General features: G+C 33.6%; 6 protein-coding genes across 7 annotated transcripts; all 6 read right to left on the bottom strand.

Annotated features, from left to right (window-relative positions):
- Window positions 1-26,404: 26,404 nt before the first annotated feature.
- Window positions 26,405-27,889, bottom strand: LOC145312075 (uncharacterized). Its single transcript, XM_080151209.1, has 3 exons — window positions 27,812-27,889; window positions 27,511-27,578; window positions 26,405-27,200 (listed from the first exon to the last, which is right to left on the bottom strand). The coding sequence occupies exons 1-3, from the start codon at window positions 27,826-27,828 to the stop codon at window positions 26,953-26,955; spliced, it is 333 nt and encodes a 110-aa protein (XP_080007335.1). The 5' UTR covers window positions 27,829-27,889; the 3' UTR covers window positions 26,405-26,952.
- On the bottom strand, window positions 27,688-34,633 carry LOC145312072 (uncharacterized). The gene is made up of 2 exons (XM_080151206.1): window positions 34,272-34,633; window positions 27,688-33,955 (listed from the first exon to the last, which is right to left on the bottom strand). The coding sequence occupies exons 1-2, from the start codon at window positions 34,300-34,302 to the stop codon at window positions 33,144-33,146; spliced, it is 843 nt and encodes a 280-aa protein (XP_080007332.1). The 5' UTR covers window positions 34,303-34,633; the 3' UTR covers window positions 27,688-33,143.
- A 244-nt stretch (window positions 34,634-34,877) lies between these two features.
- LOC145312069 (uncharacterized) lies at window positions 34,878-37,367 on the bottom strand. The gene is made up of 2 exons (XM_080151203.1): window positions 35,521-37,367; window positions 34,878-35,189 (listed from the first exon to the last, which is right to left on the bottom strand). The coding sequence occupies exons 1-2, from the start codon at window positions 36,740-36,742 to the stop codon at window positions 35,023-35,025; spliced, it is 1,389 nt and encodes a 462-aa protein (XP_080007329.1). The 5' UTR covers window positions 36,743-37,367; the 3' UTR covers window positions 34,878-35,022.
- Window positions 37,368-39,796: 2,429 nt separating this feature from the next.
- Window positions 39,797-41,437, bottom strand: LOC145312064 (uncharacterized). Its single transcript, XM_080151197.1, has 4 exons — window positions 41,308-41,437; window positions 40,764-41,080; window positions 40,307-40,530; window positions 39,797-40,099 (listed from the first exon to the last, which is right to left on the bottom strand). The coding sequence occupies exons 1-4, from the start codon at window positions 41,395-41,397 to the stop codon at window positions 39,957-39,959; spliced, it is 774 nt and encodes a 257-aa protein (XP_080007323.1). The 5' UTR covers window positions 41,398-41,437; the 3' UTR covers window positions 39,797-39,956.
- Window positions 41,438-41,678: 241 nt separating this feature from the next.
- On the bottom strand, window positions 41,679-45,305 carry LOC145312590 (uncharacterized). The gene is made up of 5 exons (XM_080151845.1): window positions 44,796-45,305; window positions 44,357-44,531; window positions 43,337-43,889; window positions 42,691-42,846; window positions 41,679-42,270 (listed from the first exon to the last, which is right to left on the bottom strand). The coding sequence occupies exons 1-5, from the start codon at window positions 44,874-44,876 to the stop codon at window positions 41,679-41,681; spliced, it is 1,557 nt and encodes a 518-aa protein (XP_080007971.1). The 5' UTR covers window positions 44,877-45,305.
- A 26-nt stretch (window positions 45,306-45,331) lies between these two features.
- LOC145312062 (uncharacterized) lies at window positions 45,332-48,913 on the bottom strand. 2 transcript variants are annotated; one of them, XM_080151196.1, is made up of 3 exons: window positions 47,229-48,913; window positions 46,548-46,874; window positions 45,332-46,294 (listed from the first exon to the last, which is right to left on the bottom strand). In XM_080151196.1, the coding sequence occupies exons 1-2, from the start codon at window positions 47,381-47,383 to the stop codon at window positions 46,568-46,570; spliced, it is 462 nt and encodes a 153-aa protein (XP_080007322.1). In that variant the 5' UTR covers window positions 47,384-48,913; the 3' UTR covers window positions 45,332-46,294; window positions 46,548-46,567. The 2 variants fall into 2 exon arrangements, with proteins under 2 accessions (XP_080007322.1, XP_080007321.1); XM_080151195.1 differs by having other exon boundaries at window positions 45,332-46,874; window positions 47,229-48,912.
- Window positions 48,914-72,089: the final 23,176 nt, after the last annotated feature.

Here is a 72,089-nt window from a genome sequence, read left to right as displayed (position 1 = left end):
TGCCTCATTGTCTTATAATAGAATTACAACACTTACAACTTTTTTGTCCCTCTCCTCGCATTTTGATTAAACAGGGTGTCCAATTTTAAATGTTTCTTTTAAGATTTATACTTTATTCCTTAGTTTAGATAAACAAAATACTTTATGACAGCCTTAAAAAGACAGTTTTTAGAATGATTATAAAAATTTGATTGATTATTAGTAACAAGTACAATTTGTTTTAATTATTTGTAAAAAAGGGCAAATTAAATATATTAGATGAAACACCCCGTAGTGTAAGACAATAATTTTCTTGATTCATTCAGAACAATGCTCCCATGTATAAAATAAAATTGTTATGTGGATTAAAAATTTTAAATTTTATATTTTAAGTAGCGAATCTACTTTTTCATCATTATTTGTCTTTTAGATTGTCCGTCATTGACCGTAAAATAAACCCTACTCTTAGACAAATAAACCTATTCAGAAATTGAGGGGGGGGTGGGGGGGTGAAAAATTCACCAAGAGTACTAAAAAGCGATTTGACTGATAATTTTTTAGTTCTGATATGCGTGGCAATGTCCAGCAAAAAATCAAGTTTACCCCCATTCCGTTTCAATCCAATGGACAGGCGGACATTCTAATTTACAGAGTATCTTGCCCCGAAAGAGTTAATAACACATTGACTTAAAACTAACATTTTAAATAGTTGCTACCACACAAAAAAATAAAATAAATTTTATTTATATCTATTAAAATAAGAAGATGCACAAACACTTTTCTTGAAATGTGAGAAGTAGATACGTCAATAGAGAATGAAGGGGAGAAATAGTGACATATCTTCTTTCAATAATTTTAAATCTTAAAAGTTTATTTTCTTCCTTGTCTCAACCTACTCTATAGAACGTGATCCTAAAACCCTTTTCTTGTAATATATAAGTGTCCTTGTGAGCTAAAACGACTAGACCCGTAAATTTTCGTTGATTTTTATTGCATATATGATTATTTTAGGCCTATTATTTGTAGACTGTATACAAAAAAAATACATAAAGATATCACTGAATTTTATTACTCAAACAAACAGCAGGGAGGGAGGGGACTTTGGGCTGTTTATTACAGAACGGCTGTACCAAGAAATTTTCGTTGATTTTTTGCATTTCATTTTAGACTGATTTAGGCTGTATTCTAATAGTGTATTAAAAAACACACATCAAAATCAATTACATGATCAGATAAATTATCTGTGTCGCTGAATTGAAGAGGAAATCTGAAGTGTGTCAAAATTACATTTCTTTACACACAAAAATAAAATTGTAATAGGATATAAATATACAATTTTAAATATATTTGAAAGTTCTAAGTAATTTGAACTAATTTTCAAATTTTTAAAAGAAACAAATATTACATTTTGAAACATATTTAATTATGAATTTAAGAAGTAATTAGAATGAAATCCTGTTCAAACTAAATCGACTTTCAAAATTGGATAAATTATTGTTACTTGTTATTGGTGATACTTTTAACAGTTAGGTATGATATATAAAGCATAACAACTATAAATCAATACCAAAAGTCTGCACATTTATTTAAAATATGTTGATTTTTAGGACAACAATGTACACTATAATAAGCGAAGCATCTCTATACTTAAATATAAAATCTAAAAATATAAGTATGTCCTTTAACAGTATCCTAACTTTACGCATAAACAATTTTGGGGTATAGTCCTTTCCATGACATCGCTCCATATGGGGCGATGATTTTAATTGATCGCCTCTTATGACAAGGGGCGATGTATTGGCTCCTTGAAAGGAGCGATTTAATAGCCCCTTATAACAAGAGGCGATGTTATGACTCCTTGAAAGGAGCGATTTGATAGCCCCTTGCCCTAAGAGGCGATTAAATGATCCTTTATCGCTCCATAATCGCTCCTTCTAAAGAGGTAATGATATGTCCTCTTATCCCAAGGGGCTATTTAATAAAATATCGCCTCTTCATGGCCCCTTCACGATTTTATATATATATCTGAGTTCCTTGATGGCCCCTACATCGCTCCTTCATCTCTCCTTCTTGAAATTTATATTACATTGTACTTACTTTGATGGCCCCTACATCGCTCCTCCATCGCCCCTTCATCGCTCCTACATCGCTCCTTCATCTCTCCATCTTGAAATTTATACTACATTGTACTTTGATGGCCCCTACATCGCTCCTCCATCGCCCCTTCATCGCTCCTACATCGCTCCTTCATCTCTCCTTCTTGAAATTTTTATTACATGGTACTTTGATGGCCCCTACATCGCTCCTCCATCGCTCCTCCATCGCCCCTTCATCGCTCCTACATCGCTCCTTCATCTCTCCTTCTTGAAATTTACATTACATTGTACTTTGATGGCCCCTACATCGCTCCTCCATCGCCCCTTCATCGCTCCTCCATCGCCCCTACATCGCTCCTTCATCTCTCCTTCTTGAAATTTACATTACATTGTACTTTGATGGCCCCTACATCGCTCCTCCATCGCCCCTTCATCGCTCCTCCATCGCCCCTACATCGCTCCTCCATCGCCCCGTACATCGCTCCTTCATCGCCCCTTCATCGCTCCTACATCGCTCCTTCATCTCTCCTTCTTGAAATTTATATTACATTGTACTTTGATGGCCCCTACATCGCTCCTCCATCGCCCCTTCATCGCTCCTACATCGCCCCTACATCGCTCCTTCATCTCTCCTTCTTGAAATTTATATTACATTGTACTTTGATGACCCCTACATCGCTCCTCCATCGCCCCTACATCGCTCCTACATCGCCCCTACATCGCTCCTTCATCTCTCCTTCTTGAAATTTATATTACATTGTACTTACTTTGATGGCCCCTACATCGCTCCTCCATCGCCCCTTCATCGCTCCTACATCGCCCCTACATCGCTCCTCCATCGCCCCTTCATCGCTCCTACATCGCCCCTACATCGCTCCTCCATCGCCCCTTCATCGCTCCTACATCGCCCCTACATCGCTCCTTCATCTCTCCTTCTTGAAATTTATATTACATTGTACTTTGATGACCCCTACATCGCTCCTCCATCGCCCCTACATCGCTCCTACATCGCCCCTACATCGCTCCTTCATCTCTCCTTCTTGAAATTTATATTACATTGTACTTTGATGGCCCCTACATCGCTCCTCCATCGCCCCTTCATCGCTCCTACATCGCCCCTACATCGCTCCTTCATCTCTCCTTCTTGAAATTTATATTACATTGTACTTTGATGGCCCCTACATCGCTCCTCCATCGCCCCTTCATCGCTCCTCCATCGCCCCTACATCGCTCCTTCATCTCTCCTTCTTGAAATTTATATTACATTGTACTTTAATGACCCCTACATCGCTCCTCCATCGCCCCTACATCGCTCCTACATCGCTCCTCCATCGCCCCTTCATCGATGTAGGGGCGATGGAGGAGCGATGTAGGGGCGATGGAGGAGCGATGTAGGGGCCATCAAAGTAAGTACAATGTAATATAAATTTCAAGAAAGAGAGATGAAGGAGCGATGTAGGGGCGATGTAGGAGCGATATAGGGGCGATGGAGGAGCGATGTAGGGGCAATGGAGGAGCGATGTAGGGGCGATGGAGGAGCGATGTAGGGGCGATGGAGGAGCGATGTAGGGGCCATCAAAGTAAGTACAATGTAATATAAATTTCAAGAAGGAGAGATGAAGGAGCGATGTAGGGGCGATATAGGAGCGATATAGGGGCGATGTAGGGGCGTTGTAGGAGCGATGAAGGGGCGATGGAGGAGCGATGTAGGGGCCATCAAAGTACAATGTAATATAAATTTCAAGAAGGAGAGATGAAGGAGCGATGTAGGGGCGATGTAGGAGCGATGGAGGAGCGATGTAGGGGCGATGGAGGAGCAATGAAGGGGCGATGGAGGAGCGATGTAGGGGCCATCAAAGTAAGTACAATGTAATATAAATTTCAAGAAGGAAAGATGAAGGAGCGATGTAGGGGCGATGTAGGAGCGATATAGGGGCAATGGAGGAGCGATGTAGGGGCCATCAAAGTAAGTACAATGTAATATAAATTTCAAGAAGGAGAGATGAAGGAGCGATGTAGGGGCGATGTAGGAGCGATATAGGAGCGATGTAGGGGCGATGGAGGAGCGATGTAAGGGGATGGAGGAGCGATGTAGGGGCCATGGAGGAGCGATGTAGGGGCGATGGAGGAGCGATGGAGGAGCGATGAAGGGGCGATGGAGGAGCGATGTAAGGGCCATCAAAGTAAGTACAATGTAATATAAATTTCAAGAAGGAGAGATGAAGGAGCGATGTAGGGGCGATGTAGGAGCGATGAAGGGGCCATGGAGGAGCGATGTAGGGGCCATCAAAGTACAATGTAATATAAATTTCAAGAAGGAGAGATGAAGGAGCGATGTAGGGGCGATGGAGGAGCGATGAAGGGGCGATGGAGGAGCGATGTAGGGGCCATCAAAGTACAATGTAATATAAATTTCAAGAAGGAGAGATGAAGGAGCGATGTAGGGGCGATGTATGAGCGATGTAGGGGCGATGGAGGAGCGATGTAGGGGCCATCAAAGTACAATGTAATATAAAATTCAAGAATTAGAGATGAAGGAGCGATGTAGGGGCGATGTAGGGGCGATGTAGGGGCCATCAAAGTACAATTTAATATAAATTTCAAGAAGGAGAGATGAAGGAGCAATGTAGGGGCGATGAAGGAGCGATGAAGGGGCACTGGAGGTAAAGGACTATGGAGGGGCGATGGAGAGGCTATGAAGGAGCCATCATGGGGCTATAGTATAGCCTCTTATCATAAGAGGCGATATTAACGCCCCTTCAAAGGAGCTATTAAGAGGCCATGAAGGAGCTATAGCATAGCCTCTTATCATAAGAGGCGATATGAACGCTCCTTAAAAGGGGCTATCACATCGCTCCATATGATAAGAGGCTATGCTATAGCTCCTTGAAGGAGCTATAGAAAATCATCGCCCCATATGGAGCGATGTCATGGAAAGGACTATACCCCAATTTTGATTAGACTTATACATAAATTAATATTATGCTTGTTAAGTTCTGACTCTCTACAATTGTTTATGCTCGTTTGTCCTGCCGTCTGATTTCGGATCTTCCATTTTATGTATGTTGACATCCTTGTTTATACAATTTTGTTCTCAATTATAGATCTTTAAGATTATCTTCCCCGGCACCCTATAATGGAAGTAGAATATATGTGGATATTAGAAAAATGGAAAAATTGTCGTCAATTTAGTTTACTATAATGGATATCATTTATGGTCAGTTCGTTCGTCCAGTGGGAATAGAGGGAGGGGGTAAGGTGGGTGTATCCTTATTTTAGCCAGCTGCAAGTTTTACTTTATTAGAGTAAGGATAATCTGGTGAAAGATCCAAATAATAATGAATCTATTCCCCTACAAATCTATTTAAAGACACATTCTCAAAACAAAACAAATATATCAAACCGACAAACAGCTATAGATGTAATGTAATGTAACTTTGCTTCTAAAACCAAATTTAATTTGTGAATGTGTAAAAGAAAATAACTGATTTAGTTTGTAAATGTAAAATGTACTGACTAACTTGCCCCTAGGAACTGAGACAATGTTTCAAACATTTTAATTAGAAAAATAATTAATAAACGTTTGAAAGATTTTAGACATGATCAGAAAGTTTCTCCCAAAAATACAATAAGAAATGACTATCTATTATTGCACGACCTTTGTCTTAAAATCTTATATGTCAATAAAATGGATTGGATCAAACCCAAGTTATTCTCCTATTATGCCATGCACCTAACAAAGCAGCTGAAAAAATTACTTTCATTTGTAGGACAAATGTGAATTGAAATCTAGCACCTTTCACATGGAAAACTGATATTGGTAGCTGTTTCCAAGTTCATACAATTTAAATAGATTAAAATCAAGGGAAAGTTATTTAGTGCATTAGTCCCCAAAGTTTTATAGTAACGTTTTCTTACTCATTGAATTGACAACTTTGGGGACTTTTATTGGTGGGTTCATTTAGTTGAGTGTCCATACGTTTCAACCACTTATTGTAATCTACAGAAGGAGTAATTTTTGTATCATCATTAGGGATGTACAGTACCTCGAATTATCAGTCATTGTTTTATCCCTTAAGAACCCTAATTAAAATCTCTGATTGTATGACCATGTTCCCTGTGCTCGACTGAGAACCACAATTGGTTTGTCAAAATACAATTCAATTAAACCAAGAGAATTAGTTACTCCAAACACACACAACCACACACACACAGCCCAACCACACACACACACACACATACACGCAAACACCACAACCAAACTATATAAAATTGTTCATTATTTTTCTTTTTTGAGCTAAACAAAAGTTGATCTTGAAACCTTAAAATGAAAGAAAAATGGCTCAGTAGTCATTTTTACAATTTTTACAATATGAGTTAACTAAATTTTACGGAAATTTGATAAAAAAATGTAAATAAATAAATGATTTTATTTTTAAAAATCAACACTTAAATAAACACTTCTCATTTAAGATTTATTAAATATAAAAATGGTTCAAAAGAATTTCTTTTACAAAATTGACGTAAGTTAAGAAAAAAGTAAAAATAACGGAAGCTATTAAATATTTAGATAGATTAAAATTTAAATGATTTAGCAATTTTTAATTTTCTAATTTTTTGTCAATCTCAGACAGGAAAGGTGCATTGGACTGTAAATAAAACTGTTTCAATCGCGTTATCATTTGTTGGCTTAAAATTTCCAGATACTTTTATTAAATCTTGATTGGTTGGCTCAAACTATGCAATTTTAAACTTTTCAACTAATTATTTCAATTAACAAGAGGGGTAATTTTTTTGTGTCATTGGGGATGTACATTAATATATTCTTCATTGCCAAAACGGTTGTAACTGTTGAAGTTCAACTTTGAGCAGAGCTCGGCCTTCGCGCGTTTGGATGCCTTGAATAATTCTTTTTATAAAAGGATTGCCATATTTGATTCAGGTTTAGACTTCCATCTGATTTTAAAATTGTTATAGGTTGAATTCTCTGATGCTTATTGGCAACTGACGGGCAGCTGCCGAGCCATGACTTTTAGGGATAATGTTAATTAAAAGCACTTGCCTTACTTAACTTTTTACAAAACTTAATGATAATTATCTAGCTGCGTCGACAATATGTCCAGCATAAAGTTATACAACTGGAAATCTAACAATAAAAGTGTTGATGTGTAACCCAGACAACAGTGACTTCACTGTGTCAATATTTCTGACACTATTAGCTGCTATTCAAAGACCGAAATGAAAGTCGACACAGGTTCCCAACCCCGTGGACTGGACATTCAATTATTCATCCCCCGCCCCCTCTATCATTTAAATTTGATAATCATTATCTAACACTTGTATATAACTAATTTTTTAGGTGATCTATAACTTAAGTGTTACGTTGATATAATGATAACACCAAAGTTTAAATTATTCCTTGAGTCAAATCCACAGAAATAAACAAAAAGATATATTACGTGGTTTCCATTTAATTAGTAATAACTTATCAAACAAGGATCACAACATCCATAAGTAGCAAATCGCAGAAATGAACAAAAAAGAAGAATAGCTGAAGATGAGGTTTATTGGTCATAAGCATCTTCGCGTGAATGAATGATGCTGCGTTCTAGCTCTAGCCATTAAAGTAAAATAATAATGGGAACCTCTATCGACTCTCGATTGGGTATTTGAATTTCAGACATTAGAGTCGGAATTACACATATAAACACAACATGAAAAGGTCCCAGTTGTCTGTGTATACATTTATTTTCTTGCTATGCAATTGTATTTTACCCATAGAAAAAAAATTCGTTGCCAATCAAAATATTAACATACTAAGGTTGCTCTTTGGTAAGAGAAATTTTTAACAAAAACTAATATAGTAACCAAAATAAAATTTCTGACAGACTAACAGACTATTACAAATATACATAGCTTCGCTATCAACAAGAGATCGACTTTTATTAAAACATTTCTCAAGAGTAAAGAAAGTAAAAACTCGTCCAACTATTTTTGTTCAGAGTTGCATCGAAACAAATATACAAAGTCACAAAAATAACCAGGATGACAACATCTAATAAAGAAAAGCTCAAAAAACAAACAGACAAACGACCAAAGGACAAAAATTCCGTGAAAATCTATCCCAAAATTAATTGAATACAAAAATATCAAGTTTTAAGATTTTAAAACTTTTTTATAGAAATGCTTGTCTTGCAATAAAGCGTCGAATTGTCCTAGAAATCATTATTTTATACCTAACTGTTTCAGGAATCATCTACACAAGTTTTAACAGTTCAATTTCAACAATCCTAAATTAACTTAAGAGCTTAACTAACTAATAAGAAAATTTACTTATTCTATGTATCGTTATTCTTTTAATGATTATTGTTTTCCACGCCTTTCAATTTGAATTATGACTTAACTCAATCTCTTTTAACCTAAATTGTTATTGAAAATAGCAATATTGTGAAAAATTGACGGACACTGTGGATTATTTATCAATACTTTAATACTTTCTAGATTTAACTTGAATAAAATAAAATGCTTTTATTTCTATCCCTCTTTTTTTAAATTTTGATCAAGGAAATTTAAAACCATAAGTAGCACAGCCTTGACAAGATTAATGAGAGAAAAAAAACGGGTAATTACTAATTGTAAAACTATTTTTTTAAATATTTTCTTATAAAACTTTTAATAGAACTATCTAATTTATACTTTAGTTCCTAACTTTTCACATTCAAGTATCATTGTTCTATGAATAAGACGATATAAATTCATGTACATCCCCAATGATGATAAACAAAATTACTCCTTCTGTAGATATAATAATTGGTATAAGTTTGGACACTGTCAGTTTTTGAACCAACCAATCAAGATTTGATATAAGTACCCAAAGTTTTTAAGCCAATAAAAAAAAGAAAATGTGTTTCTAGTACTTTGGGTACTTGTAATTTACGGTCCAATGTCCCCTCCCTCCCTTTCTTTCCCTGCTAAAACTAGAGGTTTTGTATTAGCATAATTTGTTTTGTTTATTTCGACTACATGGTGATAAAGTTGCCTTTATAATATTGATAGAAAAATGATGAAATGCTGTATAATAATTAAAACTAGTGTATTGTCATTTAAAGTTGCTAGAAAAATGATTTTATGTCTAAGCTGTTTCGTGTTGATACAATAACAAGGCCAAAGTTTAACACGGAATGTACCAATAACGCACAAAAAAATATATAATTTCTTATACCAATCAAAATTATTTAAAGACAAGTCTGCACTAAGTTAAATTTAACATATTTTAAATTTGAAAAAATTATAAATTTAAGTTGATTAAATTTTTCATTCACTGTAATATTTATAAATATTTTTTTACATTTGAAACATATTTTAAAATAATAATACTAATTTTGGTTAATAAATGACAATAAAATAAGGCAAACAACACAGAAAAATGTTTGTCTGAATTCACACACAGCCCCTGTACCACGGGCGTCAGAAAAGACGTAACTGTCCGAAGAAAGTGGTTAAATTTTCGAGGTTGAGTTCTCTCTGTGTTCCTTGCAAGTACTCTCACCAGCGGGAGGGCGGGAAAACTCCCCCACTCCCATCTTTCTTACCACTTCCCTTGTATCTGAAACCAATATCTCCTCCCCTCCCAAGATACTAAATGGTTTACCCACTTTTGTACCCTGAAAACTACCCTTTTCTGTGTATTTACTCCAATTTCTTTTCATTTCCCCACACCCAATTTTTTTTTCTTGGAGGGGGGGGGGGTGTACTTGGGGTCATAGATTAAGTTTTGTAGATAACCATAAAAATGTATGGCATAATTAAAAGAAATAAAAAGCTCAACATAGAAAATAAATAGTTAGAATCTCATTTGAAGAAAAACATTTTTGCAAAGCTTTAAGATTATTTTGATTTAAAATTTATAATTCATGTATCTTTGACACTTTCATATGGGGCTATAGCACTTCCACTATAGCACTATAACACATCCAGCAAATTTACAGTTGATGTAGTTTTGACAAAATATTTTCTTCCTTTTTCTCATGCCAAAAATACATCTGACACTGGCATTTACACATCCATACTTTTTCAATTATATGTCATAAATACATCCAACACTGGCAAATACACATCTAGAATAATTTATATGTTATTATATATTGTACCCTCATGGGCTGACAACATCCATAAAAGCGAAGCTCTTAAGCGGTAGGACAAACGAAAAACTTGTAGAATTTGAGAACTGAATAAAGCAGAATATAAATGTATAAGTTCTGCCAAAATTTAGCTTAAATTTGTTGCAAAACTGTTAAATATATGAGACTTTTAAGGACATATTTACATTTTTAGGACTTGATTATAGAGATGATTCATTATAATACTGTAATTTATTCTCCCAGAAATGAGTATTCCAAAAATCAGTTATATAGGATAATCATATCTCAGAAACAATTGTCGAAAAAGTTAAAAATCAACATGACTTAAATGGACGTACGGACGTTCTGGTAACGATTATAGAGTTGGTACGAACGCCATGAATAGTTTTGTGTATTCTCTGTATCATATCTCATACGTCAAATTTAAGTCAGGTAAGTAGATGAGTGGTGTTCATACATTGTGTATTATGTTGTTCATTAGGACTAATAGCAGAAATGGTTAAAATTACTAAAGAGATTAAAAACAAAGTTAGAAAATTTGTAGTCCATTTTTTCCACATGTACATTTCTTCATATACACGAACATCCAAGAATCTTTTATCAATGCACAATTTTACTAATATGAAATCAATTATTATTAATTGTCTTTAGTTTTATGATTGTTATAGAAAATAGTTCACAAAATAAATGACAAAGGGACAATTTCAACGGGTTTAATTAAAACCAAAACCAAAACTTTTTTAGCTATAAAATAAGAAATGTGACTTTTAATTCATATACTTTCTACAGATATTTTGTTAGGTTTGTTTTTACAATCTAAGAGGTAAATATCCTTAGTAGGAGACAATCATTCTTAGCCTTATTTTTTTGTCTTAAAAGCTTTGTTAAAAAATTCAATTATAGAATAAAGGGGAAACTTTTATTAACTAACAGTTTTATATCAGTATCGGAACGATACATGTTCGTTAGTGCAGTTTCTAGATTTTGAACCAGACGTTTTTTCATGTTAATTGTTAACAGGGCAAAAAAAGTGTGTGTCTCTAATTGTACAATTTGTGTTTTCATGAATGAGAAAAGTAAAGATGCATACAGTAAATACATCAAGTACACAATCTTAATATCAGATAAATAAATACAATTAAACAATTACAGAAAGTGAGAGTGCAGGCAGAGATCTAAAAGGATAAGACAATGGCCGATAAATAGAATTACATTCCCAATGATGATTACACCTTTTTTAGATTAGAATCAGTGGATGAAACTTATGCACACTCAACTTAATGAAGCAAACAATCAAAATTAAATAAAAGTCTCAAAAAATGTTAAGCTGTTAATGAGAAAAAGTTGTTTTAAAACTAGCGAAATGAACAGCCAATTTAATTTCCCCAACTGGAGTGTATGACTATAAGAAACCACAAGCGACAAGAATAATTGTATCAATAGTTATGACAGCAAGTTCAAATACGTGCCTAAATATATCTAGAACACTGTTTAGATTTACAGATACAACTAAACATTCAAGAAAAGTGGTAGTTATGTGTAATTAAACTTTGGGTACTTGATAGGTTGGTTGAACCAAAATTTTCAACCAATAATTTCAAGCTACAAAATGTGTAATTTTTGTTTACTTTGTCCTTCCGTCTGTCTGTGACTTTAAATAATTTTCTTTGATGCTTATGATTTCCGCATCTGCTGTGAGGAAGGCTCCCGAAACTTCTGAAGAAAAAACCTGTTGATTAAGCTTTTTAGAGTGCCTATAAAGAAATTACTTCACACTGGCCTACCATTGGCCAATAAACATGTAAACTGGCCTGCTAATGGTAATTTAGTCTGTGTTGGTCATTTGTATGGCATAACGTCAATTTTTATAGGCACTATATAGAGCTTATCTGTTGATAAAAAATAAGAAAATAGGAGAAAAGGTACTGTAAAAATACGAGGAAACGCCCTTTAAGAGGCGTTGCCACGAAAGGGACTATACCCAAAATTTCTTGCGATTGCTCCCCTATTCTAATGAGCATTCTAGTAACTATTCTAAACTTGTTTTAACCAGACTCGATCCAGACAGTCACAAGGCCATTATCTAATAAATAAATAATATAAATACATAACAAGATAAAAGATTAAAGTAGTAATTATAGAATATAGGTTATCCTATCAATCATCCCTTACTATACAAGTCTACATAACACAAATACATTACTTTCTATTTCAGTATATACATACTTATCTTATATTTTAGAACAATGTTGTTAGAAAAATATAGAAATTATGTATTCTTGCGTTTATTTTCATATGACATAATAAAATAGAACTATAAGTGAAAATAATTTGATTTTCAGGTTTTGCATTTGAAAGAAAAAAAATGGGGGGGGGGGAGGAAGGATGTTTTTTGGGATGGGGGTAAAAAATAGCTTAAACCTCTCAGGACCAGTAGCTATTTATTCTGAAGAGTAAAGCTCAATCGGTTCAGCGGTGACTGAGACCGTAAGACAGATAGACAGCTAAAAATCTTTCTACTTTTGTCGATATGATTTTTGTAATAACCTATTCAATTTTTCAGATATGCTAGACCGGCAAAGAACCCAATTGCAGCTAACTTTGATTCCATATTAAGATGCGATAAAGCAGATCTAAATAGATATATCTAATGATTATAATTAGGATTTATGAGAAAAATATTGCATCAATAAAAAATCTGTTATGATTATTATATGATTGAATGTTGGGTGATATGTTTGTGTATATTGTTATGTTGCCATATATAACCGGATGTTAAAGGGACACTCTATATCTTTAAAACTAGCCGCTTTGCTAATCCCAAAACCCATTTTTTTTTTTTGGGGGGGGAAAGGGGATTTTTTTCTAAAGGCAATTTTTCTTTGGGGGGGGTGGTGTTACCCTCCCCTAAAATATTTATAAACCTTCCAGGAACCTATAAGAATCTACCCTGTAAAGGAGAACCCGATCGTTTCAGCGATTAGCGAGATCCTTTGGTACAAACAGACATACATCATTCTTCTTTGTATTATAGATATATATCACACAATAAATGTAAAAGTATAGATAATAATCTAGCCAACTATTTAGATCCAGTGTTGGGGACCTTTTGGAGACCTTGTCTGCTAGCAAATTGCTTTATACTCTTTTAAAGCGACTTGGCTGTGTAAATATTTGTGATGCTATTGACAGATATTCAAAGACCCCATTTAAAGTCGACACAGGGTCCACAATTATTTAACCCCTTCCCTCTCTATTATTTTACTTTTATTATCTCACATCGAATAAACAAAGATTGCAAACCAAAAAATAGGCATGTTATTTAAAGGTATTCAGAGACTTTAAAGAGAAGGGGTGAAATAGTTATTACAAAAAAAAACTGATTTAGGGGGTGTAATTAAACCCCCAATCTAAACAAAAAACTATAATCGATCCACCCTCTTATGAGATTTTAGACCCCTTTGATTGATTGATTGCATTATTTTTGGTTAAAATGTCAAACGTTATAATCTCTCTAATGATGTCTAAATAATCATATAACAAAATATTATCAAGTACTTTGTTAAAATCAAACCTACACAAATCATAAAAATATCCGTTGGTTTTACTTATAAATCTTATACAGACCTCACCAAAAAAAATATTTAGATGCTTAAATTAAAGTAAGGTTAAGTTCAGTAAAGGTTTTAAAAGCCTGGGATGATCCCGTAGAAATAGAATCTCACATGGATTAGAGGCTGACGTAATATTTAAGTTTAGTTCTAAAGTCAGATAAGCTTTATTACTAAATTAAATCTTATCTAAGCTAGCGGTTAGCTAGATCCTTTGTACAGACACACAAACACACATCCTGTTACTTTATTATAAGGATAATCTTTTGGTTAAAAATATTCAAAATTAAGTGTCCCTTTAACTTGAACATGTATAACCGGAAGTTAACTTCATCATACCTAGCCAAAACTAATGTCAATGTATGCTTTTTTAGTAGCACAGATACTCTACAGGTATTAATTGTCGGATGAAAGGTCCAAACTACAAGTTTAATTTCTTTTAGTTATGATTCTTTTTATGTACCGATCTTTTGTGATGGTTCTTAATTCTTTGAATTCAAATAAGAATACTCTGTTAAACCAGAATCATGTTAAATGGTTTTTGTTCATAAGTTTATTATTTAACTCGATAAATTAAAAGATGGTTTTGATTGCAAACGAATTCAAAGAATAAAAAAATGATTAGTTACAAAAGTAGTCGAATTGACTTTTAAGATTCGCTACAATTGGTTATACTTATCCTTGTCCACCTTAGCAATGTATCTTTTATTCATTGATAGATTTCTTTACAAATTATATTACAGACGTTATTCTTTAATTCATTGATTCATGATTACTTATAATGATAACATTTATACTTTCTAATATTTATATTCTTGAAACGAAATTTGCCCGGTCGGTCAGTTTGTATGTAACATGAAATATATTGTTATAAAAGATAAAAATCATGTAGTAATTTATAGAAGTTTTTATGAAAAAATTGTACATGATAAAATTATTTTGGAACAATATTTAGGTACATTTGGATATGCAAATCTATAAGCACATCCGGAAATAGTCCCTTTCGTAACATCGCCACATAAGTAGCATTCGTTGTATTTTTAAAATGTTTTCATAGGTTATTTTAGGTTAGGTTATAATGGGTTAGGTGATTGCCCCACAGGGTTAGGTAATTGGCCCCGCAAGGGCTAGAAACAGGAGAAAAGCTACTGTGAAAAATACGAAGAATCACCCTATAAGGTGCGATGTTACGAAAGGGACTATACCCAAAAATATACCCGCACATCCTATTAACAACTAACAATAGTGGTTATTAATTCATCCATAAACCGACTGGCTGATTTATTGAGCTTTGCATTTGTAATTTTGTCGCTCAAAAAATGTAATAAAAGTTATGGTAGTTAAACCATTTTTACAAAAATGACAACATCCATAAAAGCGAGGCTCTGAATTTAACGAACGAACATGAATACTTACAGAGTGTCGAAACTTAATAAGCAGAATATAGATTTTATTGAATAAATAAAGTAGTATATAAACTTAAAGGACATACTTACATTTTATGATTTGATTAAAGAGATGCTTCGATCAAAATATTGTAGCTTGTTGTCTCCGGAATTTGTAATTCAAAATTTAGATTAATAGGATAATTATGTCATACCAAAACCAGATGTCAAAAAGTAGAAAATCAACATGTTCTGAATGGACGTACGGACTTTTTGGGAATGATTATAGAGTTTCTAAATCGTACTTAACTGTTACAGGAATCATCATCCAAAGTTTAAAATCGACAGGACAGTTTTAAGATGCTTTATTGACGTACGGACGTACAGACCATAATTATAGAAAAGCTTCTTTTTTTAGAGAAAGAAAAAAATATTTCCAATAACTAAAATGAATTTAAGGAAAAAAAGTGTATGTATGGCTGGGTATGTATACCATACAGCTTTCTGTATTGAATTGAGTTTGCGAATATTTAAATTGTTATCATTTATCAACCATTTACAGATGCCTATCTGCCACGAATATAAAGAATAGTGCAAACAAAACAAAAATGTTTCATAAAAAATGTAGTCATATCCTTTTCGCACAATGTCTTAACCTCTTTTCGAGGAAGCTTTGTGTTTATCAAGATCGAAATTAATTCCTTATCATTATCCCAAATTAAGCGCAAATGTCGTCTTGTTTGACTTTCCTTTCATAAAGTGACGCGGTATGGATTGTTTATATTTTGATGCGCCCACGTTCGTTACTTTTGAATGAGATATGAGTGTGTGAAGATTTCGGAGAACAAAAATTGGCCTATCATTGGTCTCATAGTGTGTGAACAACCCTAGTATACCAGGGATTTGAAACCATAAGAACTTCAGGTAGAATTTGTTAATTTTATTAAGTGGAATGGTGTATAGGACGATTATATTTAGTTTAAAAGGCTTTAGCCAGCTAAACATGAAACTTTATTATGAGTAATTATTATGTTTTAGTAATTTTTATGTGCCTTTATTTTTGCATTTAACAATGATTTATTAAACCAAATAATTTTCCTTTAAAGCCAAAGTTTCCAAAGATTCTTAACCGTAGAGAAAAATGATTTTAAAAAGCAATTAAGATTACGTGGTTATAAAAAACTGGAATTATGAACTAATTGATTTTGTAATTTCAGGACTTTGAAATAATTTCATCAATAAATCTATAATCAAACCTGCTGTTGAAACTTGATGGTTCCTGGTATTGGGGGTTTGTATGTTCGCCAACAGATCTCGAGAACTTCCCGCTAATTCGGAAGTCACACTCAACCAAAGTGTCATGGTTGAGACACACAAATGTTTTTAGATTCTATTCCCAGCGGTTGGCTTTAATCCTTTCAATTTGTTTCTCTTTAAAGTAGCAAAACTACTTAACAATTTTAATTGTCTGTCCGTCCGAAACGCTACAGAGGAAAATTGATTTTTCGGCTACTATATATGATAGTCTGTATATAATTTATGAAGATATGAGAAACCAGTGCATAATTTGCTTTATCAGCCAGGCTTTTGATCGTGTTACAAAGCCAAGTCTTTTTGAAAGTTTTTACTATTTTATTTTGTTTAATTATCACATTTTCTCTTTTTCTCTTTCGTTATCTTCTTTATAAATATATACTCGGTAACTCACTGTGTCAGTTTGTCTCTCCATGCTTTCTTTAAGCTTTGCTACTTATGAATGTTGCAATCCTTTTTATTACTTCACTCATAACATCATACACAAGAAGATTTACTAATGTCAAAATTATGTCAATCGTTGTTTTGAGTAGAAACTTGAAAGAAAAATTGTTTTTTCACCCCAAATGCAAAATCCTGAAAACTTGGCACGGCTTGGATGAAAATGGTGAAAAAAAGTACAATGAGTAGAAAAATGTTTGAAAATTGCTATTTTATTTTATTTTAAAAAAAGAAAAGAAAAGTGAGGTATAATAGAATAAGAAAAACAACATTTACTTTATTAGGTTAAACGCATTTGTGTTTATTTACCTATGATATATATCAACATATATAGAGAGCTTCTTTTATTTATTTACTTTTCTATTTATTTATACTCTTGATGATGCAGGGTCAGTGAAGGGAGCGGGTGGGTGGGGGGGGGGGGGGGGGGGGGTGGTCAATGGATAAATAACTCATTCATTCTCAGGTTTCAATTTAGTTGCAAAACATATAAAAAATTACTTCATTAGTTTTACTAAACTTGAATCAAAATATAAAAAATATAAATAAAATTAGCATCTAGGGACTCCATATTCGTAGGGATATGGAATGGCAGAACAATAGCCTAAAACCATACCCAGACTTATTTATAAAAGCAAAATAGCCTAAAACCATCCCAGGACATATAAAAAGATTCACTGTAAAGGAGAACCATATCGGTTCAGCAACTAGCGAGATTCTTCGCTAAAGACCAAAAAGCTTACTACTTTATATGATAGGATATGACTACATCATACCACATCAATAAAATAAAATAAAATTATGTCCACCTGTTTGGTGATAGCTAAGGATATTTTGGTAACCGCTTGACCATTTGAGCATTACATACTATTTTCCTCTGGAGTGGGCAAGCCCCTTCAGAAATTGCAGTTGATGATATTTATGATGCTGAGAATAAGTGAATTTTTTAAAAACTTATATATGATGGTTTAATATGAGAGAAGCTTCTAATATCAGTGTTTAAAATTCTTTTATTTCTTATTCTAACATTGTATGTTATAATTTGGAATTAAATATTTTTTCTTATTCAATCTTATTCTAACAAGATTAGTTTCAATTTAGTTTAACCACTAACAATAAAAATATGCCACTCAAAAGACTCAGATTACCAAAGATCCTATGCTACTTACTGCAATAATTAAAATTATCGTTAAAATATCTTCATAAAATGAATGTACTCCAAAAAAACAAGAATTGTAGACACACTGAATCATTTCAAATCAACTTATCTTGATTCAAAAACAAAATGAACAGAAAAAAAACTTTTCGAAACTGATTAATATCTGCTGGATTAGAACCGGTTCTGAGTGATACTTTAAAATCATATAAAATCGGAAACCTGTTTATAATACTATGCGATAAATAACTATTTTAAAGTCCCCTCCAAAAAACTTTCATGGCCCGTGTGATAAAATGTACAGTTTCTAAAATGTATAATCTAAAGTTATTTTAAGTATAGTGAAATTGTATGAAAATAAAAAGTTTTGAAAATGCATATTTTTGTATAAAAATGTTTGGATTAAAGGCATCATAATTAAAGTTTGAAAATATGCAGAAACACAAATTAAATGCATTCCCGCGCTTATTACAGTAGGGAGGATAAAAGTTGTAAGAAAGATTTCTAACTAAATGTTTTTTTTTTGCAAGGATAAAAGTTGTATATCGCATCGTATTTTAATTATGATAGTACATTTTCATATGCGTATAAAACTGGACATAATACGACGCTATACATAATTCATAAGTAAGGCTAAAAACTGGTTCTAATCCACCGGATATTAATCGGTTTCGATACTGGAAAAGATTTTACTTTTCCAAATGAAAATGAAACTTTCGAAAACAAATTTAAACTAATAAACAATTTGAAAACTAAGTCTTAGATTTCATAACAACATTTGTCTCAAAGTCAAGAAATGTTCATGAGTTGCACCTGTTTAAAACCTAATACATTACCCCTTAAATTAATTTTTTATATGGCATAGCAGCAGCAGCAAAAATAGTGAACTATTTTACTTGTGGCACAAGTTTGAAATCTAAGATTGTTTAAAGGCTAAGGTATGAATACATTTGAAATGAACTATTATATAAAAAGCTATATTCCATACCCAGCGGTTTACCCTTTTGAGAAGAAGAAAAATGGATGTGGTGAGGGGGGGGGGCTTAGAATTCCAAGGGTTTAAAAAAGGGATGTTTACCATCCCTCAAACTTTGAAACCTTTAATTTTAACCCCCCTTAAAATAAAGAGCTTTGACGTCCCTTGGTTGATACAAAAGACTATAAAAACTAAAGACTAAATAATAATGCATAAAATATTTCCCTTGGAAAAACTTCCCGAAATATAGACAAAAAAAGGTTATGTTTTTCTTTGTTAAAAAAAAAATTACGAATTTGAAATTATAACTATGAGTTTTTATGAGAGAGAAAATATTCCATCCTCACAACTGTAAATATTATGAGAAGACAAAAACAATAGAATTTATTTTCATTCCAAGTATTACTGTCAACAGCTAAAAATAAATGATGAATTAAAATGCAAATTTTGCTAAAAGCCTTGACAATGTCTATATTTTTATTTTGTAAATTGAAGACTAAATTTTCTTTAGCGAAGGAATGTTGACAGTTGTAAAGTGAGGGTATAACAATTATGCAAAAAAACATTTGAATTAATGGATTTATTATTTCTTGGATCGTACACCATATCTTCATGTTTTCTATTATAAAATAAACTTTCTAGCGGGTTAAAATAACGATTTCCCTTATATCCCCCTTTTTTATCCCCTTCACTCCTACTGGATGAACGACCAATAAATGCGAGGGGATATTGCTTGCTAAAATGACAACAATTTTTCTGCTGACATAATATCCATGTATTGTCGTGACATCCATTGACGGCGTAGATACTCTTGAAATTGATGTTTTTTTTGATTGCTTAATCTGTTACCGTTTTGCCTTATTGTCCGATGAAGCTTCATACTAAGTTTTAATTCTGGAGAATACCTTTCAAGATAAAGGAATGTTTAAAATCATTTTTTTTATGGACGAGACGTTACATACTATTATCCTGCCTTATCATTTAACTATAAAGAAGCTTTGCACCATAAATATTTTTTAAAACTTTACTGTTGCAATTATGTAAAAAATGATAACTTTAAAAGTACAAAAAAAACTTTACATATTGTGTAAGTATAACTAAAACTTTTATATCTGCACTTTAATGTTGGTTTAGTATAGAGAAAAAAAAAGTTTAGCTTAAATATAATAATGTATAAATTGAACATTCTATTAATTTGTAAATATGTTAATCAATTTAAATTTGATTCTAGCTTGTTGTTTTCATAGTATATTATCAAGTTTAACAATTTATTGACAAAAGTGTGGCTTAGGTTGACTGAGGAAGAGGGTGATTGCAGCTGAGTATGCCTGCGGCAAAGTGTGGCTTTTGCAGTGTGTGGCTAAGGGTGGCTGCAGTTATGATTGGCTTATTTTTTTTACCAAGCCGACTAGCTTTCTGCCAAATAGGTTACAGCTTTGACTGCAACTTTATATAATCATGGTTGAGAGCGGATGCAGCTTCTTAAAACGCATGGATGTAGGTGTTGCGGTTGGCAACTGGTGGCTGCAACAGAGCGTGAGGTATACTCGGTAGCTTAATAATCCGCGCAGCTGGAGGTGTAGCTTATAGTGCCTAATGAATAGGACGTCATATAAGACAAATAAACAATAATAGGCAAGTGGACATTTTACAATTGGTAAATAACAATCTATAATGGCCTATCATTGGTCATTTGTATTGTATGACATTAACTTTTATTTAAGCAGAATAAGCTGCTTCCAGGATGTGTTTTTGACAACCTTGCCCAGAAATAATCTTCTTTTACATAAGACAATCAATTAATGAGAAGCAACGCTACTCTTATTTCTTTTTTTTAATAACTTTGTATTTCAATCTTTACACAAGGCCATACTCTATTTTAATCCTAAATGTTCTATCCTGTAAGAAATTGAAAATAGTCAAGGATTCATTCATACTTAGATTCATTTAATCTGTGATGTCATTTTAACAGGAACAATTTTTTTCGCAATTTTCTTATAAAAGAATTTAAGATTCATATTGCTACTTGCATATATGGAGAATATGAAAAATTATGTAGAAAAAGAGAAAAAAATAATAAAGGTTTGATAACCATTGTGATTACTGCAGGGAGAGAGGGGACATTAGGCTGTTTATTACACTAGTCCCTAAAGTTTTATAATAACGTGTTCTTATTTATTGGCTGAACAACTTTAGGGACTTTTATTGAATTGATTAGTTTGTTCATGAAAGTAAGTATCTAAACGTTTCCACTAATCTTAATCTACACAAAGGGTTATTTTGTGTATCACCATTGGAAATGTACATCAATATTCCATCCCATTACGTTTCTGGATTATTGTCTACTATTCTGTGTGAAGGCATAATTTAGAGAGTATTTGCTTGAGAAAGAGACAAAAGAAAGGACAGACAGACAAGATTACTTTCAGAGTAGCTACATTATAATAGATGTAGAATCCAGACTACCTGGCCCAAGTTGTCGGGACCTTTTCGTCTGCTAGCAAATTGCTTTCTGTTCTTCTGTAGCGACTTTTCGCTATTGTCTTATTTTCAAAGACCCAATTGAAAGTCGGCCACCCAATGGGTTGAGTTACATATAGCTCGTGCCTTTTCTATTCTTTTAGGTTAATCTTCAGATAATAATACCGAAGTAAAAAAGAAATTAAATAGTAGCTTCGCTTGGAGAATAAAGATCTTTGCCTAAATATCTAACAAGATGTTTGTAAGTCTTTGCATTGACTAAATGTGTTTACGAGTTAACTAATCGCTAGCATTATTCATCTTGCCTACAAACACAGACCAAATATTTTCTTTGGTTCGGATATAAAATTATGGACGATTATCCTATCTATAATACAAAGTAGAACGATATCTGTCAGTCTGTCCGTCTGTCCCTTAAGATCTCGGCAACCACTGAACCGATTGAATTCTACTCTTCAGGGTATATACCTATTGGTACTGTGGTGGTTTTAAGCTATTTTCTTGGGGGGTGGGACACCCCCAATCCCCCTAAAAATGAAAAAATCCCCCCCCCCCAATCTTTTTCATTATTTAAAATTAGTGGTGGAGTGGGGGCTTCTCACCAGGTACTTTATTTTTTTCATTAATTACCTTTTGGGGCAAAGCCCCTAGAGGCTAGGGGCGAAGCTGCTAGTATAATATAAAGTAGTAAGGATGTAAGAAGCTTATAATTTCGGAAAATATTGGTCCTAATTGGTTGTACATTTCTGAAAAGCTTTGTTATTGTCTTGGAGTGGTTTTAGGCTGTTTTTTTCTGACCAATTCACCCTCCCATAGAGGCTAGGGGGCGAAGTTTCCTACATTAGTAGATAATGTGGGGGGGGGGGGAGCTAATATTAAAAGATATCAGTTTTATTTGTACTTTAATATCTAAATACAAGTTAACCTAAAAAAGACGTATTTTTTCGGATAAAATTCATATCTATTAATCAAAACTGGGTAATGATTTTAAAAGTAAACTACTTTACTATTGCTAACAATTCATTTATATTTTTGGCACATCTTCATGCATTCTATATGATACTTACTAATTGAAACTATTTATTGTTTACTCTATGTCCCAAAACTGCCTCATACCCTATTTCCACTTTTTCTTTCACTTACCACCATTTCAATTGCTTTTCTTTCTCTTTTCTGTAGAAAATTTATTCTTTAAGTGTTGGTCTGTTGGTCGTACGTTCCAATAGAATGACAATTAATCATTTACTTATTTAAATTAATTGGTTTCTATTTACAATCTATAATACAAAGTAGAACGATGTCTGTCTGTCTGTTTGTTTGTAGTGAAGGATCTCGCTAACCGCTGAACCGATCGAGTTATCCTTTACAGGGTAGCTTCTCATAGGTCCCGGGAAGGTTTATAACTATTTTCTGGGGGGGGGGGTGAGACAACCCCAACCCCCCAAAAAAATGAAAAATACCCTCCCCCCTAAAAAAATTTTTTTTTAAATCTAAAATTAAAATAGTGGGGTAGACGAGCCTCCCCCCCCCCCAAAGAAATTTTTTAGACAAAAAAAAATATTGTTTTCACAAAGAAGTCTGGGTTTTGTAAGCCTATCAAATATCAAAACTAAAGAAAATTTAAAGAGTTACCAAATAAAATAAAATGAAAATTATAATACTTAAAATTAACGACTTTTATACATATATAGCACAAATCTATAGTGATCATTTTGTAAATTATCAATACGACTGTATTGGATTAATATTCTTCATTTTGTGACCTACCAATGCGCCCTAATTACAGAAAATATTCGATTTTTTTCTTTGACTAACTCCTCTTGCATCCCTAGTGGTTGGTTTTTAGCTCTGTCAGCGAAAAATCAGCCAATTCTGTAATGATCTTAATAACGCTCAAGCATATCAGAGCTTCATGGATAGGACATACTAGAAAAATCAGTCAATTCTGTAATGATCTTAATAACGCTCAAGCATATCAGAGTTGCAGGGACAGAAAAATAGCGTACAAAAAAATCAAACAATTATGTTATATAAACGATGTCTGTCCGTTCTTGTCTATTCATATGACGATTTAGATCTCACTAACCGTTAAACTGTTTGGATATTTCCTTTTGGTCGTACTATGGATTTAGGATATTTCTTCGGAGGTAGGTCATCTCTCCCCCCCCCCCTCCCCCCCCTACCAACACAAAATTATCCCATCCCTGTGCGGGTACATAGATGTACTTTAAGACAGGGATGAATGGGATAATCACAGTTTAAACAATTTACAACCTTTCTTTCCCCCTAAACTTTACAAGTGATCAAAGACTGAGTTACAAACCTTCCAATCATTTAATATTCATTGATCTATCCTTGACTTGAAATATTAAAGGGAAGATAGAAACATTAGTGATGAAATTAATCATTGGTACAGGATATAAAGGATAATTATATTCATTAGCAGCGTAGCTTTTGCAATAATTAGAGAACATAATATTCCCCTTTACTTTGGCCAAATAATATACTTTTTTATGTAATTTTGGATTATCTATAATACAAAGTAGAACGATGTCTGTCTGTCTGTCTGTTTGTCTGTCTGTTTGTTTGTAGCGAAGGATCTAGCTTACAGCTGAACCGATCGGGTTCTCCTTAACAGGGTAGCTTCTCATAAGTACCGGGAAGGTTTATAACTATTTTGGGGGAGGGTACCACCACCCTATCAGGAGAAATCGCCCCTAGAAAAAAATTACCCCTCCCGAAAAAGAGACTCCAACGAAACATAAACCAATTATTTCTGTAATTAGATATTTTAAATAAAAAAAACATTCAAAGTGCTACTAGAGGCCTCTAGGGGCGTAGCCGCTAGTGATTTTATAATGTGTCAAAGTTTTTTGTTTTGTTCGTTCGGAACTAGACATGCTATTTGATTTTATATGCACAAATATCCCAAGTAAACACACACATAAAAAAAAAACATTTTAAAAGGAACAAAATGAATTTAAATTGGACTAAGAAAGATCAAAATTCTTCTTTGTTGCTTTTATTTTTGAAGTAATTTTGAAAGATTGGATTTTTTTGTTTTTCTGATTAAGAAAAAAAATGTATAGCCGTCAGTGGAAAGAAAGCCGACTTATAGCTATTTTAATTATAACTAGCGGCGACGCCTCTAGAGTCCTTGGGGTACTTGAAGTGGTTTTGGATGAATACATATTTTAGTTTTAAATTAAAAGGTAAAGTTTCGGTTTAGCGGTTAGCGAGATCTTTTGATACACATATATAGATATCTTTTTACTTTTATATAAGAATATAAACGGCTGAGCCATGATTAATACAATTAAACTGATGAATATTGATCCTTGGTCCTAGTTATAAACATCTTAATTTTGTCTGCTGTTGGTGTGACATAAAATAGCGTTGTCTTGGTATCACATATATTTCTTTATTTTTAATTTAGAATATGCAAATGAGTGTCTGCTGTTACATCAAACCTGCAAAATGTTATTTTTTTTACAAACCTATGAACACTAGAGGCGCAACAAATCCTATATAATATAGAATTATGTGTGTGAATGTCCTCTTGATTTATTTCATTAACGGCTCATTTGATCGTTTCTCAATTTTCAGTAAAGTTTAGTATTATTACATGGAAGGTTTTACGCTGTTTGGTAATTGTAGGTGTTGAAGGTGGGCAGTCGTTGTTTTGAGTGTAGTAATACATAAAGGTATTACAGATATGGCCTAGATAAAAAAAAATTGACTGGAGCAAAAAATATGTTTTTTTCTCGAACAACAAATAAATAACCTAGCACTAGTATATTAATAAAGAATTACATCTCAATGATATAGTCAAATAAAGAGACCTCTTTTACTGTGCAAATCACCCTGAAACTTTCACTTAATTTGATTTTTTGGAGATTTTTTTAGTCCTTGATTTCCGTCCTGCAGGAATTTTTCATTTTTTTCTTGAAATTAACGACTCGCCTTTACTATTTGATTTTATGAAACTCTGTGCTGAGCTGGAAGAACACTATGATTGTCTGGTGCCGCTTGTATCCTGCAAGGAGGGTGACAGTAACAATTTGCCAGTCCTGTATATTCCAAGAATATAGGCATGTGAAATTTTTGTAAACACAGATTTAATTAAAATCCAAGAGACATTTTTTTTTCTAAATGGCACAAATGAAAGAAATACTGTACTGCTTATATGCATAAAATTAGCTTTAAAACAGTTGTTTAATATGCCGTAATACGCAAAACAAATATTCTGGTTTCTATTCAAAAATTTAAACTGATTTATATTTAAGAATATGTGGCAATTTCCCTCAAAGTGCATTATCAAGCACTGCCCAGGATCGATATAATACCATAAAAAAACCTAGTTTTTACCACTTTTATGGTAAAATTTTACCAGCCTATACGATTTAAAAGGTGGTAAAATTTTACCGTAACCGTGGTAAAAACACTTTTAGTGGTACTTTCTCACGCTTTTTACCATCGATTTTTACCACAATTATTGGTAAAATTTTACCAGATTTCCGGTAAAATATTACCATTTTAGGACGCAAATTTATACCAGATTTTGACCAATTTTTACCACTTTTTTGGTAAAATTTACCGCAAATTTCTGGTAGATTTTACCGAAAAAGTGGTAAAACTGTTCAACACCTGGTAATATTTTTGCCCTAAACTGGTAAAATTTTACCAGAAATAGGGTAAATATGGTAAAAATTTACCAATAATTGTGGTAAAAACGGGTGGTAAAAATCACGAGAAAGTGGTAAAAAACGACCTTAATTATAGAAAAACCTCGCTTGTACACAAAACGCAAAAATAAAAAAAAAATTGTTTTCATTATTATCTTTATTGATTGAAACACTTAAACATATTTTTTTACATAATGATTTACATAGGTACGATAGCGCGATACTATATAGGTATATATTCACAGAAATTTTCTTAATTAGTCTATAATTCTAGACGTGGTTTAAATGACCAAATATTACATAGTTTTACAGATAATATAACTGCATGTTTAATCGGTTTAAGCTGAGAAATTAACACAAATATACATAGGTTTTAATTGCTGAGATCTGGATTCTAATTGTACTTTATACTAGAACATTTTTATATACAAGAAAAATATATTACGAAGTTACTTTCCATTATTAAATTTTCAAAAATTTGCTATATAGGAATAGCGGTTTCAAATATAATATTATATGAATATTCTCATCGTCAGAACAAAACTGTCAAACTGTCATATAGATTAATGTACGTACAAATTAAAGGTGGTTAAACATATTTTTGACTCAAGATATCTTGATATATATCACTTTTTTATCACAAATAGTTTATATATGATCTGACTGGAAGGACTATTATACATCAGCTTACTTTTGTCCTTCTTTTCTTTGTTTTTGCCTCTTGTGAAAGAAGACGCGGCAGTCTGGACACATATAGGTGCATTCGATGAGTCTCGTGTTCAATGGCAGCTCGCTTCGGGGACTGCGTCCATGGGCGCAGGTCTTGATTTTCCCCGGTGTTGCACTTCTTTTGCGCCTACTCAGTTTTGATGCTGGCGGGATTGTAGGAGGGGGTGGTTCAAACATCTCCTGCTCATCATCTGACACCCGATACACTGAAATTAAAATATTTTTTAAAATTACTTTTTTTTACAAAAAAATACTTCAATTTTACAATAGTTTTTTTTTCTAGCCTAACCTAACCTAGTGTATTAATAGAAAGAGTAATATTTCTAGTTTTAACCTAGCCTAGCCTAGCCTAGCCTAGCCTAGCCTATTCTAACCTAACCTAACCTAACCTAACCTAACCTAACCTAACCTAACCTAACCTAACCTAACCTAACCTAGTGTAATAATACAATGTAGTACAGAAATGTTTCACTATATGCTTTGGGCACAGTCGCTAGTATAAATATTGTACTATACCTGGGCTTTTTGGTCCTGGATTCTTTATGTTCTCATAAATTATATCAAAATCCGGTTGGTCTTTCATCCTGAAATTAAACAATCTATACTACAAAGTAAAACGATTTTTGTTTGTATGTAGCGAAGGATCTTGTTAACCGCTGAACCGATCGGGTTCTTCTCATAGGTACCGGCAAGGGAAGGGAGTGGCAAAAGAAACTTTAAGGATATACTTCATATTAGAGGGTTTAGCGTACAGAAAAATCATTTACAACACAGTCGCCAGGATAAAGTAGTAAAAACAATTTTTAAAAAATCTTACTTTGCTGGTGTTTCCATAACAGTGACTTCCTTAACCTCGTTCTCATCCGAATTTTCTGGAGAGCCAGCTGCAGCTGTTTTGTTCCTGAATTAAACAATATATATATAATAATCTATTTAAATTAAGTAGTTAACTTTTTGGTTCCACATTTACCCCTTCCACCTTACCCAGCTAGAGGCGTACTTGCTAGTACTCGCTTTTAATAAATAAAGGAACACGTTGAATTTGTCTTTACAGAAAAATCATTTACAACACTGTCGCCCGGATAAAGTATGAAAAAATAATATTAAAAGAAATATCTTACTTTGCTTCTCCTTCCATAACAGAGGCTTGTCCGACCTTCTGGTCATCCTTTTGTGCCGCCGGACATTTCTCGGATTGCTCCCTGAATTAAGCAATCATATTATTATTAAATAGTAAACTTTTTATGGTCCACATTTACCACTCCCACCTTACCCCTAGAGGCATACTTGCTATAGTTTTGTAATATATAAAGGTGAATTTGTCTGTACCGAAAAATCATTTACAACACAGTCGCCCGGATAAAGTATGAAAAAAGATTATTAAAAGAAACTAGTGGCTACGCCCCTAGAAACCTCTAGGGGCACTTAAGGTTGGAAGGGGAAAAATCAACATCTTCCCATTTTCAATTTCAGTTTCAGAAGAGTAAAAATATTTTTTGGGGGAGGGGGTGAAGACACCCTGCACAAAAATAGTTTAAAACCTTTCCAGGACCTATAAGAAGCTTCACTTTAAAGGAGAACAATATCGGTTTAGCGGTTATCCTTCGGGACAGACAAAAAACGCTTACTACTTTATATAATAGGATATCTTACTTTGCTTCTCCTTCCATAACAGAGGCTTGTCCGACCTTCTGATCATCATTTTGTGCCGCCGGACATTTCTCGGATTGCTCCCTGAATTAAGCAATCATATTATTATTAAATAGTAAACTTTTTATGGTCCACATTTACCACTCCCACCTTACCCCTAGAGGCATACTTGCTATAGTTTTGTAATATATAAAGGTGAATTTGTCTGTACCGAAAAATCATTTACAACACAGTCGCCCGGATAAAGTATGAAAAAAGATTATTAAAAGAAACTAGTGGCTACGCCCCTAGAAACCTCTAGGGGCACTTAAGGTTGGAAGGGGAAAAATCTACATCTTCCCATTTTCAATTTCAGTTTCAGAAGAGTAAAAATATTTTTTGGGGGAGGGGGTGAAGACACCCTGCACAAAAATAGTTTAAAACCTTTCCAGGACCTATAAGAAGCTTCACTTTAAAGGAGAACAATATCGGTTTAGCGGTTATCCTTCGGGACAGACAAAAAACGCTTACTACTTTATATAATAGGATATCTTACTTTGCTTCTCCTTCCATAACAGAGGCTTGTCCGACCTTCTGATCATCATTTTGTGCCGCCGGACATTTCTCGGATTGCTCCCTGAATTAAGCAATCATATTATTATTAAATAGTAAACTTTTTATGGTCCACATTTACCACTCCCACCTTACCCCTAGAGGCATACTTGCTATAGTTTTGTAATATATAAAGGTGAATTTGTCTGTACCGAAAAATCATTTACAACACAGTCGCCCGGATAAAGTATGAAAAAAGATTATTAAAAGAAACTAGTGGCTACGCCCCTAGAAACCTCTAGGGGCACTTAAGGTTGGAAGGGGAAAAATCTACATCTTCCCATTTTCAATTTCAGTTTCAGAAGAGTAAAAATATTTTTTGGGGGAGGGGGTGAAGACACCCTGCACAAAAATAGTTTAAAACCTTTCCAGGACCTATAAGAAGCTTCACTTTAAAGGAGAACAATATCGGTTTAGCGGTTATCCTTCGGGACAGACAAAAAACGCTTACTACTTTATATAATAGGATATCTTACTTTGATTCTCCTTCCATAACAGAGGCTTGTCCGACCTTCTGATCATCATTTTGTGCCGCCGGACATTTCTCGGATTGCTCCCTGAATTAAGCAATCATATTATTATTAAATAGTAAACTTTTTATGGTCCACATTTACCACTCCCACCTTACCCCTAGAGGCATACTTGCTATAGTTTTGTAATATATAAAGGTGAATTTGTCTGTACCGAAAAATCATTTACAACACAGTCGCCCGGATAAAGTATGAAAAAAGATTATTAAAAGAAACTAGTGGCTACGCCCCTAGAAACCTCTAGGGGCACTTAAGGTTGGAAGGGGAAAAATCAACATCTTCCCATTTTCAATTTCAGTTTCAGAAGAGTAAAAATATTTTTTGGGGGAGGGGGTGAAGACACCCTGCACAAAAATAGTTTAAAACCTTTCCAGGACCTATAAGAAGCTTCACTTTAAAGGAGAACAATATCGGTTTAGCGGTTATCCTTCGGGACAGACAAAAAACGCTTACTACTTTATATAATAGGATATCTTACTTTGCTTCTCCTTCCATAACAGAGGCTTGTCCGACCTTCTGATCATCATTTTGTGCCGCCGGACATTTCTCGGATTGCTCCCTGAATTAAGCAATCATATTATTATTAAATAGTAAACTTTTTATGGTCCACATTTACCACTCCCACCTTACCCCTAGAGGCATACTTGCTAGTTTTGTAATATATAAAGGTGAATTTGTCTGTACCGAAAAATCATTTACAACACAGTCGCCCGGATAAAGTATGAAAAAAGATTATTAAAAGAAACTAGTGGCTACGCCCCTAGAAACCTCTAGGGGCACTTAAGGTTGGAAGGGGAAAAATCTACATCTTCCCATTTTCAATTTCAGTTTCAGAAGAGTAAAAATATTTTTTGGGGGAGGGGGTGAAGACACCCTGCACAAAAATAGTTTAAAACCTTTCCAGGACCTATAAGAAGCTTCACTTTAAAGGAGAACAATATCGGTTTAGCGGTTATCCTTCGGGACAGACAAAAAACGCTTACTACTTTATATAACAGGATATCTTACTTTGCTTCTCCTTCCATAACAGAGGCTTGTCCGACCTTCTGGTCATCCTTTTGTGCCGCCGGACATCTCTTGGATTGCTCCCTGAATTAAGCAATCATATTATAATTAAATAGTAAACTTTTTTTTTGGTCCACATTTACCCCTCCCACCTTACCCCTAGAGGCATACTTGCTAGTTTTGTAATATATAAAGGTGAATTTGTCTGTACCGAAAAATCATTTACAACACAGTCGCCCGGATTAAATACCAAAAAAAGAAGTGAAAAAAATTTCTTACTTTGTTTGTGTTTCCAAACAAGCGATCTCCTCTTCCAAAGAAGCAATTTTTTGCTTTGCTGCCCTAAGGTCTTGTTTTTTTTTCTGCATTGTCTCCCATCCATCGTCGTCCCTGAAAAATAAAAAAAAATAATACTAAAGTAACAGGATGTCCGTGTTTATGTACCGAAGGATCTCGATAACCACTGAACAGATCGGGTTCTTCTCATAGGTACCGGCAAGGGAAGGGAGTGGCAAAAGAAACTTTAAGAGATATACTTCATATTAGAGGGTTTAGCGTAGCTGCTAATTTGAAATATCAGGGGTGTATATCCTATATGGGATCCCCTGTTCAGGTGGTGGGGGGAAAATAACTAAAATATGTGTGGTAGGACCAAAAATTTTAGTTCTTTCAATATTTCTCCATTTCCGTCCCTACTTGGTGAGATAAAAATAGGTGGGAAAAAAATACAAAATTTTGTACCACGGGAACAAAATAAATCTTGTGCGTAATGTACACCCCTGAATGAAACTATAATTATTCGCCATAACAATAATGTTTATCCTACTCTTTTCAATCCGGCTACTACCACCTTCCGAACAGAAATAGAATGGTAACAAAAATAAATAAACTTACGTAGTGCAATCCAAAGTTAGGTTCAAATCTTCTGTATCAGACGATTTAGGAGGGGTATCAGGCAGGTCAGCCAGCTTAGCAGGCAGCTCAGGCTCAGACACACTCATTTCGTTCTTCTCTTTTTCGCTATCACTGAAATATATAAATATATATTATATATCCCAGGTAATCGGACCTTTGCCCAAAGAAGTAATTACCAAAAAATATGTAATATGTATTTATGTAATTATGTTGTGATGGATTGTCGAATCCGATTCGATGAATGGTTACCAAAATATAGCTAGGGACGGACGGACGGACAGACAGACAGACAGACATCATTCTACTTCGTTTTATACATATTAAAATATTACTCACCCACTTGTGGTTTCCGGCTTCTGTTCTTCGTGCTGTTCGTCTCTCTCTAAGTCGGCTGCTGCTGTGGCTGTCATGTCGGACATTCTATATTAAATTTGAAAAGAAACAAATTATCACTGGTAATTAAATTTTCATTAATAAATGTCCAAAAAACTGACGTAGGGAATTTTAATATAATAGGGTGGCCAGCAAGATCACATATTGGTATATCTTATATTGTAAACAAGTATATAGACAAATTTCATTTACAAAAAGTTAATACAAATTTGAAACGTTCTCTTTTTTAATTACAGCACATAAACATTATGCATTTTACCATGGAAATCTACCACCGTATTAATTAAAACATTCCCTACGATAACTGTCATATATATAATATTTTTATACAAAATTAAACAAATATATAAAATTAACAAAAGCTAGTTCTGAATACTTTTTTTCCTTAGTTTAGGGGGTAAACTACAACTGCTATATACTGAATTACAAAAAATGCGACAGATTATACAACAAAAAATTTTCAGTTTAAGCTCTTAACTTTAAGCTCATTAAACTTAATTGGTGGAAAGGGGTAGTTTCACAAAATGCATTTGAACTTAATTTTGTGAATTGCATATTTTTCTTTGTTAAGATGGTAAAAGTACGTGGTAGAAAATTTAACTTTCTTCAAATTTATGCCATATAAATAGAGTTTAAACACATTTAAACAGGTTCAAATATACGGTTCACTAAATTAACTTCAAATGCATTTTGGGAAAAGACTCCTTACTAGATATTATAAAAAAAAATTGAAGATGAAACTTATGAAATAAAAAAAAATTACATATAAATATATATATACGTAAAGTCCTGGAATTATTGGGATTGACTGCGACCTATAATCAGGTCTTCGTCTTGTTCTTCGTCTTGTTCTTCGTCTTGTTCTTCGTCTTGTTCTTCGTCTTGTTCTTCGTCTTGTTCTTCGTTTTCAGACGAAAGTTCCGACGGATAATACTTGTCTCCATTCTGCCAGGGATGTATATTCTACATGGTTCGGATGTGTAATATTTTTTCCAAGTCTGCTCAGGGATGTATATTATATTTCATTAAATATAAATAGATGGAGGTAAGAAAAAAAGGTAATAATTAAGAAAACTGAAAACATTTGTAAATTTTAAAAATTTTTAGCCGTGGACAAACAATATTTCTTGTGCAGAATATACACCCCTTTCCCGAATCAGCTGTAATGTAGCTGCCAAAGATACTGTAATTGCTTATGTTTTGAGAACATTGTTGAGAACTTGCTCTCTGTGGTGGTCTGGAGCTTGATCTTTTCTTCTTCTCTAACTCATCATCTTCAGGCCTGTGTCCCTGTTCCCACAATCTTTGCTTCTTCATGTTGGCCTTTACTCGTTTGTTGGCATCTCTTCTTGTCCGAGCCTCACCACGCTGGCCGAAATCGGGCAAATGTGTATTTGTTCTGTTCAACATTTGCTGCATCTTAATTTGGTTAGGTTGCTCACTGAGTTGACTATTACTACAACCTGGCTCTGCACTGAGTTGACTATAACTACAACCTGGTTCTGGGTTTACGTCTGTATCAGGATTTGATGTGCCTCCGCAACTTTCAGCATATTCCCGGCTTTCATTTTGTGCTCTGCTCGTGCTTGCTCTGCTCTGGTTTCTGTACAACACCGCTTCAATTTGATTCGTTGATGGAAATTTTGTTTGTTTTCTGGGACGTTTAGGAACTTCTTTGGTAGGCTTTGGCTTTTGGGCCACTTTTGCTTTTGGCCTGCGTTCATCTTCTTCTTCTTCACTACTACTACTACTGCCAGTTCCAGTGTCTGGGTCTGATTGATGACCTTGATCTGTATCATCACTTTCTGGTGCTTCTTCTTTGATGTCAGAAATTAAATCACCTTCTTCTTCATCTTTTTTCCACTTTGCTTTTTCTCCTACAAAGAAATAAAAAATGTTAAAGCAAATGTACATAATTGTAGCTTCAATATTATTTCCATACCTATATGAACATTAGTTACTATTAATCAGATTCAAATGAAAACAAGCAATATTTTTTACCCTATATTTATATGCCAATCAAAGATAAAAGGGGGAATTTTGCATTGGCAGTTGCTTTATAGGGGTACAATATGGAACTGTGAAGAAACGGCGTCGCCACCGCCGAGAACCGCCAATAAAAGCCCCAAAAAAGTGTCACTTTCGCCCACCCCCCCCCCCCCCCCATTTATTACATTAAGACCTGTAACTTACCGTCAATGTTGATGAGTTCTAAAATTTCCATTTGGTTGTATATAGAAACATTTGAGCCTACTGCAACAACCTCATAATGACCCGTGTGGTTTTCAATTATAATGGCAAGTTTGGGTAATATTATTCCACATGGATGTATCCGAATTTCCTTACTTGCATTGCCGTCATTCTTGCCCTCAATGTCCTCAACCTCCAAAATTTCGTCACTCTGGTTTCCGTCATCTTCGTTATCCACCTCGAATGATGGTTCATTGGAGTCCAGCTGTAAACTTCTCTTGGTTTTTGCTTCGGCTTCCAATGCGGTTTGCCTTCGCTCCCGGTTCTTCTTTGGAATGATCGCCACATCATCTAAATAATTATTATAGTCATTATTTCAAATAGTATAAATGTTACCCCCCCCCCCCCCCCCCCCCCTCCAAGGAAATAGCTTAAAATCACCGCAGGACCAATACACAGAAGAGTAGAATCCGATCTCCAGGATACAATTAATACCATAAAAAACCTAGTTTTTACCACTTTTATGGTAAAATTTTACCAGCCTATACGATTTAAAAGGTGGTAAAATTTTACCGTAACCTCGATCGATTCAGGGGTTACTGAGATCTTAAGCTTCTGACGGCCGGACAGACATTAAGCTACTTAGTATTATAGATAGCGGCTGCGCCCATACAAATTTTAGCCTAAAACCCTGTCAGGGCCTGTACGAAGTTTCCCTTAAAACAAAATTAATCCACAGGGTTTTTATCTAAGACTACTTCTCAACTAAAATATTAATAAACTTAAATTTAGGTGATACAGTTCCTACGTTTTTCAAACTATAAATAACAATACCTTCGGCATCCTCATCATTCTCATCACTGCTGCTTTCCTCCACGACACTTGTTGCCTTTCCAGTCACCTGTCTCTCGTTACTGTTGCCTGTAAATAATTAATTTATACATTAATTTTATACGTTTCCAAACAAAAAGCAAGTACTGAAAACATTTTTTCCACCCCCCCACCCCCCCTACTTGGTTGAAAAAAAAATTTTAAAAGGAAATGTGTTGTAGGAGGGATAGAATAAATAAATCATAGAGTTCTTTAAATATTTTTCAATTTTCCCCCTACTTGGTGAAAAAAAACTAGGGGGGGGGGGAAGAAAAATTAAAAAAAAATTAGTAGCAGAGGAAAAAAAATCTTGTGCAGTATATACACAATACGAGGAAAGATAAAACTTATAAATAATAATTAATGTTCAACAAATATGTACCTGTGATTGAATTATTTCGTCCATAAAATTCTTTCTGTCTTTGCAGTGGTGGAAAGTTTGGTGGTTGTTCATCATCTTGCATTGGGACTGTATCATCAAGATTTCCCACATTTTGGCCCTCATCGTCTGTTTCAGAAATAATTATCTTCTTCGACTTTTTCGAGCCCTTTCCATGCTTCTTCCTTTTGGAGCTTGCGATGTTTTCAAATACATTTACTTTGGGTTTATTATTGGACTGGCTGTTGACAATTGGATCTTCATATAACCTACGTGGCTTTACTGGTTGCTTTACTGGTTCTGGAGTTACTGCTGGATTCTCCGCGGGTGGTATGCGTAACTCATTCCCAATCTGATCATCATTTGAATTCATTTCAACGTCGTCGCCTCCGTCATCAATTACAAGCTCCTCACCATTGTTGCTTTCTTCATCAGCAATGTTTTCCATACCATTTTCTTCAGCATCATTGTCTTCAACAGCATTGCCTCCACCATCATTGTCTTCACCATCAGTGGATTCATCAGCAGTGGAATCATCAGCAGTGGAATCATCAGCAGTGGAATCATCAGCAGTGGATTCATCAGCAGCATTCATCTTTCTATTTCTGGAAATTTTTGTTGCTTTCTCACTGGCATTGTGAATCTTTGTCTGTTCTTCACTCATTTCTGGTTTCAAATTGTTTGTGGCGTACGAATAATACATTACAGCTCTTTGTATAACCTTCTTATCACTATGGACTGTCTTGAAAAATTGCTTGGATTTCTTTGCATTCCCAATGTCTGCATAATTTTTGATCTGAAATGAAGTACTCGACCTGTCATTGTTTCTTTTCAAGTAAATCGGGTTCTTTCCTTGAACTTCGTGGGGTAAGCAACCCATTGAGTGGGCACCTAACATGTAGTAAAATTTCTTGTCTTCGGCTGTAACACCTGGTGTTGAAGTTGTGATTGTCTTCGGTTTAATACGCCGCTTAATTCTTTGTATCTCTGCAGGGGCCAGATAAAATTCACACATCTGTAAGGCTGATCGTTTCTGTGGCTTTTCCTTCTTGTCTTTCTTGTCTTTCTTGTCTTTCTTGCCTTTCTTATTGCTTGTCTCCTTCCTTGGCTTGATTTCAAAAACCTGTTCATACTTGTAGAGGGGGGTTGACAATGCGCGTTCTTGTTTTCGCGTTACCAGCCCTCGAAATAACCTCCAGCAGACAGGATCCTCATTAGCAATCATATAATCTTCGGCCCTCTTCTTATTTTCACAAAAACCAGTCGCGTCCTTTTTAAAAGTGTGTTCGAAATTGCGCTTGAACCTAGATAAAAAAAGGGTTTATATCAAAACAGTCTCAATATATAACATATAACATATATCAAGAAAAGATGAACTAAAAGTCTTGCCACATAAAAAAATACATGGTACAAAATTGAAATTCTTTGAAACATATGCCATAGAAATGTAGTTTAACAATTTAACAAGAATACAATATGCAGTTAACATTTCGTGAAACTACTTTTTTAACTAAAGAACATTGAAATGCATTTTGTGAAACTACCACTTTCACATTTAATAGACGCGGAATAGATGCGATAAATAATTGAATTACCTACAAGCTTGTATGTGGTTCCTCACTAGAAAAAGGTCGCTTGAAGACACATAGGTTCCTGTTCTCCACAAATTTGGTGGGATAGCTTCATGTAGGTACGTCTCGTTAAGCACTATCTTACAATGATCCAAGAAACGTTCCACTGAAATAATAATGAAATTTTCAATTAACTATGCATAGGTACATGTTTATTATTGTACCAGGGGTGTATATTCTGCACAAGATTTATTTTCACAAATAAAATATATATATAAAAAGATTATTGTACATGGTCACCTGCTAGCAAGAATAGGAATGCCCCTTTTATTTGGTTTATTTCCCTTGCCCCCACCTCCCTTCTCCCTGTTTTAAACGTTTTCTCATCATGTCAAATTTACAAAATAATATTTACTTACCAGTTTCGTCATCAATAAGTTCCGGAGCAGTCCAAAAGGCAGCGGTGATGCGGGCGTCAAAGGTGAACTGCTCGAACACGACATATAGGAAGGTTATGATGTCTCGGCATACTTTCAGTAAGGTTTGCCAGCCTTTATCCACTTTCAGTGAGTCTTCGAAATTTTGGATGAAAAAGACAATTTCTTCTCTTCGCATATAACCATCTTTTTCCAAGGGGTCATGGTTCTTTATTCTTTCTTTGTAAAATTCTGGTGAGAAAATCTGGTCCACGACAACATCCTGATTCTCACTAGGCCCTTTATTCGCCTCCTCCTCATCAAGCTCATCCACATTGGTCAGTCTTCTTAGATCAGTCACCAAGGTTTCCACAATTTTGCCGGTTTTCTTCATTTCTGTTGTCAGGGTTACAGTATTTTCAGCCATATCTCTTGATACACTGTCTTGCAGGTCTTTGATTTCATTCTTCACTAATTCATGGTTTGTGGACGTTTTGTTTACCAAGTTTCTGATGGACGCATTAATGGGCTCTATTTGATTTTTCATTTGTGAGGTCAAGAAAGTACGTAGCTGCTGAAATTGGTTCTGAATTTGGTTCATAAAGGCCCCGGTGAACAAATCCTTAAAATTAAACATATTAAACCACATATTTTCAAGTCTTGGTATTTTAAAAACTACGTGGTAGAAAAGAAGACTATCCACAAACAAGAGCAAGTGATCCTAAGCATCTTCCATCATTTTTGGACTTTGACCAAAAAATCAACTTGGTAAAATTTGACCAACTTGTTTGTAAAAATTTACAAGGTAAATTTTTATTGGTCAATGTTTACCAAAAATTTAGTCAAATCTTACAAGTTATTTTTTCCAGGCTAAGTCGATATATATCCTAAATAATTGTAATTTGTATCCTCTGGATGACAAAATGAAATAAAAATAATACCTCGCTTTCTTCCATCTCACCAGAAGGGCCAGATGATCCCTGGGGTCGTGATGACTGGGACTGGGATCGTGATGATGTTGCAGGAGGAACTACAACTCTCGCGGTCCGTTGACTCGCGGAGTGGTGCCGTGCCCGTGGAGATGGAGGTGGGGTAACATTTATTGGCCTTATTGGAGATGTTGTGGTTCTAGTTGTGTTCTAAAAATAATATAGATAATTATTGTAAAGCATTACTTACCGAGGATTATAGTTTTAAACAACACCGGCATTATCCTAATTTTTTTCTTCTATTTTTTAAAACTTTACCCTCCCCCCCCCCTCTCCCGACAAAATGACTGTGTTAGGTTAGGCTAGGTTAAGTTATATGGTTAGAGGGACCCAATTTGTTCAACGGTTAACGAGATTTGTTGGTACCAACCCACAAACAGACATCATGTTAGTAAGTTTAGTTTAACAACAAAACACCAACAAACCAAAAACCGATAACAATAAAACTTAAAATTCTACCTTTGCTGTTGTACCTTTGCCACCTCCAGTAGATTTGTTGCTTGCAGGTTTGGCATTTGCAGGTTTGGCACTTCCACCTCTGGCACTTCCATTAGGTTTGCCACCTCCAGTAGGCTTGTTGTTCTAAAGCAAGAAATAATTGTTGTATTTACAATGCATAATAAGATATTAGATAGCAGTGGCTACGCCCCTAGAATTTTAATTACTAATATCAAATGTTAAACACACTGTGGAAAATTAATAAATAATTATACTTGGTCAATAATCTTTTGTGGTCTGTTAAGCATGAACCGATAAGGTTTTCCTTTCGATCCGGTAACATGCGAATTTATAAGTTTTAAGAGCGAAGGGTAGCAGCAATTTGTACAATAGTAAATTAGGCCTTAAATATAATTTTTACCTTTACAGAACTAGCACTCTTTCCAGTCCTCGTCATTTTGGAATCTAGCTTGGTCAATTGCCAGTCGAAATTACGCTGTTGTATCCAGGTCGTTGGCATGGGCAATTTGCATAGTTTTAAATCTGAAATGTGTAGACAGAAATTAAAATTTTATGTAAAATTAAATTAAATTGCAAACATGTACTCTTTAAAATTACAGACTAGACTTATAACACTTTAACTTCATACCCATCGATGGCCAAAAAGGTAGGGTTTTGCTAAATTAAGTTGACATGCCTTTTTTAAAATTAGCTATAAAAAATAATTTTAATGAAAAAAATATTTTAAAGTACATTTCACATAAATTCCAAATAAAGAGGGAAGGGCCTTCAGTTGAATTTTACAACATTTTACATACATATTATAACAAAAGGGGGGGGGGGGGGGGGAAGTGACACTTTTTGAAACCAAAACTAAAAGTCAAAGGAACTGAACTAAAGAAACAGTTACAGATCTGTCATTTTGCATGGCAGTTGTTTTATAAGGGTACAATATGGAACTTTTAGTTTTGGTTTCAAAAAGTGTCATTTCCCCCCCCCCCTTTCTCTGCTTTCAATGTACAAAATTAAATTCCGATAGGAATTACGATGGAGACATCTTGATGCAACAGGTGTACGGAGATATGTGCTACTCTGTACTTCAGTAGGTTGGAGGCTAGTTGTGTTGGAGGATGGCTATAGTCTTCGGGATCGTCAGTCTTGCCTACTCCTAATACCAGGGGTGTATATTTTCAGTGTTTAAAACCATAAAACTTAATTCATATTTCCTAGACCCCCCCTTTACCACACTCTCCTCCTGGCATGATAAGAGAATTACAAATAAATTGTGGTAGGTTAAAAAGGAATTAGATGAAATGTATAGTTCATGAAATATTTCTATACAACAATTAATCATGTGCAAAATATACACCCCTACCTATTATTCTGGAATCTTCAGGAAAGGTGTATGCCGGAAAAAATGTCCTCACTTTGTGGACCAACCATACTGTTTTATCACGACGGCAGTCTGGGACAAAGTAGAGGTCTTGGCAGTCTGTATAGAATTGATTTCTTTCGAACTTTCGTTTGTTGGCATTCCTTTTTCCCCTGACAGCCAGCTTTTCATTTATGTACGGTTTCACTGTGTGAAATATCAACAATCTAAATATGTCATTTATGTCATTAATGGCTGTTAAACGGAAAGGTATGTTGCTGGTGAAATCGTTATAGCTTAAGTGTTTGATCAGCAATACACGGAAAGAAAGTTATGTTACATTTTTAAAAATTACATTAAAATTTGTAAAGAGTGGGGGGGGGGGGGGGGGGGAGAAGTGACACTTCTTGAAACCAAAACTAAAAGTCAAAGGAACTCAACTAAAAAAAAATAGTATTACCTGTTTGAAACCTCTTTAAGGCCAAAATTATATCCTCGGATGTAAGTTGATATCACATGATTGGCACTTTCGAAAGCATAACAACTGAACGCCATGGATGGTCCAAATCGGCGGACATGTTCCGGCATATGGTAAAGCATGTGAGTATTGTAACTCAAGCACGATTCGCCGTACATCTCCGCCAATTTTGAGTTCAGGACCATTATCATGGTCTTGAGCTCAGCCACACGTTCAGTTGTTATATGCTCTTCGAGACTGCGCAATATGTGGAATAAAAACTTGCATATCAGACGTTGTTCATCTTTAAGATTTGCCAACTGGAAAAAAAAACATTGTAATAATTTAAGGTAAAACTAGCTCTTTCGCCCCTAGCCTCTAGGGGCTTCGCCCTATATACTTATTGGAAGTCCACCCTCCTCAATAGAAATATATATATAATATAGCACACGTGCGCAAATTTAAAAAGAATGTTATTGCTATACAATATAATGAAACTGAAATAAGCTTTAAATTCTAAAAAGATTATAATATGGTAAAAACCTACCTCTGCATAAAATATCATATGGTAGAAGCCCAGTACTTTGAATTCAGAACTTTTCAAATTGAGGGCTAGCTTCTTCTCTGTCAGGCGCATGATGGACGTACGGGGAACGCGATCAAAATCGCCAACAAGCTTCAATTGATCGTTGATTTCATCTATAATTGGAGTTACTGCAGTTCATGGTAATATATGGGTGATAAGGAGAAAATTTTCAAAATTTAAGTTCTTTAAACTTTTCAAACTAACACTCTTTTAAGCGGCATAACAAGGCGTACAAATAATGTGTAATAGACATAAATCTAAAAATGCAGAATTTTATCGCAGTGCCGAGAAATGCGCGAAGAAAACACCTATTTTACGCGTCATTTCTTTAGTCAAATGCAGTACATCCCTGTAATTCTCTCCATTTGAACTAAGTCTTCTTCTTCCAATTCTGGATAACTATTACGTCCTTTCTTCAGGTACGTCATCACTTTCTTTACATAGCCCAGGTGCAACGCGTGCATCGGATCACTGGGGGTATCTTGTATTAAATCCAAGCTCGGGTCAAGGTCAGAAAAACTGGTTTTCATGTTCTGATTATTTTCCTCTAACTTGCGGAATTTCTCGTCAGACCTCGGCGTACCCATATTTTGACTGTCACTGGGGTAAAATACATTCATTGATTCAAACAATACCAAGTTCTTTTGACGGAGATAAGTCTGTGAAAAAGCCATCCCTGGAAGGTCACAGTGTGGGCATCCATTTTTTGATCCATGGCCAAGAATGCCGAATACATCGGCTCTGGCAACGGCATCGTGGATGATGGTTCTACATTGAAAGGTATGTCCAGGTAATCCTTCTTGAATTAGTTTGTTGATGAATCGGGTAACATTATCCAGAAAGTTGTAACTGTAGGGACGCCTCCTCGTCTTCTCAAATATGCTGACTGGCAATATAACACTGAAATCCTTGTTGAAGAATAACCTGAAATAATAAAGAAGAATTAATAATAATAGCATTTAATACCTTAGACTTAAAATTGTAGTCACTGATTTATAAAACGTAAAGGCTGGTAAAATTTTACCGTAAAAGTGGTAAAAACTAGGTTTACTTATGGTATTAATTAAGTCCTGGTATACAGTAAGACAGATTTTTATATATGTATGCAATAGAAAAAAGTATCAATTGTAAACTTAGTTTTCTTTCTTATTTGTTTATTGAATGGTTTCCTAAACTTTGGCTTTAAAAATCTGGGCTGTCAATTGATGTAAAACAAATATTTTGATATCCTTTGAAATATAGGGTGCCAATCCTAAAAAATATTTTTTCGAGGGTCATGCTGTATATGAAAAGAACTTTATCCCAACCCAACCCTTTCAAATCCACAATATATTAATTACTTACCTAATCCAGACAGTATAATAGGAGATATGAGATCCCTGAGCTGCTTTCACTCCGTCGCCCGAGATGTCAAAAGTTATATGATCATCAACGGCCTGTTGTCCATTCAACCGTTTAAAGTCTGTGATGGCGTCTTGGAGGATCTCATAGGTAGGGAATCTGGAAAAAGAAATATATTTTTAACTAAAACTTGCACAATTCAAAGAAATTTTGCACCATCGGGCTCCAAATAATATTACGATGAAAAGTAATGGAACAAGGATGACAACATCCATAAAAACCAAAGCACTGTAACGGTACGACAAACGGACATTAACAATTGTGAAGTATCTGAACTGAATTTAAAAATATTAAAGTCGAACCAAAATTGAATGTAAGTAAATTTGTTAAAAAAAAATACTTCAAGAAGGATAAGGTTTATGCACATACTTAAATTTTAAGGAATTAATTATAGAGTGGCTTCGCTTATAATATTGTTCTCAAGTTGTCGCAGGAAGCAATATACCAAAGAATGATCAAACTGATAATTAGAACACTTGAAAGTTTGTTGTTAAAAAAGGAGAAAAATCGACATGTTTAGAATGGACGTACGGAAATTCTGGTAATGATTATAGAAATGCTACGCTTTCTAAATCGTATATAAACATACCTGCACTCAATCAGTGAACCAGGAGCATTTGTAGGATTATATTTGTTTTCTTTGATTTCAACTTTGTATTTGGGTTTGAATAATGTATTATATGACGGAAATTTGAAAATACACGAGCGTTTCAGAATTGCCAGGATGATTCTAACTTTGTTGTGAGAGATGGGGTTGTCTAGAACACAAACGCTTCTGAAATCATTAACAATTTCTTTCTCAAGTTCTGTAAGATGTTTGAATTTATCCCCGTCATGATCGCCATCAGGTTCGCCATCAGGTTCGTCATCAGGGTCATCGTCATCATCTGGGTCAAAATAATCTTCAGGTATATCAAACAATTCGACGTGGTCCCAGTCCTCGGCATCTTGAATGCTGTCATTGTCTGCATCATTATTATCGTTGGTATTATTGTTGTTAATATTGTCTACAACAATATTAATGTAGTTTGTTTCTTCAGGATTGTTATTTAATCGCTCCAAAACTTGGTTTGCGTAGCATTGATAACATATACTTTCGGTTTCCTTTGTGAAGTTGGTATTGCAGCCTGTACAAACTTTACCTAAAAAAATACGATGTTAAACATGGTGTTTTATAGTTATAAACCTTCCCGGGACCTATGTGAAGGTACCCTGTAAAGGAGAACCCAATCGGTTCAGCGGTTAGCAAGATCCTTTTGAACAGACACACAGACATCCTGTTACTTTAGTATAAGGATAATGCCGTAAAGAAAAACTAGTCAAATTAGAAAGTTAAAAAATTAAAAATTCCAGAAAAAGTAGATAAATGTAGAGAGTGGGTGAAGGTGGGTTAGGTTAAGGGATCCCATGTAGAATATACACCCCTGGAACAAGGATATCTTGAGACAAACTTAACTAACGTTTGATCAAACCAATTGTTTGAAATTTAGATTGAAAGGAAAATAAAAAACAAAAATTGGGAGACAATGTTTGTGGGAATTTGGACAAACAAACAACAAACAGACAGACCGACATCGTTCTACTTTATATTACAGATATTGTAGGTTACCTTTTGACGATGCAGTTTCGTTCTCATATTCCACATCCATCAAATCCTCCTGCTGTTCTTCTTCTAGTAATGGCTGACTGTCTTCACTTTGTTGATGTTTCTTGCGCCAGTATTTACTTCTGGCTCTCGTTGCATTACAGAAGAGTTTTCTTATGGACCTCAGTTTATGCTGCAACTGGAAAAAGATTACATAATTAGTGAATTACTTATTTAAAATAATATAGGGGAGTTGTTATGGATCGTTATTTGGGCAAGCTACACGTGTCAATTGATTACAGTAAATATGACTATACTGGTGTAAGAGCAAGCATGTTTATAGTGCGCTGACTGCAAGTGAAAAATAGAAATTAAAGTCGAGCATAGATTATACTTTAAGTACAGTAATGAAAAGTAAGGTCTCATCTTAAATATGTAGAAATAATTAGTTGTAAAAAGTCACCTGTACATTTTTCCTCTTATCTCCACTTCTTATACGCTTCAGTAGAGCTTTAGAGAGTGTACCAATCAAATTGTCTCCCATTTCAATAACGTCTAACAGGGGTGTATAGGTAACTCCTGAAATAAGAAGTATATGTTATAATCAGGGATGTATATTCTGCATGGGATCCCCTGCTCAGGGGGGGGGGGAATAAAAAATAACTGGTTGGAGGAAAAAAAAATGTAAAAATTAAGAAAACTGAAAACATTTTTTCCATTTTGCCCCCCTCCTTGGTTAAAAAAAACTAAAAAAATGTGTGGTAGGAGGGATAAAATAAATGAAATATAGAGTTCTTTAAATATTTTTCTATTTCCCCCCCTACTTTTTCAGAAAAATCTAGGGGGGAAAAAAAATAAAAAATTTTGTAGCAGGGGAAAAAAAAATAAATCTTGTGCAGAATATACACCCCTGGTTATAATAATAAGGTTATTACTTGTTTACATATAACGAAAGAATGAGAAAGCAAAAAAGGGGGGGGGGGGTGTAAAATACTTTTTGAAACCAAAATTAAATGTCAAAGGAACTCACAAAATAAAGAGTTAGAGTTACAAACATAAGAAAATACCCTTATTTATTCTTTGATTGTCTATAAAATTTATTAAACTTACCTATCAAAATTGTGATCCAATTATACATACGTCATCCAGCGTTGGTCTGACATTTTTTTACTTTGAAAAAAATAACTATATACAATATATACATAAAATTTTGTTTGTTCCAGTCCTGACCTGGATAATACCTATATAAATTTCCTGCCTTCCCTGAAAAGCCGACGAACGCATATATAATCGAGCCCCACTGGTCGTGACTTTTGCAGAATTCTGCAGTTGCATGGAGTTTTATTATAACAACAATGTTGAACCCAGAAAATTTGTTAATTTGCTATAAAATAAATAATAATAAATAATAAAAAACAACATAACAAAAATATCAAAAAACAAAAACAAAAAATAAAACATATCAATTAAGATCTCCTAGAGAGCTATAGCCAGAAGCTTAAAAAACTGTACACGTGCATACGTAATCGTCGGCTTTAGGGGTAAATAATGTTTATTAATGTTTATATGCAGGAAATTATATATCTGCACGACCAGTGGGGCTCGATCACTGTCACCATGGGTACTTAATTATATTAAATATATGGGCGCTGCAATCAAAGAGAGGTTAACGTAAATGTTCTGAAAGAACAAATTGATGTTATCCTCTTAGGAAATACCCCCCCCCCTAGAAAAACGGCCCCTGGCCTCTACCTAGCCGTATAACTTAACCTAGCCTAACCTAACCCAGCAATTTAGTTTGGGGGGGGGGGGGGGATGGGGAGTTAAATAATACAAACAAAATTTTCTAAGAGGATAACGCCACAAATTACAATTAAAATTCGCTTTCAGCATGGATATCCGGAGGCTGGATGAAATCGCCGGCGGCGAGCTCGGCTTCTCCTAGCTTCTCCTTTCTCTTCCCTGAAAGGAAAGAACATTGAATTAAAAATGAGAAAACTAAAGCGTTTTTTAATGAAGAAACTCAAAGAATTCTGAAACATTTTTTGGTTAAAAACAATTTTTTCCCCTGCTACAAAAGACAACTAGCCATGAACAAGAGCAGGTGATTTGAAGCAACTTCCATCATTGATCCACTTATTTCTTTTTTCCCCCTCCCCTCCCCCCCCCCCCCGGAGCAGAATATACACCCCTGCAATAATTTCGTAGTTTTTACCTTGTTACTCTGGGTTTTATTTAGAAAAAAGGGCTGACGTTGGTGAGGAAAGGTGCACAGTCGGCTTCATGGTCAATGACACGTCTCTCGGTATCATCCAGGCGGGGTCTCTCGTTCTCGTAGAGATTCTCGGGCATAGGTTCAATCTTCTTTAAGTGTGTCTCTACCCAACCGTGATGGTATAACAGTTTTACTATTTCAACAGCGTCATCAATGCCACATGATTCTTCTTGAACTCGAATATTTAGCTTGGAGAAGAGTCTCAACATCCTAACCATGAGGGCGTCCCATCTGTCATGCAGCTCGTGGTATTGGTATGGATCCATCCTAATTTGAGGAATGATTATTTTGTTTGTCTTGTTTATTTTTGGGAGGGGTGTGATTAATGTTTTTTAACTTTCCGGTATTTTATTTGTCCTTAAACAAGGGGGGGGGGGGGGGGAGAAGGCCTGGAGCTCCGGAACCTGGAGGCCTATCCAAAAAATATTAAAACTTGGGAAAATTCATCATATAAGAATGATTTTATCCCTAATAACCTATACTCTCAGTCCAAAGATAAAGCCTATACTCCCTGTTTACGCAAATGTGTCAAAACTTCCCCCCCCCCCCCCTATTTATTTAGAACAAATTTTGTAGCAGGAGAAAAAAAATAAATCTTATACAGCTAATATACACCCATACCTGTTATTATGATGTACGCGTACCCAGGTGATTAACTTGAATAGCCTGTTATTCAGAACTATCTGAAAAGGTAGAATATTTAAGAAATAAAAAATTACAAAATAAAAATAGCTCGTATTCATTCGAATCCGGTGGATAGGAACAGGTGTTCTCATTCATACGCCAAAAAACTAGGTAACTAGCATATCGTATTATATGCATGGTTTTCTACAAATATAAAAATCTAAAAGCATAAGATTAAAAACAGTTATTTTTAGCCAGTGCCTCCGGCACCTCTGGGCCAAAAAAGTAGTTTCATTCTTATAATTGTACTCCTATATTTGCGACAATCCGTTTATACTACGGTGCAAGACATATATTTATTAATTTTACATTTAAAAAAGTCCTGTATATTACGTAAGCTAAAAAGAGTCCCAAAAATGGGAGAAAAAACGAATACGAAGAATATTTTAGAAAGAATTTTCAATAATTAATGATAAAATTTGAATTATAAAACAGAATGATACATATTAACGTCTTAATTCACTGTAATTTCACTAAAAATGATTACTAAAATACAAAAATGCACCGTAGTCATATAGTCCAGTTGAATTATTGCGCCGATGGAAAGTTACGGTTGCCAACATACAGATTGAATAGGTGGCAAAACACTTTGCAAGACAGTTATATTTTTAATCGTAAAATTGCAACGAATAATAACATTTCATGAATTATATAAGTTATGCAGTTTTAATTAATTAACCGGTAAAATATTAAAATGATATTATATACATAAGGTGTTTTTTAAAGTTTGGCAACTTTGTCCAGCACGTTGATTTTATCATCTGAAAACAGGGTTACGAAAGTTAAATAAATGTAAATTTTTTTTAATGTGAATGTAATATATTTTTGGCAATGACTTAAATGAAATATCATCGATAAAATATAAAAAAATATATTGCAATGGATATAAAAGAAATATTTTTCAATATAAAGTTGTATACCTGTACAGAGCATGTGCATGAATGCCGCTATACCGATTGAAAACTATTGTAAACAATGAGTGTTATAGTTCAAGTCTCTTAGAGAAAATACGTGTTATATCCAAGTATGATTGACAGGAGATGGTCCATGTCACAAGATTTATATGAATGTCAGTTAAGAACTCCTAGAGAGCTATATATTCAGAAGTTTAAAAAAGTACTTGTCTACCAGTCTTGGCTGTTAGTGTTGATATATGGACCCTGCAATCAAAGAGATGATAGTCAGAAGTTTAAAAAAGTACGTGTCCACCTTCAGTCTTGGCTGTTAGTATATGGACCCTGCAATCAAAGAGTGGTTTGCGTAAAAGTAAGTGTTTAAATAATTTTAATATAAAAACATTAATAATATAGGACCTTGAGCGTACGGTTTTAGGCTGCCTTCGATTAACGGTTTAAGTTTTACTAGCGGCTATGCCCCTTAGAAGCCTCTAGGGGCACTTAAAGTAGGAAGAGAAAAGTCGAGGCCTCATCCTATTTTTAATTTGAGTTTCAGCTATAGATTAAAATAAATAAAAAGCTTCGTTGTAAAAGAGAACAATATTAATATATTTATATAATAGGATAATTGTTTTAAGCCTTTTTTAAACCTTTTTGATTTGATCTAAGAAACACTTTTTATCCTATTCTTAATATTAAATAATCCGGGTTTAATATATATGAATGTAAAAGAAATATTAATAAATTATATTTAAATTGAATATTGTTTTTCAGGTTCAGCAACACTGATTCATCAGAAATAACTATTTGGGCGCTGCAATTAAAGATTGGCTCACATAGAAGTAAGTGTTTAAATAATGTAATAAAAAATCAATATAATTTAGGACCTTACGCATGGTTTTAAGCTGCTTCGATAAACTGTTTGTTTTATAATTTTTTAAACCTTTTTGATATATGATATAAGAACGACTTTTTATCCTATTCTTAATATTTAAAGTATTCTACTATTAATATATATAAATAATAATAGAAATATTAACAAATTATATTTCAATTAATATTGTTTTTCAGACTTAACCAGGAATCAGATTCGTGAGAAAATATATGGGCGCTGCAATTAGTGAATGGTTTACATAGAAGTAAGTGTTAAAATAATTTTAATAAGAACATGGATATTTTAGGCCATGTTATTAAGACTATCCTTTAACGAAACCTTTTTAATTCAACCTTGCTACGAAGCCTTGTGTGATACCGGTAGAGTGTTTGAGTTCTTAGGGAACCACACTAATTACATAATATTATCTTGAGTTAGACAGGTTTTATAAGCTGTAAACAGACTAATACAATTAGATATGTCATTATCTTTAAATTATTTATTATAATCTATATAATAGCACCTTTGAAATAAGCTCATATTATATCCAACCTATATTCGCCCTTTAAGGTTTATGATTGTTTTAAGCGTAACGAAGTTTTATACCCTTAATAGAAAGATATTATAAGATGTGTTTTATGTAAAATAATATTAAAAATATATATAAATTATATTTCAATTAATATTCTTTTTCAGGTTTAGCTTTGCACACAGCTGGGTGTATTCTCTGATTATAAGCTGACCGCAATTCGACCGTGGAACATTTCTTGCACCAACATGAAGCTGTTGCCATCAGAAATTCATCCGTTAAAAGTAAGTGTTTAATTATTTGTAATAAAAGATAGTTGGAATAATCCTACACGCAACTACGGCAACACCTCGGCCCCAAAAGGTAGTTTCCATGTATACAAGCATAACAAATATGAAGTTAATATACACAGACACACATCGAACTACCTTTATGAAACTGTATACTAAATTATATTAACAATTAAGCTATTATTAAATTTATTAGATAGATATTAAACTGGTTAGACAAAAGTTAATACATAAAAATAATGTACTAGATAGGTAGCTTTTAAAATTAGATTTTACTACTTTATATTATTGAAACAGTACATTCAGGATATTATTAAAATCTAAACAGCATTACATTCATCCTCGTGCATGTTTACTTCGTGAAGAACAGCTGCCAGTTCGGCAGCCTGGGCAGCGGCGGGCAGCAGAGGGGAAGGACGGCAGCGATTAAGATGTGTAGTAATCCATCCATGTTGATATAACCTCTTACAAACCTCCCTCTGGATCTCGACATTGTCAGTTCTGGCTCTAATCTCTAGACTCTCTCTTAGTACTAACATACGACTATTTAATTCATACCATAACTCCAAATTCCCGTTATAAGACATTCTTAGTTTCTCTCAGTCTGGTTATGTATTGATAACTGAATTAAACTTTCTCTAATAAGCAGGCACATACACAAGCTGTATCTACTTTCTCCATGAAATTTTCCCAAAACCGTTAACTTTCCTTTTTGTAAGGCCTTTTTGATTTGTTAATCCTTTAATTGCTTAATTTAAAAATGAATATTCTTTTTCAGGATTTTGGAGTTGAACCAGTTTTGAAGTACGTGGAGCTTTGCAGTTCCATGGAGAACAACTAGAGTTCCATCTCAACATGTAACAGTCACAGATTATACAAAAAATTTCATTATTTATTATAACGACAATGTTGAACCGAGAAAATATGTTAAAATATGTTAGTCAGTTAAAATTAACAAATAATTTACAGAACGATACTAATAAGTTTTATTATGACGATCAATGTTGAACAGAGAATATTCTGTTAGTCAGTTAAAATTAACTTAAATAAAGCGTATTGATTACAATCAGTGTTTATTATGACGACAATGTTGACACCTAACATTCCACAGCTAAAATTCTAAAAAATATTGACTTTAACATATAAAGCGTATTGATTACAATCCGCCCAATCGGTGTTTATTAATTAAGTTCTACTCGAGAGCTCCAAACATTCCACAAGCTAAAATTCTAAAAAATGTTATTTACAGAAACGATACTAGTAAGTTTTGTAGTTTCAGTATTGACCTGGATAATATCTATATGACCTGTTATGTTATAATATGAAATAAATTCTAAATAAAATCATTATCATCATTATATTTTATTTGCGATTTTTATCATTAAGTAGAAGGATGTTTGTTTGGAAAAATCTGGACTTAGCCTAAAAATTTACCTAAAAATATTGACAAGAATTTAATTAACAAGTAAGAATGGAAAAACTTACCTTAAATACTGGAGATCTTGAGGCAAGTATAAACTTGTGCACTTTTAATTTGGAGGTACTAGTTTCTATCAAACAATCAGTAAACTCTGGATCCTCAAAACAATTCTCCAGGTCACCAGAGAGACAGGATACTGCACTTTCAGGTCCAGGTTTTATAACTTCCAGCCAAATAGTCAGAGTACCTCCAGGTAGGAGACTTGCCTGATTGTTCTTCAGTACATTAATCTCCATAAAAGCAGCATTACAATTTACCTCTCCAGGTGGCACTGTTATCAATCGACATTTAGGCATCAGTAGTAGACTGTTGTTATCTTGGATGCCAATCTTTTGTAGTTTCAGTATTGACCTGGATAATATCTATATGACCTGTTATGTTATAATATGAAATAAATTCTAAATAAAATCATTATCATCATATTTTATTAATTTCATATTCCATATAACGAAAGCAAATAGTGCTGAGTAAAAGGATGTTTGTTTGGAAAGTATTAGGTCTGAATATTTCCTCATTATATTTTATTTGCGATTTTTATCATTAAGTAGAAGGATGTTTGTTTGGAAAAATCTGGACTTAGCCTAAAAATTTACCTTGTCAATTTTTACCAAAAAGTTGGTCAAATTTTACCAAGTTTTTTTTTTTGGCAGAGTCCAAAAATCTGGACTTAGCCTAAAAATTTACCTTGTCAATTTTTACCAAAAAGTTGGTCAAATTTTACCAAGTTTTTTTTTTTGGCAGAGTCCAAAAATCTGGACTTAGCCTAAAAATTTACCTTGTCAATTTTTACCAAAAAGTTGGTCAAATTTTACCAAGTTTTTTTTTTTGGCAAAGTCCAAAAATTTGGACTTAGCCTAAAAATTTACCTTGTCAATTTTTACCAAAAAGTTGGTCAAATTTTACCAAGTTTTTTTTTTTGGCAAAGTCCAAAAATTTGGACTTAGCCTAAAAATTTACCTTGTCAATTTTTACCAAAAAGTTGGTCAAATTTTACCAAGTTCATTTTTTTTGGCAAAGTCCAAAAATCTGGACTTAGCCTAAAAAAATACCTTGTCAAATTTTACCAACTTTTTGGTAAAAATTGACCAAATTGTGTTTTTTTGTCTAAGTCCGAAAATTCGGACTTAACCTGAAAAATAGAGTTGTAAAATTGACCACATTTTTGGTAAAACTTCCAAAAGTGGTAAAATTGAAAAAAAAAAAAAAATTTAAATTTAGGCTTCATTGTATAAAAGTCATTATTTTAAAGTACTACAACTGATTATGAAGAGCTGTTTTTTATTTAAAACACAAAAAACGGGTTTTTTTGTTTCGTCAAATTTTACAAAAAAAATGGTAAAATTTGACTAATTTTTTGGCTAAAATTTTTGCTGGTAAAATTTACCACGAAACTGGTATATTATACCAGGTTGACCAGCTTTACCACTTTTCTGGTAAAACGATTTTTTTTTCTGGTATTTCGTAGAACCTGGGTGACTCTACCCTTTAACATGGTGAGGGGGGGGGGCGGATGGATTAGTTTTTCAATTTAATTGTTTGTTTCTGTAGGTCAGGTTAGGTTAGGTTTACCTACCTAGTAGATTACCTCGTACGGGCGGGATTACAGTCCAGGACCTTTTGGACTTGGTGTACTGTCTAGGTCCTGGTCATACAATCCAGGAGAACTAAATGACTGTTACGCACCCTTCTCTGTCCAAACACCCAAGGATATTAGGTTAAGTAACATCCAACAGACAACCAACTCTCTGTGGTGCACGACCTTTGTCTGAGAAGTCCCAACTATACATGGTAACGAGTTGTGCCTGTTTTGGGCCAAGGCATTCCTCTAACTATATATGTATGTCGCGCATCTGACATAGCACGCTAGGAACCCTTTTTAACGTCTTTAGTTATGACGCGGTGTCGGCCCGAGATTCGAACCTATAACCTTACCGACGACGAGCGGATGCGCTACGTGTTGAGCCACGGTCGTGGGTAAAGGTTAGGTTAGGTTATATTGGGTACTGAATATCCCCAAAGGGTTATGCATAGGAAAAAACTACCACCCACTTTTTTCAATCTATTTAGGATAAGGGGGGGGGGGGGAGGGGCGAGTTCTGTGCTTTATATTATCGTATGCCTTAGTCATTTAAATTCTAATTTTTAATGTCTAAACTTGAGAGACAAAAGAATCTTGGAATTAAAATGTTCTCCTATAATTGGATTCTGTAGACAAATGTTAAATTTTCATTTAACAATCAATTAGCATAATCTCTTTTCTTTTCCTTTTCAGTCTTATATAAATATATATTTTAATTGTTCAAAGATTTAAATTGTTTAGTTAGGTTTGTCAGATAGGATCTGTTTCGGAACGCAATACCTAGCCGTTCTCGAAATCTTATCTCCAAGCCCTCCGAATGACCAACATAGTGAAGTTTACGAATGTGTATTTATTACCATGAAAACAGTAAGTCTAAAACAAAAATATAAGAATTAATATCATAAAATTAATAGTTATTATTTTTGTAACATCGAGGTTGCGTGATTTCAATTTGATAAAAAATATGAAATTTCTAAAAAACTTTAAATTGGCACGAAACATATTAAATCGCATCAGAAATTGATAATTTTAGATTAAAATGATCAATAATATAAAAGTAAATATTCGTATGTCAAAACTTAGCAGTTAAATGGTCTATTTGTTGAAAAATTAATGATTTAAATTTCTTCATAAAATTGTACCATTCTACGCCTATTATTAAGAATTAAAAGATAAATTCTTACCACATATGATGTCAAACTAAGCAGGAAGGCTTATTTGAGATATTCCACACATCAGAGCGCATGTATATTCAAGCAATACATTATTTTCATTCACGTAGCTCCTCACGTGGGACTAATCAAAGGAAAAGTGCGCGTTTCTTTTGTTCATTTACAAGCCACGCGCCGCGCGGAGATAGTTAGGAATGCCGCGTAACACACTCATTCTCTAGGAAATCTGGTGTAAGGAAACAGGGATTAATGGGTTCGAACTTGCCAGGGAATACAAGAAATACATACCGAAACACACCCGTCTATTCACTGGGAATCGAACACAATACCTCATCTTTGCAATATGCGTGCAGACAGTGTCCACAAAATCACAATCTCATAACACATAAATTACAAGAGTTTAAAATGTCATGGCCATAAGGCCTAAAATTGGTTATGGTAACTTACGAACACCACATAACTCAAACCGACTCCACTACCACATAAGGATAGGAATAAGGAATGGGAAAAGCATTCAACATTCATGAATTGCACATTTACCACTCAAACATCTCATTATATCATGGCCTCATAATCTCAATAAAGTTAGAATTACAGACCATGTAATTGCGAATACATGAATTAATAATCATTAGTACCTAAACTTCAATTAGGTACCTACATAATAAAATAGGTAATGATTTTTATACTAAAAATCGCATCAATAATTAAATAATCAACTCAAACTTTTTTCATCAAAAGAAAGAAAGATTAAATAATGACATTTCTTCTACTAAATCCTTTTGCTAGAAAAGAAAAGTAAAATTGCATAAAAAAAACTTCTCAATAATTAGAATTTTTCTCCGGCGGAAAAATACTCGTGCTTACATCTAAACATTTCTCAGATAAGATAAGTAAGATCCTTAAATCTAAACATGTTTTAATAAAGTAGATACTTAAATTTAAATAAAATATGACTGTAAAAAATCATCAAACTTCGGAAAATTAAAATTTCATCATTTTAAATCTTCGTGAATCAAAATTACGTAAAATTAAAATTGCAATTGAAATATGCAAATTAAATTTACCAAAATAAAACAAAAGCTCAATATAAGAAAAGAACTTCTCTAAATGCTGAATTTGCAATTTCTCTCTGTTTTAAGAAGAAAGCAACTTATACATATTCAAACAGTCATAATTAAGGCAATTTGGGGCCTCAGTCAGAATGAATCCCTCAAGATACAAACTAACAAATCCATCAAATATTAATAATTGCCATGTTCCAGCTATCCTGTCGGACGTTATGTCTTTCCATCACAACTTTTGATACTGCATAATTTCCAACAGGATTTCTGGCGCAGGGCTGCATCAACTGAAAATAAACATAATTAGTGATGTTTAAATCAAATTAAAATAAAAAGAATCATGAAATAATTCAAAGAAACTTTTGAAATCATCAATCAAAGCAATCGAAACTAAAATAAATTATCTTATGCTTTAGTTTTGCCGTTCTGCGGTATGTCTGGCCGAGGAAACAGAGCTAAGATACACCGTAGAGCGGTCTTATTAAGCTTAATTCTACGATACTCAAAGAATCTACTTAATTCATCGGCGAAAAAAATCTGCATTTTTTCTTTAGGTACATCAGTTCAAAGGTAAATAGTAATAATTTTAATATGCATGTAATATTAAATTATTTATGTGATTGTAATAAATCATAAAGAAATATTTAAATGATGTAAAATCTCATTTTGTTAATTTCTTATCATATTAAATTTCAATCCAACAAGGATAAAAATGTTTATATCTGCGTAGGTACCTAGGAAATTTTCCGCGAAAAAAATCCCTGGTCCCGGAAAGACTTAAATCATTGAAAGAACTTGCGTAAACGTATAAAAAACTTAAGTTTGCATTTCAAATGAAAAAAAAATCTTGCATCGATTTGAAAGTTTAAACGAAATTATATCAAAAATTGCGTTACTTATAAATCTTAAGAAATGATGAAATTACCCATTTCTTTTAAAAAAATACTGCTTCAATTTTAATATATGCGATAAAAATGAAGGTAGAGTTAATTTAAAATATGCATAGTTTATCTTAAATTAATTCTGTGGCATTCATATAAAATAATAATCAATATTTTAATAATACCATACATCGTGTTCATTATTATAAATGCTTAAACATGAACGAAAATATATGTACCTAGGAAAATAATTGCTAAAAGTATTTTCTCAAGGTTTAAAATTGTCCGAAATCGCTAGGTACGTATATTACTACGAATCTCTGCTCTCGGAATCAAAAATAAATCTTTACGCGTGGATTAATAGGAATCCCAGCTCCCGGAGTGAACAAAAAAAAAACTTTTGTACATGAATTGTTAAGAATCTCTGCCTCCGGAATGAAAGAAAATCTTTGATTTGCTTACAAATTTAAACAAATATCTTGATTTTTTGCGATAATCTTTTAAAATAATAACGAGGAATATTTTAAACATTATCATAATAATATTACATGTTGTGTTCTTTACTTTAATGCATTATTTCATATGAGAATCTGAGAAATAACATTTTTTAAGTAAACGTGAACCATAAAAAATACTTTTTCGAGGTATTTTTATTCTGCAAAATTCATTTGTTAGTTAATACACACGAACTTTTGCTTTTCAAATCATACTTAAAGAAACAAAATCTTTTTAAATCTGCTTTAAAGTCTAAACAGTTTTGTAGAATTTTTGTGCTTAGGTATGAACAATAAAATTAGTTGAATAATGAATACTTATTCTTTACAGAACCCATTTTGGTTCCCTTCACAAGCCTAATATATAACTTGTAATATTTTTTCTTTAAAGATCATTTTCACATAAATAGTTTATGTTGTAGATTAGATATGTGTGGTTTGAATATTTTCAATGACTTTCTGGCGGCAACACCCGCCATATTTCCACCCGCCATTGGCAGGCCTCTTACCCTGCGTCGGGCGGCCAGCTTGGCAGCAACCAAGTCGATTCTTGATTCATAACACCACCAGGGCACGTAATAAAAGTGTGGCTGTCATAAAACTTAGAATCATCTACTGGCTTTTGTCCGGCCGGAACCGAAACTCCCGTCGGCTCTTGTCCGGCCGAGACCGAATTTCTTATCGGCTCTTGCCCAGCTGGAACCGAAACTCCCGTCGGCTCTTGTCCAGCTGGAACCAAAACTCTGATCGGCTCTTGTCCAGCCGGAACCGAAACTCCCGTCGGCTCTTGTTCGGCTGGAACCGAATCATTCAGCGGCTCAACACCCGCCGTAACAAAGTTATCAACGACTACAGTATCGTTACCAATATCATCAGGAATAACTGCAGCACAACTAACATCATTATCAGTAATAACCACGGCAACACCCGCCGTAGCCAGGTTGTCAACGGCTGCAGCACTAGCAGAACCAAAAGGTGCATCAGCAGCGTTACAAGCAGAACCAACAGGTTCAATAATAGCATCACAAGCAGCACCAACAGTCGGCTGCGGCTGAACATCTGAGCTTTCTGGTTTTAAAACCCTATAGCTTCACTTTCCAACTCGAAATCTGAGCAGACAGCATACCTACTCTTTGCTAATCCATTAGCACTAACAGCAAAATATCCAGATCCAAACAGGCTGGAATAAAGCATGGTTTCTCCTACTGAACATTCAGAGCAGGGAAACATCGACGGGCAGAGATGCCCAATGAGCAAATCCACCGGCCCATTAACCAAAGTAAAATCTTCAGGTTTCATATCAAACAAAACAGCTGCCTCCACAGGATTCATGGAGCAGATCGCCTCTTCAGGACCAATGAGAGGCACTACCACAGGTTCTAATATGTGATAATTCTTGTGTCGATCAACTAAACATAGCTTGACCGTCGGGAGACGTTTAACTTCACCGTCAGCTAGAGAAATTCTTGCTGAACGTCCAGTAAAAGGTAACTGAAGTTTATTAACAAGTGACTGGGTTACCATTGTGGTAGTTAAACCAGTGTCCCACATGGCGTTCACTGGGACCTTCTGGCGATTAATGTCAACGACGTCTAATTGTTGTAACATTAACATTAGGTTCGCCTCAGGGGAAGTATGTACTTCATAGACGGCGGCAGCCATATCAACACTCTCATGCAGAAGGTTGTTATGGGCCTGACCACAATTGTCCACTTTGCATCCGCCTATTACATCTGCCTTCGGGCAATCCACAGATTTATGCCCTTTCTGCAAACAAATCCAACAGCATCCAGCACTCTCCACAATACTCTTCCTGTCTGGCACAGACAGGTCATGAAATTTTGGGCACTTGTAAAGTAAGTGCATATCATTACAGCCATTAACAAAACATGACTGTTTCATCTTAGATTTACCAGGTTTACCTACGGCGGTAGCGGCTGTCGCAGGGTTACCCTTTTTCTTAGAGGGGGTGTCCATATCAGTCGAACACCTCATTAAAATAGCGCCCCGCTGTTCTTCAATAATCTTTAACAGCTTTGGGACGTTTGGGACATCCATCGAGCCCAATGATAAATTGAGCTTATCTTGAAAATCACGTGGCAACTTCTTGGATAACATCTCAAGAAGTATCACGGTCAACCACTGGCTGGTGGTGACCTCATCACCTTGATCATCTTTAGTCAGCTGCTCCAGCTGGCTAACTGCACCACCAAACTCTGCTAACACAGTCACAATCTGGTTGGAGTCCGACGGTTTAGACTTCTTCTCCCATTGGTTGAAAAGGCAGAGCATCTGACGTGTCTTTGACTTGAAACGCGCGTCAAGGTAAGCCCACTGAGATTCATGCGATTGAATCTGAGTTAATTGGAGTCTCAGCTCTTTATTTCTACAGACCTTCTCACTGCTCAACAATAACTGTAAATACGACGGATCTTGTCCTACAGTAAGCTTTTTAAAAGTGTCTTTAAAACTTACGTAGGATGCTTCCAGGCCGTCGAAAGATGGAAGAAGACGTTCGTCGACACGATTCATATATCCTTGCGTGAACATAGAACCGGCGGCGAACTGTGGTGTGCCAAACGGTGACACAAATGGCGATGCTGTCGAGGCACCCGCCGTCGTCGTGGGTGGCTTCACAGGTTCAAGCTTAACCTCAGCCAATTTTTTCATCAATGCAGACAAAGTGTTTATAATTGAATCAGGCAAGGGAAAATATGGCCCTTTAATAACTTTCACAATCTTCAAACATCGATCATAAAGTTCAGCCTGATGGTTAGGCAAATTATCACCAACAACATCAACAACACTTTGAATGTCACTAAGCTCTTCTATAGCATCAAGAGCATCTTTCAAGGCACTATAGTCTTTTTGCACAGTAACTATATCAGAATAAATGTCACTAAACTCATCAAGCTCTTGGATTCTCAAACCAAGCTTGCTAAAACCGCCCATGATGCTGTCGAACGTTTCGAACTTGTCGTGGACAAGGATTGACTCCTTAGTGAGATGTCTAACATTAAGTTCTGAAGTATCACTGACCAACTTCATCACTCTATTTAGCTCACTGGTTAGGGCATCAACGGCTGGACGCAGCCGCTTACTCAATTGTTCACCTTTATTCTTTTTAGGACCCATAATTGTCACTAAAGTTAACTGTACTGATTACGACTATAATAATGTGTGTTAAGGTATCACAACCAACACATTCACAAAACTTCACAGATTGTTCTTAGCCGCATCTGTTCTGTCTTGTTTTCATTGTTTCGGAACGCAATACCTAGCCGTTCTCGAAATCTTATCTCCAAGCCCTCCGAATGACCAACATAGTGAAGTTTACGAATGTGTATTTATTACCATGAAAACAGTAAGTCTAAAACAAAAATATAAGAATTAATATCATAAAATTAATAGTTATTATTTTTGTAACATCGAGGTTGCGTGATTTCAATTTGATAAAAAATATGAAATTTCTAAAAAACTTTAAATTGGCACGAAACATATTAAATCGCATCAGAAATTGATAATTTTAGATTAAAATGATCAATAATATAAAAGTAAATATTCGTATGTCAAAACTTAGCAGTTAAATGGTCTATTTGTTGAAAAATTAATGATTTAAATTTCTTCATAAAATTGTACCATTCTACGCCTATTATTAAGAATTAAAAGATAAATTCTTACCACATATGATGTCAAACTAAGCAGGAAGGCTTATTTGAGATATTCCACACATCAGAGCGCATGTATATTCAAGCAATACATTATTTTCATTCACGTAGCTCCTCACGTGGGACTAATCAAAGGAAAAGTGCGCGTTTCTTTTGTTCATTTACAAGCCACGCGCCGCGCGGAGATAGTTAGGAATGCCGCGTAACACACTCATTCTCTAGGAAATCTGGTGTAAGGAAACAGGGATTAATGGGTTCGAACTTGCCAGGGAATACAAGAAATACATACCGAAACAGGATCTAAAAAAAATTCAATTAACAATCAACTATGTAACACAATATATTCTTCTTTTTATTTTTGGTCTTTGGAAATTATTAATTAGAATCTTGATATTTTCTCATTAAACAATTATTTGAATTGTTTTTATTTTAGTTATTATTACTACATTCATCATTTTTATGTACTTGAATAATCAGAGGTTTATCTGTTTGTTAAATAGGATCTCGAAATCTTAATCAAGCAGTTGATTACTATAAAATTTTCTATGAGATGAAAGGTGCTTTTCCACTAATATTATGTACATATGTTTCATTAGAGACAAAAATATTGAGTGCTTTTACACAAAGTGCTTGTTGGGCCCTTATATACCCCCCTGTCCTATTTATATAACTTAAAATTAAGTAAGGTAGTTTTTTTCTACGCAAAACCCCAGTAGGTTTAGCCAGGACCCAATACAACCTAACCTAACCTGAACTAAAGAAATAAAAAAAGGTAAAATTGCCCTTTCCTTTGCAATTTTGTTTGAAAACAAGAGAAAGGGGGTTACGAGGCTCAAAAAGGCACTTTGAGGGATAAAATCGTGTAATTTTATTAATATCATCTTATTTCTGAAACCTACATTAAAACTAAATGTTTCTATTATGCCATGACCTTGAAGAATGGTCTGCCTATCTACATTACACAGTTGGGTAAATAAAGTATTATTGGATTGTGCAAAAATGAACATCACTTATTGGTCAGTTCGTTCATCAGGGAATTAGGTAAAGTGGTTTGACGGGGTGATCGTTATTTTAGTCATCTACAAGTTTCACTTTATTAGAGTAAATGATAATCTGGTGTTAGATCGATCCAAGTAATAATAAATCCATCATATAGATGTATTGCAAAATCATTTATTTCGTTTCATTACAAGCAAAGCTACTTTATAAATCACCTGCTCACCCGTCTGTCTAAATGGGAAATGTAGTTTAATCAGCTGCTATTAGAGATATATGGCTAAATCTTATTGATAATTATTTTAATGTAAGACTTCTTTTGTCCGCCGGTATATCTCTAATGATGTGGATAATATTACATTTTTACAGAGAAAGTTTTTTTTTAGCAATTATTAAAGGTAGATGTCTTAATTGTTAAGTAATTGCCTACTGTTCCTTATTTGCAATGTCTGTCAGCTGTCTGTCTTAGGAAAAGTCGTCTTTTACTAAGAAGAAATGTGATTTCTTGGCATATATTTAAGATAATGGCATTTTACTTTGTTGTATAGATAAAAAATGGAGTTAGATTCAGCTTAAACCAGTCCGATCTGATTTACCTAACTGTAATAGTTATATAAGATATGTAAATAGGTTTTGTTACGTAATATTCTTGTAATCATTCTATTATTTAATCATGACAACCTTATATACTCAATATACAATATATATTAGACACTGAATTAGACCATGCTTTACCTCATCCAGAATACTATTTAATACTTATGTTTGCGGGAACTTTTGTTTTGAAATCTTCCAATTTTTAACATTTACAAAACAGGCTGCTATATTGCATCAAGATCCATGACAGATCTATATAGGAAATAAATGTCTATATATGAGCTCAAGTTTTCCAAGTGATAAATGTTTAAAACTCATAGTGCTCCAATAATCTGTTATAAACTCTCATTGACCAGAATGATAAGACCCATTATTTTACTGTATGAAGAATAAATTCATTTTTTTTTTAATTTTATGCTGCTATTTGAATTATATTGAAGTATTAAATTTCTATCCATAAAACAGAAAATTTAAATTTACAATGTATTAAATAAAAGAAACTTAGTTTTAAAATAATTTGATACTAGCGATACGTGAGTAATGTGGTTAGATATTGGACTAAAATTTAACAGTTGACTAAACATCTTAACCCTTTCTGGACGATAATTTGAAATAAAAAATATTAAGTTCCTATAATAGTTTAATGAAAGAAATCGTCAGAATGAAGATAATGGAAGAATAGGGTTAATATTCAGAATTCAGATAACCAAAAGAAATTAAATAAAACATTGAATAATCCTAGCCAATAGCAAGATAATTATATCGAGCCCAACTCTAGTCTATAATATAATAAACAGTTTTGGTAAAGAATAGCTTATCCTTTACAAAATTGATATTATTTTGTTTTTTTATCTTCTAGTCAATTATCAAGCAAAATCACTCTCTAGGTAAAACTTGATTTAGATTCTACTGAAAGACACATTTGTGAGGATTATTTTGATTAATGGTTATATCATCTACATAATATATAAGGCCCAGCTCAAATTCTTTGACCTTATCCTTAATGTATGAGTCTCGATTTTATGAATGTTGTTATCCTAATTTTAATGATTGATTCACTATATAGTGAAGCAATAGTTTTTTCTTAGATGAACATGGCACACTCTTCAGTCTAAAATTTAAAGACAGTTTCTATTTTAGTCGTGGCATCTCAATCTCTCAAGTTTTTAATTGTATTCTTTGTAATGAAGGCTTAGTATGTTGCTATTGGCCTGATTTATTCATTTGTATTATAATATTATTCTAGTATGTGCTTTCTCTCTCACACAATATCTTAACTTGTACATTACGACCCTGCACCCCTCAACCACTTAATCTAAAATTTCCCTTCTCAAATTCTATTTTGCCAAGTTTGTACAGTGAGCATAGCTGATATAATATCAATAGAGGTGGCAATGATTTACATATTTTAATGACTACATTACTTTGGTCAGTGTTGTTCTGTTTGGAGTGTCATCTCTCATCTTAAAATTCAATTTGGGAAAGCCTGCCTTCCCCTTTTTTACCCCTTAATGGTTTCACGCCCCTTTAGTAGATACCAGTGCACATCACTGCTTATTGAAATATGTTAACTTAACAATTTTAGACAGGGAAATCATCTAGCTTCTTATTTTTAATAAACTTTTAAAAGACTAATTGAGTAAAATAGGAAGGGGGGTTATTAATATCCAATTGCAGAATATGGGAAATTGTGATATCCATTGTTCACTAGTAATCCATCTCCCATGAGTATATTATTCCTATTCTTATAGTATTCACAAAGATTAAATGGGTACTACACTGTAATACATTCATTCCATATCTAAAACTTTTTCTAATATCCATATCCGCCGAATTAAAACCGGTTTTCAGCGATACTGAAGAATCGTGTATAGAAGCGTATTACAGACAATTTTCCACAAATTCGTCAGGATAATACTAAATTGATAATCCTAGTTTCCTTTTTCCTTAAGTGCTTAAAAGTCCAACTTGTACCTTACAATCTTTTATAAAAAATAATTTAAAGTACAGGTTTCTAACTAAATTTTTAAGAGAAACAACAAAGAAATTCTAAACATCTAGCTTTAATAGGAGGCAATATCATTATGGAGGTCCTCACACCCACCCCACACCACATATCTTTATAGGATGAATAATATATTTTAGAAAATCAAAAATATATTCTTTTACAGGAATACCTTCTTTTTTTACAGTGTTGAATATCTATATTTTATAGTGTAGGCAAAGAATGTTGTATTTTTTTGTTTAAAAATGGGTTTTATTAGAAAAAAACACATTGTATTCTTGTATTAAAATCGTTAAAATACAGTTAGGATCGTACTGTGTAAAGCTTTTCTTGCCTATTTTCACCATAAGCTAATAAACCCAAAACTGTGCAAATAAAATTAATTAAGGTAAAATTTAGATAAAACACATTTTCAGATACATCTGATTATTCGTCCCTGTCTCTGACTTTTACAAAAATATTTAACTTCCAATTTTAGGAAAATGCACTTTTTTCGGTTTGTTATTGTTTTCGTTTCAGATTTTTTTAACATTTCCATTTAGAATATGTTGTGATTTAGTTCTATTTTTGAATATTTATAGGGAAAGAGATGAGTTTTCCTTAAAATAAGATATAACTTTATATTTGCATATTTAGAATTAAAAATTTGATAATTAAAACTGGAACAGCTGTAATTTCAATACCTGTTTTTTTAGCCGAGGCCATCGGCACCTCGGGGATAACAAAACTGGCTTCAATGTTATAATTTTTTTTTATTTTAATATCCACAGAAAGCTGTATATAAAAAGATGTGATAAAAAACTATGACCAAATTCATTTTAATTTCAATATAGATATACAGATATAATTAAATTTATTTCAATGACTGAAACAATGATAAGAGTATTATTAATTACTTTTTTATTTACATTAATCAATCAATTGCATCTACTGAACTCAAATAACTTTCTTCTATTGGATAACATTTTATTGTGGATATAACTGTTCTTGTGAATCTTTAATACACCTTTCAATATTCCAACAAAGTATAAAATTATGATAACAGAAAATTTAGATTTAATAATGAAAATATGGAAAGAAGACTGGAGGGAAAATATCAATATGCATATAAAAACAATTCTCATATTATTTGGAAACAAAGTTTTTCTCAAACTCAGCGACGTAGAAAATTAACTTAGGGTAATATGTTATTTTTCCATTGGTAGTAATGCAAAACTTTGCTTTTTTAATAGCGGAAATAGGTATAGGTCTAAATTAGACCTGTTACTCAAAATACACTTTTTTGAATTTAACTCTTCTGCTGACATAAAAATTTATTGTAGGGGCCTAGAAATACATGAACAAAATTTTATCTCTCTATCTCTACTGGCCTCTAAAAAGGTCAGTTTTAAGATCCCGTTATATCATTAAAAAATTTCAAATGCATAGGAGAATGGCTTGGAGATTTTAGGTGTTCTGTATATTTCTTTTAATTATAAAATGCGATTAAGATTCTTGTGTCAAAAAATCTAAGATCAACAAATCAGACGAACAAACAAACATTTACAGACATAGAGTGACTGTACTTTAAATATTGCAAAGGACTTTTTAGACTTAATTGTGTTTATGCTTCGCTTATTGTATTTGTACAGTGCCTAATCTTCAAAGAAATCACCATTTTAAAATCATACAAAATAGTACAACTATACTTGAAGTAAAAATGTCGTCAATAAATATATTTTTAAAAAATCAAAACTTGTGCCAAACTGCTTCAGGAATCACCATGCAAAGTTGAAATCGAAAGGTTAAATCTAACATGCCTAGTTTGATCCATCTGTAAGTTACGGACGGACGTCAGGACGAACTGACCCCAATATAAGAAAAGCTATACTTTTGAATATATACTAATGGTTAAAATTAGATTTAGATTTTGCTAAATTATGTAAGATAATTAAAATATTCTTTTCAATAATTTTCTTTACTTTAATATTTTTGGGGAATTATAACTTATCTTTCAATCGACCTATCTGACAGAATGCTTCGCCTTTTTTTTATTTTGTCTATCCACGCCAATATAAAAGTTTGGTACTTGACTATGAAAACAAAGTATGATAGGACAAGCACAATTATGTCCATAGAATTGTAGCAATAAAAAGGTTTAATAATCGAACATTTTTTTTTCTTAATCACGAAAAAGACCTTCATTGCGCGTTTTTCTTCAGTGAAGCTTTCCATGTGCATCATTGGATCTTGGCTATTCCAAATTATTTATAGGCTTTAGTACTCCGCTTAACACGGTGTACGGATGGACATGACGTGTACATTCATCCATTTGGCAGCTAGCAGCGTTTAAAGTTCATAGATTTTTGGAGATAATCGTTACCAGAAACATTTTACTGTGAATTGACTAGATCCGAATCTTATAAATGGAGTAGCTTCGCTACAAAAATGCCTCGTGTCCCAGTTATAATTGTTGAATTTCTTTTCTTGACTGACATAATGCAGATATATTTCTACTTGGAACTTGTCACCGTGCCATGGATGCAGGGATAGATCAATGGATAGCAAATTAATCTCAACAAAGGTCTCATGTGTTAACCTTTATCTTTAGAAAGTATTTGGAGACATCATTTCTGTAGATAATTTTAATGGTCTATTGTCTTTTCCCTCCCTGTGACCAAACACATTTCTTTCAATTAAGTGAAAAGGTTTCCTTACTTACTTGCTACTGCTAGCTCTCTCTTTCTCTCTCTAGCTTTGTTTTTCAACTGCATGGCTTTTCTATAAGTTTTGTGCGTGTGTCTTTTATCCATTTGAGTTACTGACACATGGGCAATTACAATAGTTTCAAAGTTTCAATTTCAAACAGACAACAAACCTTTGTTTGTACAATTTAAATTTTATTAAAGGAAAGCTCTTCATAGAGCATATAAAAAAAGGGCGCCTTCTTATATTCTAAGATATGCGTTTTTTGAATATATTCTTAATATTGAATTTTAAACTGTGAATTTAATTGGAAATTAAATTTGTATAAAAAGACACATGTTACTGTTTTAAACCAATAAAATTTAGAAACTCTTTTCTCTTATTCATTCGAATCCGTTGGATAGGAACCGGTTCTCATCCATTTGAAAAAACTATGTCTGGCATCTTATTATATCCAGCTTTCTACGAATATAAAAATGTACAATCATAAGATTAAAACCAGTTTTTTTAGACCGTGCCTTCGGTACCTCAGGGCTAAAAAACTGGTTTAAATCTTATAATTGTACATTCTATATTCTCGGAAAGCTGTTTATAATACGATGCGATAAATAACTATTAAGTATATTAAAAGATCTATTACAAAACGCCACTATAAATCTAATCATTCTTGTTTTATTTTGTGTACTACATTTATATTTATTTACTTGTTTTTGTTCTTGAGCAGCGTGACAATTTATTTTATTGGTATAAATCATTTTCAAATACCATGTTGTACTACACTATATAGTGTTGCTCTTTATATTAGTATTCAGGGATAAAAGTACCATTGCTGATAAACATAGTTACCCCTTCTGTAGATTACAATAAGTGTTTGAAACTTTTGTACACTTAACTTCATGAACCAACCAATCAAAATTCAATAAAAGTCCCCATTCTTGTCCCTAACGAATAAGAAAACGTGACTATAAATAACTCTTGGGGACTATTGTGAGAGATAGCTCAATAACCCCTCCCCCCCCCCCTGATTAGTATTACTTAAGATTTCAGGGATAGGAAACCATAGAGGAAAATTGGACAGTAAATTTTACAAGTACCCAAATTTAAAATAAAAAAAATTCTAAAAATTCAAGAAAATCGCGAAACCTTTCAAAAGGGCTTATTTATTTCAAAGCATGGCCGCCAGACAAAACTCTGTATCTTTTCTAAAAATTTGAGGTGTCGTTCTATTTCCCCTATAGCGTTGCGGACTTACTGACGCACGGAAGGATATTGTGAATTTTAGAAAAGCTTCCCTTTTAAAAGACACAGAAACAAAAATAGTTTTAATTTTTATATTTTGTGTAATAAATTATATTCACGCCTAAAAGTTTAACATTGTTCATATTGTTCTCGGGGAAACGAACAGATATTCAAACTTTTTTTATTAATTTAGAAATTGCAACCTTCAAATATTTGTGTAATGTATCTAAAGTTCTTTAATAATCTTAATAATTTCATGATTAGCATATATAAAGGTAATGATAATTATTGTTTGACATTATTAAAAGAAATAAAGTCATGCTTTTTGACTAACGAACATTTTGTGGGAAAAAATTCTTTAGAAAGTTTAGGTATGCTAATAGTTTAAATGCAATTTTAGGTAAATTTCGAACCCAGCATTTTTTTAACGATTAAAAATAAAATTATGATTAATTTTTCTGATGTGGATTCTTAAAAAAAATTGCCCTACTAATCGCTTAGTGGGGCAAAATTGTTTTAGAGAAAAATCCTCCGAAATCACATAAAAAATCTACAAAAATTAAATAAAATCTTATGTTTATAATCCTCCTTCTATGATTTTGTTTAACTTTTGTAGATTTTTAATCTGATTTTGGTGAATTTTTCACGAAAACAATTTTGCCCAACTAAGCGATAAGTGGTGCAAATTTTTTTTTTTTTTAAGAATCCACCTTAGATGTATTGTATATCACCGAAAAGAAAAAGATGAAAATCGCTGAATAACTGTCCTAGATGTTAAAATTGTAAAACAAGAAAAGTGGAGCCTTATCTATTCTACAAAACTATTCAGATAAAACTTTATACATTTTCTTTTTTGGGTAGCAAGGATTTTCTACATTGAAATTTCAATGTGTATGTTTGTTCGCTAGTATAGTCTCTTTTATTTTACTGGTCCTATATCTACAAATCCTTGGATCATTATTTTGAATAATCTATGAAGATTCTTCTAACGATCAGGATTATACTATTGTCAAAAATAAAGTTAATTTTTTTGACGGCTGCTTTTTTCTTACAAAGGTCTGAACGTCATTTTTTATTAATGAGCTTCGCTTTTATGAGTGTTGTCATCCGTTTTTCTTGTCTTTTATATTTCTTAATCTTTAAGTTGAAATTCTGGGAAGATTAAGAATTGTTCAAATTAGATTAGAGATTTGTTAAAAGGAAAAAGTTTATGGTAGTTAAGAGTTGGGAGGTTCAATATTCTTAACTCTCTCAGAAACTCGATTCTGAAATATGTAAACATTCAACAAGAGCAATTGACTATAGACGTCCAAGGGTGGGGGTAAAGTGGTGATTATCTCCGCAAACTTTAAAACTCCTCATTTTACCACCTTAAATTTTTTGAAAATATATTTTGTTTTCCTCTCTTAGAAACTTGATTTCTAAATATTTAATATAGAAAATTGTGTCTATAGACATTCAAAATTGGGGGTAAAGGGGTGATTATCCCCTAAAACCTTTGAAACCCCTCAATACCCCCCCCCCCTTAAAATAAAAAGCTAAGACGTCCCTGATCGTGCCTATAAGAAGATTCGGAAATGTTTAACGTCAGTAACGGCTTGTGTGTAAGTAAAGATTGTGTATTTGTGTATGTGCCAGGCGTGACAAAATGGAAAGTTGTTAACGAGGTTGGGGACATATAATTACTTCACCCCTTCCCCCTCTTTTGTTTTACTTTAATGTCGGGAATGCCTCATTGACGGAGGAAAAATAAAAATTTAATAGAGGAGAAAGATGTTCATTCTCTAAACCTGTTAATGCGGTTTAAACATTTACGAAAGGGTAATTAAGGAAAGTGGATTTGATCCAGGGATTTGGCTCTTATATAAAAATTATTTAATGATTAATATTTCCTCTAGCCAAAAATTAATCATTTTATAAAATAGTTTTAAATTTTCTTCAAAAAATGCTTTAATCCTATACAAATGTTGCATATGTGCGTCTCAAAAATCTTTGGATCTATAAGTAAATTTTTTTTTAAAATCTTTTGATTGGCAATGGTCATGGTCAGGTTTTAGGCCATTTAAAGGGTATGTAACGACCCTAAAATCTAATCTTTTAAATATACATTAAACCTTCTTTCAGTTAAACCTTAAAATTAGGTTAAAATAATTTTCTTCAAGAGTCACATCCCTGTTCCTTGGTTTGATTCTTGATGAGAAGTTAAATGCTTTTTCATCATTTGGATTAATTTTCTTTTTTGTTCTTATAAGTTATATAAAAGTTTAGATATTCAGGGATATTGAAATCTTCCGTTCTAATTCGAAGTTCTTCCTTTGAAAGATATATGAAATTATGAATATGTACTAGGGCAAGTATGTTACAGCTAAAAATATAACAGATCTTTAGTTTTACTCTAATAGCTATATTGAAAAAAAATACGTCCTGAAATAAAAGAATAGAGTGGTCACGAGCTATATTCGGGGACCCTATGCCGTCTTTCAACCAATAGCGTCGGAGGAAATAAAAACACAGTTAAGTCCCTACAAAAGAACAGAAAGCAATTTGCTAACAGAAGAAAGGGTCTTCTCAACTTGAGCCAGGTAGTTGTATGGATTATACATTTATACTTAGTATTTTATTTCTGACACTTTATTATATTCGATCATTTTATGTTCACTTATTACATATTAACCAGTTCTTTTATCCTTAGCAGAGCAGGGGATGGGGTAAAGGTGGTAGATAGGGGAATCATTAATTCACTTTTTAGAGTACATGATAATCTAGTGTAAGATCCAAGTTATAATAAATCCTTTAATGAAATACATAATATAAGCTAAGTGAATGAAAATACATCTTTAATTCCTAAAGTTAGAGATATTATTCATTTACAATAATATCTAGTCTAATTCAAAACTGATAACATATTGCGTTGTTCTTTTAAATGTGATATCAAAACCCGCATATAATGTTGCAGTTTTGTTAGATTTACAATACATTTAGTAGCCTATATACACCCCAATAACAAAAGTGCGGCAATTAAAAAGCACAATACACTTTATCTCTATAAAAGCAAAGCTCTTAAATGAAAAGAAATGAGCGGTATCTATAATACAAAGTAGAACGACGCTGTCTGTTTGTTTGTAGCGAAAGATCTCGCTAACTGCTGAACCGATCGGGTTCTCCTTTACAGGGTAGCTTCTCATAGGTCCCGGGAAGGTTTATAACTATAACCCCAACCCCCTCAAAAATGAAAAAGTAATCAAGATTTAATATAAATGGCCAGCCAATAAAGAAGCGTGTTTATTCAACTTTGTTTTGACCTCATAATAATTATTAACGGTCCAATGGCCATCCCTTTCGTCCTGGATATTATGGAAGTTGTCATTCTTGTTCATCTAAGTAACTCATCCTATTATATAAAGTACTAAGGTTTTTCATTTTTGTTCTTTTCAGTTACAACTGTTCACATATGTTAGGTAATGATTTTCTGCCCTTCCCCACCCTATCGCATACAGAGCCCTTTATGGTAGGGGCGCGGCCGATAGTATCTCATATTTCAATATCTCATCTAATTAGCTTCCATTTTTTTCTACATTTTTAGGAAACTATAAAAGGGGCTATGATGAAAACTTGCCATACCGTCGTCGTACAAGTTTGCACATCAATTAGATTTTCTGTGCATTTGATGTGAAACAATAAAAGCTGAGAAAAGTGGTTGAGAAATAGAAATTGGGTTAAATATACCCAATTTATCATTATATATAGGTTTATACTACAATTTTCCTTACTCCAGAAATGGGGTTGTTTTAGAGTGAGGTTAAAAAAAAAATTTCCTTAAAATAAGATAAAAAGACAATTAACAAAAGTTGATGCAAATTTTAAGATGTATTTCTTTTTGAGAAAATTTATTTTGAAAAGTTAAGCTGAATGATTTTGGTTTTCGTAATAGCTTTAAACCATTCCCTAACATTAATAAACATTCTTATAAAACCTTTGGTAGTGCGAATGGGGCGCATGTCCAAAATCTACGGTATGGAGATCGCTCTTCTATGAGTACTACCTAAATCCTACTTTTACTGCAATACACATAGACATTCTCAGCGTCGGCTTGTCAGTGAAGAATGCTTTTCCTTTTATTCCCACAAGTGTAATACCAATTTGGTTGAACCCATGGCAGTTCAACAAATACCCACGCACGGTATTATATTGCTTTAAATTAAGAATAAATGGCTTGTTATGATGTTCGATCTATATCATATAAGTATATCAAGCACTTAAGAAGGAAGATGGCTTTATAAAGTGTATTTATATTACAAGTGAATCAGTTAAGTATGAAATATACAGGGTAGGAGATAATAAACATAAGT

Source organism: Acartia tonsa, chromosome 2 (genome assembly GCF_053477335.1).
Source record: "Acartia tonsa isolate MP-2025a chromosome 2, ASM5347733v1, whole genome shotgun sequence".
Classification (NCBI taxonomy): domain Eukaryota; kingdom Metazoa; phylum Arthropoda; class Copepoda; order Calanoida; family Acartiidae; genus Acartia; species Acartia tonsa.
The sequence above is the reverse complement of the archived record's forward strand: the minus strand, read 5'-3'. Positions and strand labels throughout refer to the sequence as shown.

Excerpts from the sequence above, each read along its gene's own strand:
- LOC145312075 (XM_080151209.1), bottom strand. Across the intron at positions 27,201-27,510 it reads TCCAGGACCAAAAAGCCCAG|TGTATCGGGTGTCAGATGAT; the intron begins GTATAGTACAAT and ends TTTTAATTTCAG.
- LOC145312072 (XM_080151206.1), bottom strand. The coding sequence starts at position 34,302 with ATGGAAATTTTAGAACTCATCAACATTGACG. Across the intron at positions 33,956-34,271 it reads AGAACTCATCAACATTGACG|GAGAAAAAGCAAAGTGGAAA; the intron begins GTAAGTTACAGG and ends ATTTCTTTGTAG.
- LOC145312069 (XM_080151203.1), bottom strand. The coding sequence starts at position 36,742 with ATGATTGCTAATGAGGATCCTGTCTGCTGGAGGTTATTTCGAGGGCTG. Across the intron at positions 35,190-35,520 it reads ACGAAATAATTCAATCACAG|GCAACAGTAACGAGAGACAG; the intron begins GTACATATTTGT and ends AATTATTTACAG.
- LOC145312064 (XM_080151197.1), bottom strand. The coding sequence starts at position 41,397 with ATGCGCCTGACAGAGAAGAAGCTAGCCCTCAATTTGAAAAGTTCTGAA. Across the intron at positions 41,081-41,307 it reads ATATGATATTTTATGCAGAG|TTGGCAAATCTTAAAGATGA; the intron begins GTAGGTTTTTAC and ends TTTTTTTTCCAG. Across the intron at positions 40,100-40,306 it reads TGAAGATTCCAGAATAATAG|GAGTAGGCAAGACTGACGAT; the intron begins GTAGGGGTGTAT and ends CCCTGGTATTAG.
- LOC145312590 (XM_080151845.1), bottom strand. The coding sequence starts at position 44,876 with ATGGGAGACAATTTGATTGGTACACTCTCTAAAGCTCTACTGAAGCGT. Across the intron at positions 44,532-44,795 it reads ATAAGAGGAAAAATGTACAG|TTGCAGCATAAACTGAGGTC; the intron begins GTGACTTTTTAC and ends ATCTTTTTCCAG. Across the intron at positions 42,271-42,690 it reads TATTATACTGTCTGGATTAG|GTTATTCTTCAACAAGGATT; the intron begins GTAAGTAATTAA and ends TTATTATTTCAG.
- LOC145312062 (XM_080151196.1), bottom strand. The coding sequence starts at position 47,383 with ATGAGAACACCTGTTCCTATCCACCGGATTCGAATGAATACGAGCTAT. Across the intron at positions 46,875-47,228 it reads CGCGTACATCATAATAACAG|GATGGATCCATACCAATACC; the intron begins GTATGGGTGTAT and ends TCCTCAAATTAG.